The sequence below is a fragment of the Nansenia antarctica genome (genome assembly GCF_963989245.1).
Source record: "Nansenia antarctica genome assembly, chromosome: 5".
Taxonomy (NCBI): Eukaryota; Metazoa; Chordata; class Actinopteri; order Argentiniformes; family Microstomatidae; genus Nansenia; species Nansenia antarctica.
The window spans coordinates 12,952,302-13,024,390 of record NC_137690.1 but is presented as its reverse complement, the minus strand read 5'-3'; the positions used below and the strand labels follow the sequence as shown (position 1 = coordinate 13,024,390).

General features: G+C 42.4%; 3 protein-coding genes across 4 annotated transcripts; 1 reads left to right on the top strand and 2 right to left on the bottom strand.

Moving 5' to 3' along the window:
• Positions 1 to 45,095: 45,095 nt before the first annotated feature.
• plk2b (polo-like kinase 2b) lies at positions 45,096 to 50,335 on the bottom strand (the record flags this gene model as incomplete). The annotated part of the gene is made up of 14 exons (XM_080530794.1): positions 45,096 to 45,780; positions 46,252 to 46,362; positions 46,551 to 46,680; positions 46,990 to 47,149; positions 47,305 to 47,385; positions 47,600 to 47,732; positions 47,942 to 48,033; positions 48,317 to 48,464; positions 48,604 to 48,802; positions 49,025 to 49,208; positions 49,336 to 49,465; positions 49,649 to 49,765; positions 49,900 to 50,007; positions 50,135 to 50,335. The coding sequence occupies 14 exons, from the start codon at positions 50,333 to 50,335 to the stop codon at positions 45,589 to 45,591; spliced, it is 1,986 nt and encodes a 661-aa protein (XP_080386920.1). The 3' UTR covers positions 45,096 to 45,588.
• A 1,287-nt stretch (positions 50,336 to 51,622) lies between these two features.
• On the bottom strand, positions 51,623 to 55,515 carry LOC308158871 (adenine nucleotide translocase lysine N-methyltransferase). Of its 2 annotated transcripts, none has more exons than XM_080532581.1 (6): positions 55,349 to 55,515; positions 54,862 to 55,042; positions 54,408 to 54,512; positions 53,886 to 54,026; positions 52,445 to 52,495; positions 51,623 to 52,251 (listed from the first exon to the last, which is right to left on the bottom strand). In XM_080532581.1, the coding sequence occupies exons 2-6, from the start codon at positions 55,030 to 55,032 to the stop codon at positions 52,063 to 52,065; spliced, it is 657 nt and encodes a 218-aa protein (XP_080388707.1). In that variant the 5' UTR covers positions 55,033 to 55,042; positions 55,349 to 55,515; the 3' UTR covers positions 51,623 to 52,062. The 2 variants fall into 2 exon arrangements, with proteins under 2 accessions (XP_080388707.1, XP_080388708.1); XM_080532582.1 differs by having other exon boundaries at positions 55,449 to 55,514.
• A 1,025-nt stretch (positions 55,516 to 56,540) lies between these two features.
• On the top strand, positions 56,541 to 67,921 carry rab3c (RAB3C, member RAS oncogene family; the record flags this gene model as incomplete). Its single annotated transcript, XM_080530776.1, has 5 exons — positions 56,541 to 56,558; positions 58,012 to 58,239; positions 62,241 to 62,359; positions 67,134 to 67,258; positions 67,731 to 67,921. The coding sequence occupies 5 exons, from the start codon at positions 56,541 to 56,543 to the stop codon at positions 67,919 to 67,921; spliced, it is 681 nt and encodes a 226-aa protein (XP_080386902.1).
• Positions 67,922 to 72,089: the final 4,168 nt, after the last annotated feature.

Here is a 72,089-nt window from a genome sequence, read left to right as displayed (position 1 = left end):
TTCCCTAACACCTCAGCAGTGCCACAGGCTGATTGCCTCCATGCCACACCGCATCGATGCAGTAATTCATTGATGCAGTAATTCATTGATGCAGTAATTTGTGCAAAACGAGCCCAGACCAAGTATTGAGTGCATAAATTAACATACTTTTCAGAAGGTTGACATTTCTGTATTATAAATCCTTTTTCTGATTGGTCTTATGTAATATTCGAATATTTTGAGATACTGGATTCTTGATTTTCATGAGCTGTAAGCCATAATCATCAACATTAAAACTAAAAATACTTTTTGAATTAAATTATGTAAAATAATGAACTTTTCCATGATATTATTTGTTTTTTAGATGCACCTGTAAGTCTGATGAGGAAATAGCCCTTCAGAACCGAAAATTGTATTGCTGTGCATCTCGCTTCTCTAAGAGATCTTAATAAAGTGGGGAAACTTTGCTTCATCAAATCGTGTACCCTTATTGGTTGATTCTTGGGATCTTAGCAATTCACAGTATCTTTAGATAATAGTTGGTAGAATTTCCACAACAGCATGGCTATAAAAACAGCTACAAGTTCCCTACCGACACAAGGGGGTGTCAGGGGCGAATTTACTTTGATCAGTAGCACATTGACCGGATGACGCAATCTGTTGGGTGACTGCAGGAGCCCTAGATGACTGCAGCCCTTGGGTGACTGCAGGAGCCCTAGCAATGCTGTTGGGTGACTGCAGGAGCCCTATAGAGCCCGCTCTCTCAGAGTCAGAGTTGAGTTATTTCCTTCAACACTGATGTCGTTTTCGGAAACGCTAAGTTGGAGGTGGAAATGTAATAAAGAAATGATCTCGTTTTTGTTTGATTCCATCAACTGTGTTCTCGGTGCAGTCAATGAGTTGGATACACTTCCCTGCCAAAGATTTTCTGAGACCCGGAGAGGATGTCCATTATCTTCAAAGCTGTTCATAAACTCGTATTGATAGTGAGCCAAAAATAAATCAATCAACTGACACTTCATTTCACTGGAGGGCCTATCTCTGTCTGGCTGTGGGTGGTGTTGAATAAAAGCCTGTGTTAATGGAAGCAGAACTATCTCTCTCTCTCTCTCACACACACGCACGCACGCACGCATGCACGCACACACACACACACACACACACACACACACACACGCACACACACACACAGACATAGACAGGTGTGTGTCTCCTTGGAGAGCCACCTGTGAGCTGCGATAAGGAAATGAGAGGTGCCTAGGTCTTCCTTACACCAGACATTTCTTCCCGAGGGGCATCCGTGAAGAGAGAATCTCTGGCTGTCAGTCTTAGACGTTTAATTATCTCACACACAGGGACTGGGGGGCTCCTTTTAGAGGGCATGTATTAGATTTAAAAGGGGAAAAATGTGAATGTTTAAATACTTTGTGCTCCATTTCTTTTCTCGCTTACCTTGGGAGCAGAAATTCTATCGGAGGAGGAGAAGAATGTTTTAACTGGAGCTACTGTTGTACCGTGACGTGTGTGTATGTATGTGTGTGTGTGTGTGTGTGTGTGTGTGTGTGAACAATGAGAGCTAGAGAGATTGACTTGGCTAGTGCTAGAAGTTGTACCTCAACTCTCCCTCTATCTCTGAACTTGTTTCGACTTGTCCAGACAGTGAAATAAGTTATATTCAGTTGCTTCTTTTACAGAGAAGTTAAGTTAACAACGAGTATGTTTCCTGATTAGCTAAATGTATTTATGAGTCATGGCATTTATGAGTCATGGCACTTTCTGTTTGGTTAAATTGCCCTATGAAAAGCCCCCCAAGGAATCACTGATTTCCACCTGCATAAACTGAAAGTCTGATTATTATTTATTTTTTTAAATTTAGTATTTATTTTGGTAAATTTTCAAACAACAAACATCTAGACGTCACAACAAGGACAGACATTAAGGGAAAACAGATAACTCCATAAAGTAGAAAGTATGAAAAATAAAGTAATTAAAAGACAAAACACAACAGTAAACTGACAAGACAATAAACCACACTAAGGAGACAAAAACAAAAATAAAGCTAAAAGTTTCATGTGCCAATAAACAAAAATGTGTGTGCAATGAGGGAGGGGGGGGGGGCATTAACACCATCAACAACCACGTTAATAATAAGAGTTAAGAGTTAGATAAGAGTCCCTATATCTAAAAGATAAATGCAAGCTAGGAAAAAATTAAAAAGTGGATCTCAAATAATGTCATGGATTCTCTTCCATAAAAGATATGAAGGGGGACCACACTTCAGAAAACACATCCATCTTATCCTGCAGGTCATATTTAAGTCTCTCCAAGGGCAACACAGACATTATCTGTGTGAACCATAGCTGTTCAGTAGGAATTACATCAGTGTTCCATAAAATTAAAATACACTTTTTGGCCAAAAATAAAAAAAAATCGAACAATTTCCCATGCTCAGGAATCATATTTACATTTGCATCAAAGGTACAAAAGGGGAGATTTGCTAAATTTGAGCTTAAGTATGGATTCAACCAGAGCGTGGATTGATTGCCAAAAGGGTTTGATCTTGGGACAGAACCAAAACGAGGATATGTCCCCAGACTTTTCTTACATTTATTACATAACGAAGAGTACTCCAGGGACATCTAATTAAGACGAACTGGAGTAAAGAATGTTTTAAAAATAAACGTGTAATTATGTTCAAGAACTCTGGGAGACAGTGAGGATGAAAGATTCGTAGGCACATCGCAGATAGTGCTTTACTACATACGAAGTATCATAGGACCATGGGCCTGTAAGGCTACTATGCTATGATGATAATTAATAGTTATCATAGTTAGTTAATGACCATGTTGTATAGTTTATGTCAAGCATTTCACTACTTATAATGTGCTTACACTATATTCTGCAAGCCTAGCATAGTATGCCACCCCCATCTGACTGAATCAGGCCAACATATCTCCAAATGGCCTAGGTGTCCGCCTAAACATACCTGTACTAAAACAGGTACAAAGTTGCATTTGCTCACATTACTAGCATCAACTTTGGCACAAGTACTAATAAGACCTTAGGGTCTGATTTGGGCTTGGTTATCAGGTTTCCAAGGTGATATTCACTGTAAAAGCTGTTGTTTTTTTAGGCGGAGACTGAATTTGAGATGTTTTATAATGTTCTAGCTCTATTTACTCTGACACAGTAACATAGATTTTGATTCTGACACTTCTACAGCCACCCCACAGGTGTTAGCTTTCATTTGATAACAAGATCATTATGAAGGCCCTTGTGATTGTGGAGATATTCTATATTCACTGTGGGCATGTCATTTCGAGCAGAAAACCAGAAAAATGAGGTGGATAAGAAGAGGTTTTTAAAGTGCTATATTAGCATTAGCCTTAGCTTTTAGCCAAAATAATAAAATTTCAAAGGCCTGTTTTTTTAATATATGGAAATGATTCAACATGGTAGCACATTGTAGTGCCAAGATGCATTGTTAATCAGACATGGGAGGTATATGTTTTCAATATATTTATAGAGTATGTTAAGTGATATGAACCAGAGTAAAGTTGTCTGTGTAGGCTATTTGTGAATGACATATAATGTTAAGCTGAATGGAATCAATACAGCATAGAGGCAATGACAAGGTTAGTGAATGAGCGGAAGAGGAGAAAGCAGTGGGAAGATGCATGTGTACGAACCCAACTGCATAAAGATGCGCATCTTTGTTCTCGCTACTTTTCCGAAGATGCATTGGAGGCATTTAATCCACCACCGCTAATGAAAGAGCTCACAGGTAAGAAGACTACGCTTTATCATAGAACGATAGTTTGATAACCTCAACTTGCCTTGAACAGCTGCGGACAGAAATCTGTGCTCATTACAACAAGTTTGTTTACACTCTCCATCTCGGTTGGCATTGGTTGACAGTTGCTGCACAGACACCAGCGACTATGTCCCACTCGCGCCTCCTCACCTCTCAGATTGTCTTCATTCTGATCGACATTTGTGTAATGTCTTCTCTGCTGTCCTCCTCACTGCGCTCGGGTTCAAATTGAAAAGGCTGGACAGAAAAAGCTAATTGCGATATTTGACCTCTGTCTTCTCGTATTCATAAAAGATGGAGGAGGGGAGGAGGGTGGGCATGTGTTTTGCCCACACCAAATGAAGTGTCATTATGTCACAGATGTGTCGAAATTTTCAAAAAACTTTGAAAAAGTAAAACATCTGTAATGTCCTTTTTAAAATATATATATCTTCAAATGCTTTGTAAGGCGATCAACTTCTCCAGAATTGAGTTAATTGAGTCGTCACTTACAAGCGAGTTCGTTTAATCTCAACGAGACGTCCTTGATATAACTTCTTAAGATAAAATGATCCAATCAAATATTAGGCACCACTACTGAACTGTTCTTTAAGAGAATATTTATTCAAGCACATCAGCAAGCAATAATAGTTCATTTCCATGGAAAAGGGGTCCCATCTAGTTTCACCTCCGCAGGCCAGTATCAGCTAGCTGTCGATAGGTTAACTGCAGAAGCTTCACCAGACAAGAACCCAGTTTCGCCTTGAAATATAGTCTTTACAATTTAACATTTGGGGCTGGGCTGTCCCTCCTCCCCCTATCTGGTAGTTTTTAATTGTCAGTATTAAGTCTGTTGCAGCTGTGACCATTTGATTTGTAAGCAAGTGTTTTAATTAGTTATGTGGCCTTCAACTCCTTTCGGTGTGTGTGTGCGAGTGTACTGTGTGTTATCTTCTTCTTCTGGCCCCCGGCCGTTAGTCATGGTGATCCACCTGTGTGAGCAGCCTAGTCTTAGACACACACGCATTCTGTTATGTTTTTAAGAAATCAGTAAACATTAAGAAATCAGTAAGCATATGCACACAGTTATATTTTTAGGATGAACAGACATTTTTATACAGTTAATTCTACGTGCGTTCTAAAGCACTAATTGGCCAGTTATTTGATCTTGAAACCCATTCCCTCATGACTAGGTCAGTGTGTCCTTTATCAGAATAGCTTGTGAAAACATAACTGAGTCCCATGACTTGGGATTCGATTAACAAGTTAAAATACAGTATAGAAGAATAGACTTATCATTAATCATTAGTTATGAAAGTATAAAATCAGTACAGGAAAATAGAATATCATAACAGCAGGTGTAAAATGGTTGTTAGCACATAGGTAAAAATAAGTAATTTACAGGCGGTTTGAATCATAATACTTTCTTTTAGTCAGGAGCTTTTCTTCTTCATGTCGCTCAAAAACAGAACCTCTCTTTTGGCTTTGCGTGACCTTCTCATTTTTCTCAACTGACTGGCTTCCCCCTCCCCCCCGCCCCCAAGTCTGCCCAGGACTGAATATGCACTGGACTCACTGTAAAAACTCTGCACTGCACTTTATATTGCACTATCCAATGCACTGTTGTCTGTCCTGTGTTGTCCTGTTTTTTGACACGTGAAAAAAGTATAAACACACTTACTGTAATGTCGAAGCAAATTCCTATATGTGTATGCATAATGGCAATAAACGTTATCTGAATCTGAATCTGAATCTGAATCTGAAACTGACCTCAGTCACATATTATTTAAATGAGCACCAGTGGCGGCGCTAGGGGGTGGCTACTGGGGCTCAAGCCCCGGATGTTTTCTGAAAAGCCCCGAATGTTTTACTTTCCCAAAAAAAAAAAAAAAAAAAAAAAAAAACGTGAGTAACGTGCAGTACCGGAGTCCAACAGAGAGGCAGCAGCTGCGCGACATTAGCCTGCGTACTGCGTAGCCTGCCCTGCCCTGAAGAAGAAGTGATCTCAATCAGTGCCTCTCAATCAGTGCCTGACTTTGTAAGCATGGATATCCCAAAGTTTTTTTCAAAAAAACAATCGCCAAGAACTGTTGCAGCAGCCGTATCAGCAGCTGACAACAATGACGTCACCAGCAGTGATGACATAGATGATGTTTCAGGTTTGTGAATCTTATTAGAAAGGTGACTGACTCACTGACACTACTTTTCCGGTTTGCTAATGCTAGCTGGCTATCATAACATAACGTTATGTTATAATGAAAATGAAACATAGCAAGGTACTGTTACGGTACATGGTAAGAAATCAAACAAAGGATAATACTTATACAAATAAAGTGAATAACAGGCTGATAGTCTTTGATATCTGCTCTGGTTGACTGAGTAACAAGTGAAAAATAATGATGTAACGTTAATGTTACAGCTAGTAAACATGGAGTAACCACATTAAGTATGCCCTTATTACATTATATATCATGATATGGTCAGTCTTAATACCCCTTTTGTTTTATATGTTCTTCTTTCAATGGATGTGAGGCATGTTCCCTGGATCAGTGATCTGAAATCACTTCAACCAGCTGCTGACTGTATTTGAGTGAGTTAAGGCATTAGTGTGGGGGACATGGCGCGTTCTGGCCTGCAGGGGGAGCTACGTGTGCTGACCTCCCTCTGTGCCCAGAACCACCACAATTAGTTTGCTTCATTAAAGGGTGTGAATGTATATGTGTTCTCCAGTGCCAGTCTCTTTTGTCCGCTTTAAGGTGGTGGTAAGTTGAAGGTTGAAGGCAATTTTTTCTGGCAATTTTTTTGAAGGCAAATTTTTTTCTTTTGGAAGGCAAATTTTTTTTTTTTTTTTTTAAGGCAAAAAATTTTTTAGGGCAAATTTTTCACATTATATTATCCCTCTGGGCTAAGCCCCGGATCTCCTACAATCCTAAATCCGCCCCTGATGAGCACATAGTACATGATTTATCACTTCTAGTTATTTTAATACAAATTCCCAACAGCTTCGACATAGTAACACATTGTAGTGCCCTCTATCAGCCTGTCGACTGCCATAAATATTGACGTAGCAGGGCAAATTCGCAGAGCATTTGAAAATTCTGGGCCAATTTTCTTTCTTTTCATAGAACTTTCTCTGATATCTTTAAATGTATCTCTGATCCTTTAACACCCTATAGAGAGATGTGCACCACACATTTGTATATACAATTTCGGACCAATCTGACTTACAGTTGATTTTAAGTACATTTTTGGGGCAAATTTTGCACTTGCAGAAAAATCCATCATGGCGAACTTTATGGGTTCTTGAGGCAAATATGTTCCCCATGAGGAAAGACACATACCAAGTTTCATACATTTTCATACAACGGGGTAGAAATGCCAGCATTCTGAAGTTAATGATTTACTTTTGGTTATTATAGTGTCACCTATGGTCTAATCATGGTCATTCTTTCTGCCGTTGTTACTGATTCTCTCTACACTAGTTGTGGCATGCAACCTTTTGAGCTATTTAACCAAAGCCAGGAAAATAATAATATGAAGTAAACCACCAATAACAATACTACTACTACTACTACTACTACTACTACTACTACTACTACTACTACTACTACTACTACTACTACTACTACTACTACTACTACTACTACTACGTAGGAACACTAATAACTCCTTATGTTTGGTCATGGAATGCTGTGTAAGATAACTAAACAGATCATACTGTACGGTTGAGCAAATTCACTCACTACATATTCCTCTGGCTCTGCTGTTGTACAAGCAGCTCAGCTCCAGCCTGGGGACGAGTGTAATAAAAGGGTCAAACGTTCCTCTCCACATCATTTGGACGGTGCCTGCCTTACCCACATGGAAACAACACCCCTGTTTGCTTTTGATGTTGGAATAGGGCGGGATAAGAACACCCTGTATCCCTACTTTTAGTAGATTTGATAAATCACTCCCACTCTGTTTTCCATGCCACTGCCCCCTGACCTCACAGCCCTCGATAGACCTGCTATCAGAGAGGATGAGTGGTTAGTTTGGAATTGGAAAAGGAAATCCCTAAGGAGTGGTGGCATTACGTAATGGTGGAGCTTTCCTTGGGGTGCTGTAGTCAGTCGTTACATATTTCCTTAGGCTCAGTTTCCTCTGCCTCCATCCCTTCCGTAACCTCAGCTGTGCAAGAGGAAGTGTTACCAAGTTACCACAGTATCAGTGTTCCTCTCATTCTGCTCCAATGGACTCCAACTCCTACCTAAGTATGTACAGTATGCTAGCATGTTTGTCTATTTGAGTGTGTGTGTGTATGTATGCATGTATGCATGTATGTATGTATGTGTGTGTGTGTGTGTGTGTGTGTGTGTGTGTGTGTGAGTGCCTTCATGTGTGTGTGTGTGTGTATGTGTGTGTGTGTCCTTGCGTATGTCACTGCGAATCTGGAAGACACTTTCCCAAGCTTGCAGGTCATGAGGACAATACAATCGTTCATAGTCCATTGTAGATCTGTCAGGCTTCTAAATATAGTGCCTGTGCGACATCCTCAAGGAAGCTGTCCGCTTGCATCCTCCTTGCTATTCCAATCAATGAGTTTTGAAACGTGAGAATGTTCATGACCAACATTTTTTGGCATGAGGTTGTTCACTCCAAGAGAAACATTGACAGAAGAACTCCACAATCTACAAATGTGTGTTGTGTTTTGCTGCTTGGTTATTTTCAATGTGTTAATGGCACATTCTACACAATTACATTTTTGTTTTGTTTTGGTTAAATCTACTAAAATTGTTCACCTAAAACTTGCATGCAATGAATACCAAAATGTATTTAAAAAAAGATTAAACACATATGGAATAGACATGATAAAGAATCATACAGAACACACATATCGACAGATAACAACTGATGATAGAACTAACCCACCAAAAACACAATCAATTATGGTTTATAGATGAAATATGGATTCATAATAGACTGATTCACAGGGATTCCTGGGATGAAAGCCCTTGGGAATAATTATAATTCTACACAAAGGCCACAGGAGGTACAGTGAGGTGTTCTAATACGTGCTCAGTCTACGTCTCTTCCCTCTGATTCAGAAGGCCCTCCTCCTCTTCTGACCTGGGTGGTGGCTGAATTTCACAGCATTGTTCTGAGCGTTCCGTTCTTCACCATATTGTTTCCTGTAGGCAGGAAGTCCTGTCGCAGATGTTCCCAGCACTGTAAACTGCACATAAACACACACGTGCACATGTGTATACACGGACACACACACACACACACACACACACACACACACACACACACACACATCCTCCTCCTCTTTCCTTCTCCTCTCCCTGAGTTCAGGATGTTCCCCCCTGGTCTCTGTGATGACTCCCAGGGGTGGTGAGATGTTGACAGGAGCACGTCTGCTGTTGCTTACTGTTGTGTAGCTGAAACTTGTTTAGAAAGTATTGGCAATCAGACACAGAAGCTGAGCAACAGAGGAACAGGTAGTACTTTAATTGCCATGCTGTACATCTCAACAGCCACAATGCTTTGCGTGTAGCATATCCACTCACCAAACACTTTATTAGGAACACCTGTACACATTCTCATTCATTTAGCATTGCATACAATTATGTCATCATGGACTAGAATCTCAAAGGAATGTTTTCCAACATTTTGTGGAATCAATGCCACAAAGAATTTAAGCACATTTTGCCACATATTGAGAACATCATTCTTAAATATTGTTATAGGATATTTTTATCCAGAAGAATGTACTTGTTTTCAGTCTGACTGCAGTTTTAAGATATCTGTGGCTAGATATTTTTACTTGTTTTAAGAAGTCTTGGCAAGTGAAATGTTCCAGATAATTTTGCTTATTTTAAGTAGTATTTCCCCCATTTTATTGCTTTTTCTTCTTGTTTTTGAGAGCTGACTTTTTGCAGTGCAGTCAAACTCCATCAGGGGAGCAGACCATCTGGCTATCCGTAGGCCACCCGTCAATAGCGTAGTCAGAGCTTGATGATCAGTGCGTAGCAGGAATCTTCTATTTTCAGTATTATGTTACATTATCATCTCTGGCCAGCATGCCATGTGAGCAGTCTGTAGAAGAGGAGTTGAAGGAGCCAATTAAAAGCTGAGGATGATTTCAAGGCCATGATATAATACCAACCAGAGAGGATTAGGCCTGATTAGACCACTGAGTCATTTTTCTATCTCCCTCTCTTTCTCATCCTTCTCTGCCTATCTGCCCTTTTTATCATAATGTTTTTTTGGGGGGTCTCTGAAACACCTCTACTACACACATAAAAAGTATCAAGATGACAGTTTCTATCACCTTGTTTTAAATAAACACAGCATTGGCCCTACCAATAATCTTTACATGATTCTGATAAATAAATAATATTACAATTTTCACTACATGTCCACATGAAAGCGCCCTCCCCTCCTTGTTCCCATGCTCTCTGTACCCATGGTTGACCTGAAGTCTCACCTCTATTGCTCTGGGAGAGATGTGGGTGATAACAGGGTAAGTAAAAGAGTAGCAGCCAGCTGATGGCTACTGTGTAGCGTGTATAACAATAGCCGTTGCTGCTGATACAGTAAAAAGGATGAACGCGGCTCATGTCTAACAGGCAACGTCTAGGCGTGGGAAAGCTCTTAATGACCTGGTCCTTACCGAGGGACTGATGCCCAGATGTCTGCCCGTCTAAAAAGTGGTAGAGTGCTAAAGTGAGCATATGCAATTTGGGTACAATCTACCAGGCAGTAGATAAGACATTTAGACGCTGTTGTATCTTAACGGTTTATTGTTTCAGTGCAGTAAGTGATAATCTATCTGGCTGTGTTTTTAAGCGTCTTTGGAGCATTCCATGGGGCCATAAATATTGATTGAAGGAAACACCATAACTAACAGTGAAACAAATAGTAGAAACAGTGAAACAAATGAACAAGTCGAAAATGTAATTGTGGTCACTTGCCAATTCTGGAATAGATTGTCTTTATCTGAGGGAAGATATAACATGCAGAAAAATTGTTCCATACTCATTAAATACTGTATTTCTTTACCTTATCTTACAGTTGCTCTTAAAGTTATTATGTGCATCATCCAAGTGATGATGATTCACTCCAATTATTCCTTACGGCTATTTCAGCTTTTACAAATAGCAGGGTAATTTGTAGAGGACTAACTAGGATAGGAGGTAGACTGCTTATCACAGACTTCCTATTTCATCACTGCCAACGTTCTCTTTCCTAAAAGCTGTCTAAATATTCCACAGATTAAAATAGAAAATAACACAGAGGAAAAAACATCAATTCACTATCTGGGCCACTTACTGCTTCCGATTACGTATCAAAACAATAACAATACTAAAGATAGCCAAAGAACAGAAAAAAAGGTTCTATGCAGTTCAACCCACTTTCATGTAGGGAGACAGAAATCCATTCTTAGAGTTGGATAAGAGATAGACTGTATTTGTAAAAGTACTAATGTCACAGTTGTTTTCTCTCACTGAACATCCCTGTACTGGAACTGATCATATTTTAATTTAAAATCTAGAGATTATACTAAGACATCTTACAGTACAACCAGTGTCAGATTACGATGTCATGTCTCTGTGAGATACTGGTTCACTGGCAAATCTCTCAAAACTCAATAATTGTTAAAGGTTGATTTCCTCTCCAGACTCCTTGCGTCGGACATATGGGGGAGCAGACATCCTCATTCTCTCCTTCAATATGCTTCCTGGACTCTTAAAGGGAAGGATGCCCTCCATCCCCCTCCCTGCAGATGGTTCCTCCCCTCCCCAACCCTTACCGTGTCCTGGTCAAGTTCAACAGGGATGTCCGGATGGGGTGTGTGGTACGCAGAGTGAGAACCCTCCACCCCAGTAATGACCGACGCAAAACAAATATACAATGTTTGATTGAGAAATCTCTATTCCATGTTTCCCACCAGACACCACAAAAACATTCTGACAAGAATGAATAAGAATTGAATTCCAAGAAAAAGTCTAAGGACATCCGGGTTTCCTTCACTCTGGGAAATTATATCAGTATGTGTTGATTTCTGTTGATTTTGAACATAATTTGATTTATTGGACTAGACTAGTTTACACTGACACACAAATCAAGCATAAAGGATGTTTTTGTTAACCTGAAACATTGCTCTGTCATTCAATGACCTTACTGCCTGTTGTGTATCGTTGGTCCTCCATTGTTTCATATGAGCTTGGATGAGACCTTCCTCTGGTAACTGATGCAGTACTGCTGTCTCAACATAGGGGGTGCTCTCCACCCTCACAGGCCAGTGAAATCAGGGGACCGCTCTTGACTCAGTGTGAAAAAAGCAATTATGACTAAAGAGAGTAGGAGTGTGTTAGACAGACAGCAGCAAGCCTGGTGGCTTCTGGGCGGAGGGGCTGTTAGCTCGAGAGCTTGTCAACGGTTGACTCATTGGGATCCTGTTCACATGCAGGTGGGTGTAAAAGGCAACCTTCGGCTCTAGAGGAAATACCTCCCATGATGGGTAAGAACACGGGGCTTCCTTCCTGTAGAGAGCACAGTACTAATCACTCACTACCAGGGCAAATGACCAGTTCACATACATGATAATGGTCTAAACTACTGTACATGCCATGCTGTACCTATCACAATCATTGTCATGTTTTTATCTTTATCTTTTTTTTTTAAATAGAATTATTTTCTTGTATCACTATTTGCACTTCTGGTTAGATGCTAAATTGCATTTCGTTGTCTAGTACGTGTACTCTGCAATGACAATAAAGAATCTAATTTAGCAGATAGAAAGCCACTTGCAGTTAAAATTGGATTGATTTATGCTGGAACCAAATCCATAACTCTGGTATTGCAATTATTATCATCCAGTCATGAGTCATTGGCACCACTCAACATCAGAGGTCCAAGGGACAACAATTACTTTAGTATCACTAGATGATAAACGAGTTAAACCATGTCCAAGGGAAACCTGAGTTTGATCCCATGTGTTATGCTGCTAGTTTACCATTAAATGATCTACGATGCAGTCATTACAAACATCTATATTATGAATGTTGGTGGTAAATACTGTAGAATGGAAGAACCCATTGCAAAGTCCTATGGCTTAGTTGATATCTGTATTAATGTTACAGTACTTTAAAAGTTGCCAAAGTACGGCCATTTTTAACAGGATGCTGAGGAACTAATTCATGCTTTTATCACTAGTAGGTTAGACTGCTGAAGTGCACGTTTTACTGGTCTCCCAAAAAAGTCGATAAAGAAATTGGAACTCATATAGAACTCTGCCGCTAGACTTTTAACTAAGACCAAGAAGGGAGAGCACATCACTCCTGTTTAGATGAACTGAGATGGCTCCCTGTTTCTCTAAGAATTGATTTCACTATCTGCCGTCACGGAGTCCTCTCACACACGTGGGAATGTCCCTGTGAATGTACTCAGGAGGAGTGTGAGTGTGTGTGTGTGTATGTGTGTTTGTGTATGTGTGTGTTTATGAGTGTTTATGTGTGTGTGAAGTTGACTTGCTCCCGACCGAAGCTTGCCAACCCCAGTTTGTCTTCATCGTCACTTTGGGAAGGTGAGCGCGGGGAAGCCGTGAAGATAGTGATGTCACGTTTGAAGGTGAGGATCTGTGAGGAGAAGATGGTGACAAGGTGTCGTAGCTGGTAAAGCCCCATCCAACTGATTGAACTGAAATGAGAAGGATCACATTGATGTCACTGTTGAAGATTAATAAAGTACATACAGTATTTCATGCTGATTACTGTGAAAGTGAATAGAAAAACACACTGTATTGGTAAAATCTTCAATACAATATCATGACTGACCAAGTCATGACAGAGCTTTGTTTTACCTCCTCTATACTGTTCTCATGGCAGGACACCATAGGAAGATTACTAATTGAGGTGAGCATAAGGGAGGTGACACACTGTACCATTGCTTCCAGTAACACTTACAGGGTTACTGCCTTACTGCATCTAAATGTCTCTGCCATAGACAAGTACCAGGTCATGCAATTGCCAAGTCACCAAGACAGGATATCTATATTGGATCATCAATTACAGGTCTCAATGCTGTGGAAATTATGAAATGGTGTCACTGACTGACTGGCTTGCTTATGACACTGATTGAAGTGTGCTCTATGTGACACACTGATTGAAGTGTGCTCTATGTGACACACTGATTGAAGTGTGCTCTACCACTGCGTTGCTGTATACAAATCCTCATCCTTTCCTTCCTGTTTTGAGGTAATCACTAATATAGAATGGTTGGATTGGCCAGTGCCAGCTTTCCATTGCATTATTGCTTTCACCAAGTCATGTCAGATCAGTGTTTTTCACAGAAGGGAGAAAGGAGAGGATGCGTTTGAAGATCACTCAACCAGGACTGTAGTGTCAGCATCCAACATGGTGGATTATTGGCACAGTACCCAAAGTACAAGTGTACACAGTGAGACTTCCTCTTCCCACAAACTCTCTAAGCATTGTATTATCTCTCCCACAGCTGAGGTCAAATACTCACCGTACAAAACAGGATGAGGTTGTGTTCGATTGTATAACTGGTGTTTGACAATCTCTAAAGCAGCCATTTTTCATGTCAGCTTATCACATGCACGTCATAACCTGCCATCTAGAGAGTTGGGGCAAAAAAATGTCAAGTAGGCCAAAATTATGTTCGACGTTCCCGGTCACCCAATTTACAGCTGAAGTCATAATTGGATGTATAATTTCCAACCCAGACACTAGAGGACGAATTGACCTGAAGCCATCATGTTACTATAACCAAAACTGTGACTTTATTCTTTGAATGCTGAAATCATCTCACATGATAGTAACATTTGACATTTGATTTTGATCAGGCTTTAGCATTTAGTCATTCTTAAGCAATCAAGCTACCATGCTGGTTAAACTGCCTCAATGTTTGCAAATGAAAGTGCAGCTGGCTGGTACTTTGGCAATATCAGAGCTAAGTTTTCATGACAAAGAGACAGAAAGATTAAACATGTATGTGGTAGGACTTTATATATATCATGATATATTGTATGAGTTTTTCACCGTAAACAAACCCACCAGGTTTCCTCTCCTACAGTTTAGGTCAAATGAAAGGCAAACGTCATTCTAGTGTATCAATATTTTACATTGTGTCGACGATAACCAAGGAACAATAGGTGAGGTCATTCTTTGAGGCTGACTTGCTTTTCTTCCAGGGATGTTTTGAATGTTGTGGAAAGAGAAAGGGGGAGAGTTATGGAGGCATGGAGGAGGGAGCAAGAGAGAGGAAGGGGAGGACCTTTGTTCCGATTCACTGTGAGCAGCTGGGAATGCAAACAATGATGTGAAGTTGAACATTGGCCTTCCCCCAGTGAAGGGCATAAACAAGACCCCTCCCTCAGGAAACCCCCTTTTACTCTACCTGTGGGTATGATAAACATTACCAATCACTGTCCCACACGGCAACAGCTGTTCTGAGAAAACACTGATGCAGAGTGTTGACTCATACACGTCTGTTTTGTAGAAAATCACCTCTAACCTCATTCTCTTTTTGGTAGGTGTTATTGAGAGACCCTTAGCTATGGGTTGAAACAATGGATGTTGGCACAGAAGTGTGTTTTAAGTGTGTTTAGAGTTGATATGTGTGTTATGGTGACCTTCAACTATGGCTTAAAAGACAGCATAATATTGTTGCCCTTATACCTGTGTAGTAATCAGCCAGGGGAGGCTGGTGGAGGTAGAAATCGGAGGACAGGCTCATTGTAATGCATTGTATAGAATGAGGAATGGTATCAAACACATGATTTCTACCTCCACCAGCCTCCACTGACCTAGGGGGGTAGTAGATGTCTCAGGAGAAACAGTAGGGGGGTAGTAGATGTCTCAGGAGAAACAGTAGGGGGGTAGTAGATGTCTCAGGAGAAACAGTAGGGGGGTAGTAGATGTCTCTGGAGAAACAGTAGGGGGGTAGTAGATGGAGGAGTACAACTCTAAGAAAACTCATAAGAACTTCTAAGAGAAAGTTCAACTCATTGATGAAAGAACCTTCTTTATTCTGGTAGAGACAGGCACCATTGTCAAAATGTGAGTCACAGCGAATAGCTGAAATTGAAATTTGGCAATTAGCTGGTCTTGGAAAGAAAGTGGGTTGCTATTATTCTTGGCACCCTGCCTTGAAATGTGGCTCTTGTGTTGCTCTATTTCCTATTGTGATTCGTCATACATCCTATTACTGTTATCTTCAGGTGATCTTTGACACGAACAATTGTGCTGTTTTTCCTGGGCTGAAGAGCGGGTCCCTGTGTGAAATAATAATAATACAAAAGATGAAATTGAGTGTTGTATAATGTTTCCCTGCCAAATACGGCTACAGCAGAGTCATTGATGACAGCACTTTTAAAACCATAACACCTTGACTTGACACTAGTTAGTGACTAATTAGTATGTGACTAATACTGTCTAACTGAAGCCGTGTCTTTATTTATTTGACTGATAGGGCCGTATGGCCACTTATGAGTCCTCTACTCCCTCAGCCAGCGCTCTCTGTTTACCAAGTTCTAATGAAACCAGAGTGTACAGCTGGTGAGGTTGTCATTACTTTCAATGTATTTGTTGTCAGGGAAGGGGAAGTTCACCAGAGCGTAAAGTCCCTGGCTCGGAGAGTGGCCATTGAGGAACTTCATCCGCTCATCTTGCAAACAAGGAAATGTAATGTAGAGTATAGGAAGGATGTCCAGCTATCAACAGCTCACTCAAGCTACAGGTGGTGCCCATCTGACCTCATTTGTTGATCTGATTGTATCTGGGCAATATCTCTAGCAAAACGCCAATGATACATTTTGTGCTAGGCATGTCATGTGAGCAACCATTACTGAGATTACTGAACGAATTTAGATTTTACACATGGATGGATAACTGTACATTGTCATAGACAGGCATACACATGTAACCAGATGGTAAACTCACTCCTCAAGTTCAGATACCCCAACCCGTGCCATCAAATTGCTAGCTTTTGAGAGGTGTAGCTGATTTACATTGGTTATAATTACAAAATACTTTGCAGTTAGTGATTGGGCATTACAGTCGTTTCCTGCTCTCCCCAGACAGTGCCAGTTACAGGAGAAGTCATGGGAGCCTCATCACACTGTAATTACATATCACTCCATCTGGATGAGAGTAGTGGGGAGTAGGGTAGGGGTGTGTGTGTGTGTGTGTGTGTGTGTGTGTGTGTGTGTGTGTGTGTGAGAGTGTGTGTGTGTGTATGTGTGTGTCCGTGTGTGTGTGTGTGTGTTATGTGTGTGTGTGTAGGGGAGCCAATGGGGCAGGGTGTTCTGTGAGTGGTGGTTTAACACAGTTGTTGACTGTTCAGCTAGCTGAGTATGGTGTAATAGTTAGGCTCAGAGTGGAGAGGGTGGTGGTACTACTCTGGCCTTTACTCTCATCACACACACACACGCACGCACGCACGCACGCACGCACGCACACACACACACACACACACACACACACACACACACACACACACACACACACACACACACACCGCTTTAGCACCATTAGGAGTTTAGGGGGAGGTCAGAGAAGAATGTGTTAGTACATGACATCACAGCTCAGGAAGCACGTCTTTCAACTTTACCAAGGTTGCCATGGATACAAAGTGTTGCGCAATCAAATCAAAAGAATAAGTGAAAGATGTAGTTTGTCCCTGATAAAAGTTGTTATGGCAACACGTTTTGCACTGTTTTCTAAGTATAGATATTATTTATTGTTGATACAGAATAGATGCTAATACATCCAAACTTCGGTAAGCTTAATGATATCACTTTCAATTGGAAGTGGCAGGCCATGACAGGTGAAAGAAGCATTCTGAAAGACCCTGAAGAATCCATTAGTAAAGACCCTGCCAAAGAGCGTCAGCTAGCTTATACATTATTCTCAACATTATGTGTTTATGATATGACTCGTTGACTTTTTGGGGGGTTTTGCATCATAGTTCTCATAGACGGATACAGCAGACTATGTATGCTTTATTTTGTTTTCATATTGACAGTTAATAACCTTATAATTCTCCCCATACCGCACTCCCAGCTGCTGTCTAGGTTGACTCCCATCAGCATTGTGTTTCTAATATGTTACATGGAAGCAAAGCTGAAAATACATTTTGTTGTAGTATAGTATAGAATATCGTACACTGAAATGACAATAAAGTTGAATCTAATCTAAATAAAAATGACGTCAACCTCTGCTCCCCATAACAATGATACAAGAAAGCTACAGCATTCCCTGCATGGCAAAGTAGAATATTTGGAATAACTGAACAACGGAAGCTAAGCTTGCAGGTATCGGAAGAATGTAGTCGACTGTGGGCGTTCAAATTATATTCCGAGGAATGGCTGGCATTTAGTGAATTTACCTGTAACATCCTGCGACATACCTGTGACATCCTGCTGAGACAGGATGTCACATTCTGCATTCTATGTAGTTTAGATACCTAGATGCTACTTTAAATGACCAGACCGTGTCACATATTGTAATAGCTGTCGTTTGTCAGGTGGCCTTCATCTTCCAGCCTAATCTTGCCTATGTGTCAGGGGGAAGTTGTGTGTGTGTTTCTTTCTGCCTGCCTGTCTCTCTTTCTCTCTCTCTCTCTCTCTCACACACACACACACACACGCTTTCTATCCACCGTCATTATTATCTTTGTTGATTGTCTCCTTCTCTGACTCATTCCCTTTCATCCGTTGTTGGAAAAATAAACTTTTAGCTCCATGGTCTATTTTTAAAGCAAGCAGATGACTACTGTAGAGGAAGTGTATGACATCAGGGCATCATTGGTGGTACTAGATAGTCAGGTCATCGCTCTACCTCTCCTGTTCTACCCTGTTTTTCACTCTTCATATATTTCCTATTTTAGATCGGATTAGATTCAACTTTATTGTCACCGAGTACAAGTACAATACAACAAAATGCAGTTCAGCATCCAACCAGGGTAAGTGCAAATAGTGATATAAGGGCATGATATAAATAGAACAAGAGGTAGTGATAGGTAACTATGTAATATAGAGTATGTGTCTTTGTTGTCCCTGTGTTTCGGGGTTTGTAGTCAGTGATGGACTGGATGCCTTGCCACATATGACGGGGGTCTGAGGTGCTCTGGAAGCGCTCCTCGATCCGCAGCTTGTGGTTGAGCTTGGCCTCCTTGATGCCCTGGCTGAGCTGTAGGCCTCTGTGTCGCCTGCTTTGAAGGCGGTGTTGTGTGCCTTCAGCAGTGTACGGACGTCTCTGTTCATCCAGGGTTTCTGGTTGGGGAAGGTCTTAATCCGCTTGTAGCGGGTGACTTCGTCACCACATTCCAGCTCAAGGTCTGTTCCACTTCTAACTCTCTTTACGTCACTCTCTCTTTCTCTTTCTCTCTCCCCGCCTCTTCCTGCTCTCTCTCATACCTACACTTAATTATTGTCATTCTCATTCACTCCCTACCAACATTTCCTTCCTTACTCTCGCTCACTCTATCTCTCCCCTTCTTTCTCTCTCTCTCTCTCCACCCTGTGCTTTCATTAGTATTCTGTTCATCCATAGACAGTCTGAGCTGTGGGGCTGTGGATGTCTCCTCTCCTCTCCTGAGTCACTGGAGTGGAGCAGAGCAGCAGGCCAGCATGCTTTATTCATCAATGTATAATCTCACGCACGCGCACGCACGCGCACACACGCACACACACGCGCACACACGCGCACACACACACACACACACACACACACACACACACACACATCCCATCTCATCTCTCTCTTTGCTCATTTCTCTCTTTGTCTGTTTCTATTCTATCCCTTTCTTTCTCTCTCTCTCTGTATCTCTTTATCCATCTCCTTCTCCCTCTCTTTCTCTCAGTTTCTTTGTCTTTCTAACTCTCTGTGACTGCCAAACCCCAAACCCCTCTCTCGTATCAGCGGGGTTGCAGTCTCTGTAGCAGTGGATGCACACTAGCCAGCCCCAGAATGCAGTCAGAGGAGACAGATTCCATTACGGCTGTAATGTGTCTTGTCAGTGTTTCTGGCTTCCCAGAGCCCATCATTCTCACAAAGCACACAACCCTGGCATCATCTCACAACACAACCCTGGCATCATCTCACAACACAACCCTGGCATCATCACACAACACAACCATGGCATCACAATCCAACACATCATCACACAACACAACCATGGAATCACAACCCAACACAACCCAACACATCATCACACAACACAACCATGGAATCACAACCCAACAGAACCCTGGCATCACAACCCAACACATCATCACACAACACAACCATGGCATCACAACCCAACACATCATCAGACAACACAACCATGGAATCACAACCCAACACATCATCACACAACACAACCATGGAATCACAACCCAACAGAACCCTGGCATCACAACCCAACACATCATCAGACAACACAACCATGGCATCACAACCCAACACATCATCACACAACACAACCATGGCATCACAACCCAACACATCATCACACAACACAACCATGGAATCACAACTCAACACAACCCTGGCATCATCACACAACACAAACATAACATCACAACACAAACATGACATCGCAACACACACTTGACATTACAATACAACACAAACCTGACACACCAATACAGCACAAACGTGACATCACACACACCTGGTGCGTAACCCATCACAACACCAAGCTGATGTGCTCATAGTGCTCAATACTGGCAGTACATGATGAGATCCTATTTCACCCTGAGTTTACAGCAGTGCTTTGTTTAGTGAAGGGTGGAGCTCTTCTGTAGGTTAAATAACCTCCTTCCTAGGTCCTGATTAGACCGGCTGGAAGCAGTTGTTCGAAACACATTGAGTCATGCTTGAGATCGCCTTTAAGAGGGTAGAGGGGTGGAGAGAGATATACAAAGTCCCCAGGTACTGTAAGATACAGTTAAGAATCAGAAAAGATGTGTACTACATACTGTAATTACGCCTGACAAGAGGCAAGCAAGCCGTGTGCGTGTGGATGATTGGGCTGTAACACCCAGTTACTTTTTATAGAGAGCCATATCTTGGTAACCAGATGACTGTCCTTAAGAAATGTTCACATTTACATCAGAGCAGAATATGCTAATTCAACTTCAATACTGGCTGCTTACAGTAACATATGCAGGAGCTTAGTGTGCTGCTTTCATTTCACCAGACCTGTAATTTTGGTTCGGTATGAGAAAAGTGTTTCCATATTAGGCTACTACTTATAATCAAGAAGCATGACTAACTATGGCTATCTTTACTGTGGTTGAGCTCAGAGAGAGAGAGTTGAATGACATCAGCCCCTGTAGCCTGTTCTGGAAGGGGAAGATGAGTTTAAAAAGCTTTACTGACATCAATAAGACTCAAGTACCCGTAACGCACACACACACACACACACACACACACACACACACGGGCGCGCGCGCACACACACACACACACACACACACACACACACACACACACACACACACACACACACACACACCTTTATTGCTATTCTAATCCTGGGACGGGGACTGATTCATTGCCTAAGGCTACTCTTCAGATATCAGAGATCAACAGGACTGCATGTCTTCTCACTTACCCGTCTGATCTCAGCAACACAACACTGCAGTTAGTTTCACAGTAACACTCCGCACATACTGTAGAACTTCACAGTTTTACCTTACATACTATGAACATTGGCTTGCTAGATAGTTTACCATATCCACTCCAAAGAATCCATGCAGTCTATCTGTCTGTCTCCTCTCACCACATTTTTGATGGTGACTTTCACTGATTGACGAGGAAAGAGAAAAAAAGAGAGAGAGAGAGAGAGAGAGAGAGAGAGAGAGAGAGAGAGAGAGAGAGAGAGAGAGAGACAGACAGACAGACAGACAGTCAGCCAACCAGCCAGCCAGACAGACAGACAGAGATAGAAGGAAACAGAGAGAGAAAAAATAGAGACAAAAAGAATTAGTTATTAGTGAATAGCAGAAGAGAGAGCAGTAGAGGGAGCAGGACAGTGAAAGTGCATGACAACAGCTAGATTGCACTAAGGTTCTGCGGCACCTGTCTTCTAAAAAGAGAGAAAAAAGTAATGGAGTAATGGACACTGGAGAGGCTGGCAGAGTGTCATAGGTCACCGCTCTATATCACTGACGCAGCCTCTGTTTGTATACTGACCAATCCTCAGAGAGAGAGAGAGAGGGGGGAGGAGAGAGAGAGAAAAGAGAGAGAGAGAGGGAGAGAGAGAGAGAGAGAGTGAGAGAGAGAGAGAGAGAGAGAGTGAGAGAGCTGTAGAGAGAGATGGAGCAAGAGAGAGTGAGAGAGGGAGGGAGAGAGAGAGAGAGTGAGCGAGAGGGAGAGGGAGACAGAGAGTAGACCGTCAGTGCTTTTCCTTCAAAGAAGCCTAGTGTCTACTACAGTATGTGAGACAAGTGGTCATCTGTGTGCGTCTGGGTTCACACAAACCACAAATAACGCAAGAAGAGCAGACGGATCGCACTTGAGAGTTGCATGAAAATGGAGCCATTAACTCACTCTCTCTCTCTCTCTGAACTAGAGCTGTTATTGGGATTGTATTGTATTCTTATATCTCTCTTTTTCTCCATCCTCCATATTCTCTCCATGGTCTATATTCTCTCCATTATAGGGAAATGGGTGAACAATGATTGAAATGAGCCAAGCAAACGTATCGGTATAATACTTTTTTGTCCAAAATCCATGGTCTTACAATAGTATGCAAGTATGCTTGCCATTTTTTCTGCTCACTTTCTGTCTTCACATTTCATTTCATGTCATTGAACGCTATGTTGCTCTCGTAAGGGATCTGTGGAGGAGTCTGGGAAATATGCAGCTTCAGTGTGAAGCAGTTTGGGTGGAGAGGTTAGCTGGCTAGTCATCCCACGCAGGTTAGAGAGCATTGCAGCATGAATTATTATTAATAAGTGCACACATGCCAGGCAGAATGACTTGAATGAGATTTTTCTCTCTCTCTCTCCCCCCCCGACCCACCCTGGGCACGTACACTTTATCAGGCTGCCCTCGAAAAGGAGGTACAGGACCCCGGCCGCTAAGACAAACAGACTGAAGAACTGCTTCTACCACAGGGCCGTCAAGGCCCTAAACACAGCAAAGGCCTAAGTTCTGGGCCCAGGACAGTCTGGACGGATTGTATGGCAGCTAGTGCTGAGGCACAAACATGTACATTTCAAGCCTGCAAACTGTGACACTTTAAATAACGTGAAAAAATACTTTTGTGCAATATGACAACCCTAGTTGACTATCTGTGCAGTATAGTACAGTGGATTGTGTACATAGCCTTTATTTATGTAAACCAGCTCCTTACCTTCTTGTGATTTAATTCTTTTTCTAAAAGTTTTTTTTTTTTTTTCCTTTCCTAACACCAGGGGAGCCACCCCTCCTAAATTTCGTTGTTTGGTACCTGTACTGTAGCAATGACAATAAAGTCCATTCATTCATTCATTCATTCATTCATTCATTCTCTCTCAATAAAGTAGATTGTTTTCATTTACCACAGCCATACTCTTTTCACACTATACTGAATGTACTGGATGTGCAGTTATCACCCAGATCTCTGCTTACCCAAGGAGCTCAGACAATGCACAACATGTTTTGTTTTACATCTTAGATCCATTTACAGTTACAGGTACTGCGCAAATGACACATGCTTGAGAATCAGGGGTTGTTTCCTAGTCTGTGCTTGAGTGATCATAGGCTGTGTGTTTAAACCTAATGCCAGGTTTATTCCTACTTAAAGGCTAAGTGATGCTGACTGTTAAACTGTCTCTGGTTTAGTACTTGATTTGTTGGTTTTTGTTTGATGTTTTTGTTTTGTTTTGTTATGGTGTGGTATTGTGATGTGTGTTGTACATATTGGGCCATTTCACAGACAAGGCTTAAGCCTAATCCTAGTGTGATTTAGTCCAGGCTTAAGCCTTGTCTGTGAAACCAACCCGTGGTGTGTTAGAAAAAAGAGAAGAAAACACTTTGAATGCTATTTGTGTTCTGCATTTTGTACATGCCTGGAGAATTTGTGGAGGACTGGAAGCCTATGAAACAATGGACCGACACAGCACAGCAAAACGATCCTGTTACTACATGGAACTCACAGAGAGCTGTACAGCAATGTTGACTACTACTGTATCGAGTTACGGACAAACTAATACCCTGACGTGTTTGTGCACCATGGTGAAAATGAATACTGTTAGCTTGCGCAAACAACCTGCAAATTAGGTTCTTGCTGAAAAGACACCATTGTTTACTAAATGTCATATGCCATCTTGTTCTAAACCTTGGGCCTGTCCCATTTCTCTTATTTCAGAGAAACAGCTTTGTGTACTTTCCCCTCCTGTTTGTTTCTCAATCCTTTGCTTTGTGAATACAGATCATTATGTTAATGCAGTTTGTATTTATAGTCTTGATGATCTAATTGATCTCCTATGCTGTATTTGTCAGAAATCAGGTTTATCAATGCTGTATTTGTAGTATTATTCTCATACAAGTTGTTATTTTGGGACATTTCAAATGGAACAATAATATTTTAAACTTGGGGTTCAAAACTTGTATATATCAATCAAATCTGTTCTCATATGAACCAAATAGAGATAACGTAGAGCACACAGGCTGTTGTTGTTATTCAGCCAGGGTAGCGGGTGCACCTGCCGAGGAAAGCAGACAATGGAGCGACATCACCAGATCCACCCCCCCTGTTTCCTGTTGCTCAGGAAGACATGCAAAGTCCACTCCACCCATTGGTCAGAGGCTAAACATTGAGTGTGTGTGTGTGTGTGTGTGTGTGTGTGTGTGTGTGTGTGTGTGAGAGAGAGAGTGAGTGTGAGTTTTGAGACCTAATCAAAGCCAACAACATAGAACTTAAGAAAGTAAAGTTGACATGTAGTAATCATTATCGAAGTGTGTCAATGTTGAAGACTATTAGTACACCATGGGCCATTACAGTTTTTTTACGATTGCTCAGTAAGTGTAAGTCGCAGTGTTAAAAACTGAAGTCACATTGTCAAAACTCTTCATACTTTTTATACTTTTTTCCATACTGCATTACTAACATGCATCTTGGCCAAACACTTCATACATGTCTCAAAAGAAGCTCGTTCAACCATACACTGGCAACAATGTTCACTCAGAAAGCATACACAGTCATTCATAACACTCTGTTATGGTTTGATTCATAGTAATCATGGACAGAATAGTTGACTGTACAACAATATTAGGCAACAAGAATTAATATATATATATTTTTAGTATCTTTGCAGAAAGTAAGTTACAGTATTTACTTCAAAGTACACTACATTTAGGCCTACTTGTGTAAAATGAAAAGTGGAAAATAAAGTGGAAAATGAAAAGTTCAAACCCCAAAAAAAAACAGAAATTCCACGGCTACTTAAGCAATATCACACGAGAGGGAGTGTGTTACACTGAATATCAGCACGGCTGTGATTCGGTCGTAGGTACGAGGCCGCAGACAATCACAGCCGTGCTGATATTCAGTATAACACACAACCTCGAGTGTGATATTGCTTTTATACAACAGTTCTACAGCGCAATTGATTAGTTAACAGTAATAAGTGACAACAGATTCTGATTTGTTTGTTTATTTAATCATTTATTTTGGCTCCGTCAAGAAAAAATAGTTCCGCAACGGGACTGTTCAACTAGCGAAGTTTCCCACAGAAGTGGGGGAAAAAACTTCAGATCAGATATATAAACGGGTTATTTTGATAAACCGGATACATTTTGTGAATATATATGGTTATTTTCTCGCCTGAAAACATATTAAAACTTCATAAAATGATATATTAACACTTGTAGAGCCAAATTACAGCTTTTAGCCAATGGCGGCCAAAATTGAGGATTTAAAAACGGAGTTTGCTTTGCTCGCAGATTGGCTAATGTCTTCTTAGTAACAATGTAGTCTAATTAACGGTAATTTAACACCTGTGCGGCGGAGTGATACCTATAGTTAAAAGTCCCAGTGCTGTTATACTATATATCGTAACTCATGGAATGCCTCTTGTCCAATCAAATTACTTGGTCGGAACTAACTGTTGTATAAAATACAATAGCAATCACAGAAAAAATGTCTCACTCATGAGGGTTCTTGTCCACCCTCTAGTCTGCATCTGGTCACATCTAATGTCTTCCCTGGTGTTACGTCCGTAGTGTGTTTGTATGTGTGTGTGTTCTGTTTGTTTCCTGTGTTTCCCCCAGGTGATTATCCTTCCTCCCTGCCTATTACCATGGTGACGGCCTGATTGGGCACACCTGTGCTCAACCCTCAATCAAGGTGGAGGTGGAAGATAAAAGCCTGGAAGAGACACTCAGATGGTGTCATATACATTAGATTCATTCGCTTTTCTTTTTATAGAGTAGTTTTCAGTTAAAGTGTTTCACGGAAACCTGTTTTTGTTATCCTTATACAATAAATCTTGTTTTATTTATATTCTCCCATCTCCTCTGGTTCTTTTCCCCCCCTGCTTTATTATATTGTTGCATCCCGTATCCCCTAGATCCTATATGGGGTCGTAACACCTGGCAATGTATCTAGTCTATTTCATTTCATTGTATATATTCTGCTAATATTTTCTAGACATTTCAATATGATTACTGCAAAAATGCACCAAAGCATTCTGGTTTGAATGTGTTCTTCACAGTTTTGAACACAGTGTGTTACAGTAACATTGGAAAAATGTGTTGCAAGAAGAGTTCATGGATTTTGGAGAATGTGGTCATTGAATGCATTTTGTGTGAAAGCAATGTACAAATGAGTCACAGTTTGGTCCACATGGACTTCTGTTTCGTTGATTGTATGAAGAGTTTTGACAAGGTGACTTCAGTTTTGAACACTGCGACTTAGCAATCGTAAAAAAACTGTAATTCAGGATGTGACACTGGACAGGAAAAAGACGCAGTGTTAATTTAGCCCACAGGAAGCCCAGTGCTTAGACAGGCATTCCTTGCCTGTAGGAAGGAAAGGTGTGATCTCCCTCCCACTCACACAGTAGAACATCTGCAGAGCCCCTTGTGTACCACCTACAGAGTCATGTAACATGTAACATCGACATTGATGTTGCATGACATTTCATGCACGATTTCTCTGTTGTTACTCATGTTGACTATAGTCATAACCCAATAGGGGATAACACAATAATACTAATGCTGTAACACTTAATCTTAGCTCAATGCCTTTCAGAGTTCAAAATTCAAATTCACCTCATAACTGAATAATTAACAGCTATTTTAGTTGAATGTTTATCAAAGGGGCAGCAGAGCGAACCCTGAGGAACTCCTCACAACAAGACATTTCAAGATGGCTGCCACTTGTCTCTGTCCCATTAATTTCGGGAGAGCTCCTTCCTTGGTTACTGTTAATGAGTCCCATTCTAACTCAGCTCTCAGGCCCTCAAAACTAAACTAAACTACTTGAGAGAATGAGATCTTTATGGCTCTGTGGCTCAGTGGACTAAGTACTATCTAATGTCACATTTACATAAAATCTGTAGGACAGAAAGGTTGTAATTTCTGAATATTCCCCTTATATATATTTCTATTACATGCATTACTTGTAGGAATAAATGACATTGCCAGCAACTTAACCAAGTTGAACATTTTATGTGAAATGGCTCACTAGATGCACAACATCCTGTCATAAAATCGAGATCCTGTCATAAGATTCAGCCAATTTCTCTTGTAAGGTTAGTACTGATTTTGTGTACCTTGACTTATTGTGCTTGTCTCCCTGCCAATATTTTGGCAAAATAAATAAATAAATGTTCTCCCCTCACCCACTCACTTCTAACTGTGTGCTTCGATTTACTTTATTTCTTATTTGCTCAACAGCACATTGCCATTATTCTCTGTGCCCCCTGCAGCAGCGAGGTCAGTGGAATACTGATAGCCTGTAGTACGCATCGGAAGCCCTCTCAGCAGTCCTACGTCATCTCTGACTTCCTGCCCCCATCCGCCCCTCGCCCACTACTCGGCCAACACCCCCATCCATCCACTGTAGATAGAAAAGATGGTGCGCCCCTCTGCTACAGTACACCCCCCATAGCTCCCTGATTGAGCTTTAGCCCCACACACACACAAAGGGAGAGAACAGTGACTCATTCTCCAGCCTCAGCTCAAACAGGAGAAAATCATATAATACATGGAGTTCAAACTGTACTGTGGGCTTGGAGAATGCCAGAGTGGGCTTCAAAGTGGGCAATGTTTCTACAAGTCCGGGGCTCTCAAGTCTGGGTCGTGAAGAGGACCATTGTCAGAATGGAAGAATCTAAGCAGAAAGAATACATCAAAGTGGATTGAAATGTGGGGAGGCTGTTGGAGGTAGAAATCAGAGGATGGGCTCATTGTATTGCATGGAATGGAATTAAATGAATCCAAATCAGAAAACACTCACTGTTCCATTTCTAAAAGATCAGGCTTCTGTGAGTGACTAGACTTGTTTATGAACGGTGACTGAAAATGGAAACTGATGCTATCATCTCTCACGCTAGCTACTGTATACTATTATAATGACACCAGAAGACGTCACTGTCTCACTTTGGCAGTGCAGTGTAATACAGGCATAACACCACCACTGCAAGGCATAATATGTAACGTCTACTTGCACAGCACGTCTAGGTTCTAGCCAAAAGCTAAAAACATAACCAAAGCTATAGAGAGAGTCAAAGCATAATGCCATTTTAAAGACATCATGCCTGTGGCAGTATCAGTGTCTTTGACAGCGGGTGTGACACACATCTTAATTGAGCTTGGTCTGACATCTTCCAGCCTAATCTTGGCTATGCGTCAGGGGTAAGCAGTGTGTGTGTTTCTCTCTGTCTCTTTTCTCTCTCTCTCTCTCTCTCTCTCTCTCTCTCTCTCTCTCTCTCTCTCTCTCTCTCTCTCTCTCTGGGTGTGTGTGTGTGTGTGTGTGTGTGTGTGTGTGTGTGTGATGTGCCACAGCAGGTCTTCTTCTAACATTCAATATCTGCCTCAGGGTGAAACCAGGGAATACAGAGAGTTGAGAGAGCACGAAGAGGAGTTCCTTTGACTGAACACACTGAGCATGAAACATTTCTCTGTCACACACACACACTTCTGGAACTTTCAATGGGTGTATTATTTATAAAGTTAAAACATATACAGTATGCCAGTTAATTGTAGCTTGCCGTCATGCACAGTCACGTTGAAAAGAACACACGAATTAAAGCGGAGACTCTCTATGACCTCATGTTTGACGTCAAATCCAAACTGTTGGAGTGTGGAGCTAAAAGAGGACAAAATGCTTCCACTTTCCAATACTTATTGAGGGCACTGTATCTCAAGAGTCCAAAGCTCAGTCTCTGGGCATTTGTGATTGGATATAGTATAGTGATCTCATGTCTCTTCAGCAGAGACACCATTCTGTCTGTCAGCTTTATCTTGCCATCAAACCTTGATCAAAACACAACCAGTGAAATAATATTTTAGTTGAATACAACACCAATCCAAACTGCGACAGCCTTCTATGCCTGTGCCTTTGAATCAGAGATAGGATCGCTGAGCGTCTGCCTCAATTATCCTCCATTAGAATTTACATCCCTGTTATAAATTGTTATAAATAGAGAGGGTGCTAAAAGAGATCCTTCAATTGATAAGATTGTAAGTAAAATACTTTCTGGAATGTCCATAAATAGCTCATACTTTCAACGATAATTTTAATAGTGTACGTGTGTGTGTGTGTGTGTGTGTGTGTGTGTGTGTGTGTGTGTGTGTGTGGTCCCTAAGAAATGATTGTGTCATGAGCCAGGTACAATAACATGATAGGCATCAAATCCCCTATGTCTAAGGTGGAATACCTGGCGCCATGGTGCCAAACACGCAGAGAAACAGCTCTATCTCAGTTATTCCCCTTTGGACAATGGATGCACACACTCCACAGATACAAAAAACAAAGACCAAATTCTATTAATCACGAAGGTGAGGTACATGCCAAGGAATGTGCTGCTCTAGCATATAAAGACAGTGAATGATGCTGTACTTGACATGAGATATGAGGTGCTGAACAGATGCATGTCTGGGCATGTTCAAGTCCAGGGGCTGAGGAAACTCTCTCTTCTCCTCTCTCTCTAATTCTAGTATATCATTCAAGACTGGAACTAAAGTCTGCACGTCTTTGTGGGACTAGTCCTGGGACTAAGGACGGTGACCAGTGAGTTACATCATAGGCTTTGTGCTTTGCTCAAGTGTTTCTTCAGACTTGCATCAGTTGAGGCTGAGGAATCCATCCCTTGAACTAAGAATGAGACAACACGCGATGAAGACTCAATACTGCTTCTGGTAGAGTGATGAATATCACAATATAAACACTTCTATGACTTCATGAGTTCTGCATGTATTTATTTATTTCATCATTACAATAATCAAGTGTCTACGGTATTCCAGAAACCATCACACATGCTGGTGCGCGCATCCCCCCCATCACAACATGTGACAGCACAGATATAGTACCAAACCATGAGTCAAACTATGAGGTGGGTCTGCAGGTGGGCACACCCCCACACACGCACACGCACACGCACACAGTCATGGTAACAAACTGCTGTCTGGTCTGGTGTGAGTAATCCTTGTTTGTCCCAGCGTTCTCCTCCACAGAGCATCAATCTGTCAGCGTGGTTTAGGGGCTTCAGACAGCCAAACATTTACACAGGTGAGCAGTGAGAGCATCTGTGTATGACAACACGCCAACCTCCGCACGGAAGGTAGGTAGGCTCAACTAGGATGAGGAGAGGAGGAGAGCATGCCCTTTTAGGGATGGTGTTTCATTAACCAGTGACAATAGGCAGAGTAGTGAGTTTACTGTTCTATTCTATTCTAATCTATGTTTTGCTTGGGTTTTTCTGTGTCTTGTGTGTCTACTTTTATTATACACTCACTTAACACATTATTAGGAACACTATACTAATACTGAGTAGGGCCTCTCTTTGCTCTCAAATCAGCCTCAACTCTTCACGGCATTGATTCCACAAGATGTTGGAAACATTCCCTTGAGATTCTGGTCCATCTTGGAGAGGGGATTGGATGAAAGCAACGGGTATCTCACCTGCTCTGTGCAGCTGTGTGTGTGTTTGTGTGTTTCTATGTGCACATGTGTGTTGTGGGTGTGTGTGTGCACGTGTGCGTATCAAGTACACTATTATTTCTTTTTGTATATCATTTTTTTTCTTTATTATCACAAGAAATTAGAAAATACTACATTTTGATTTGTCAGTTATCCCTCTACCCCCATCCCTCCCTCCACCTCTCTCCCCTCCACCGCCAACCAACAGAATAAAAAAAAAACGTTCACACATACAAGCCTTCCCAGTATATTCCATGGAATTTCCCTGGTCCGGGGTATGTGTGAACGTGACTGACCAGGGAAATCCTCCCAGGCAATTACCTGGATCGGGACCATGTGTAATTCCATGGAATGTACCGGGTCGGTTTATGTGTGAACAGATGACTGAACATTCCCTGGCAAAGGGTTACGTATGTCTGACGCAAGATGTTTTCACATGGAACAAGTTAACCAATCACAGCCAGTAGTTTCTCACTTGGTACTTTTGGTTCGCTCCGCTGATGTTAGGGAGTTGACTAGTTAACCCACATCACATCAGCCAAAGCAGTCATAAATATAATTCTACATTGATTGATCATTGTATGACAGCAAACCTCATCCAATGCAGAAAATATAACAGGCTTTAACAGGAAGTTTGCGTCCATCCACCATGATGAAACCTCCGTCTTACCCCGGCGTGTGACTGACCCTCCTGGGCAGCCTGCTCACACGTCACGGCTCCACGGTTCTTTGGTGGAAAGGCATTTTTAACGAGCTCCCAGCTAAGTAAAAAAAAGTAAAGTACACTATTATTGATACGGCTGTGGTTCTGCTGTATTTCTAATCCGTAGTACTCCCCTTCATGTACTGTGCTGTATAACGGTCAGTACTGTACATACACACAGATTCACTGATAACCATCAGTTGTGACATCTGCATGGACACCTGCAATCACAACATCTCCAAGAGTAAAACTCTTCCTGCATCCTGGACAGTTCCCTCCTTCCCCCAAACACTCTCTCAGAGCATTGTTCAACTCTCTCACCCCCTGTCATCCGCTCCCTTGGCCAAACGGGGGATATCCAGTGGGAAGTGGTCTTCTGGACTTCTCCCAGGAGAGTAAAAACAGACAAACATTTACACCATGCATTGTCTGGCCCACACAGTCAACAGTAAACGTCCAATCCATTGCTTATTTATGGTGTATTGCATTTGGCAATGAGAGAGTGTATTCACATAAGTAGGTGTGTGTGTTTGTGTTTGTGTGTGTGTGTGTGTGTGTGTGTGTGTGTGTGTGTGCGTGTGCGTGTGCGTGTGCGTGTGTGTGTGCGTGTGTGTGTGTGTGTGTGTGTGTGTGTGTGTGTGTGGGTGGAGAGTTGAGAGACGGTGTGAGGGTGGAGGGTTGAGGGGGGAAGATTTAATGTTTATCAAATGATTCGAATTTGAACAAGATATGGAATGACTGTAGTGAAATAGAGTGACTAATATAGTTACCGGATGTATCATTTCAGGGCTTGAATATGTGACTGAGGGAGGGGGGGGTGGGTGGGTGGCAAGTTGCCATGGAAACAGAAGTGTCTCCTACACAGCTCAATAGCTGGCGGGGCTGAGTAGACACAGCCCGGGGCTGCTATCAGAAAAGATTTATTGATGGGTTCATTGATTGGGTTGTGTGACAGACCCCAGAGCACTGTCCTTGATCGCCCCAACCCCATCGTCACCGTCTCACCCACTTCCTCTTCTCTAGCACACTCCTGTGCTCAACTTCTCTCAGCAGTGGCCATGCAAATCAAAGACCTGGACCACTCAGAGCATTTTCATGCATGAAAGTAGCCAGACGCACAGTCTATAAAGGTTCAGGGTGGAAGAGTGTGCTGTAGTATACTTGAGTGATAGACAGGTTCCAACCGGATCCGTTTAATTGCAGTAAAGAGAGTCTGTGCAAGAAGCATCTTCCTGTAGTTGCTGACCTCTGGTTTATTCTTCATTATACAACACTTAGTTCCGATCAAGTAATTTGATTGGACAAGAGGCATTCCATGAGTGCTGATACAGAGTATAACAGCACTGGGACTTAACTATATGTATTACTCCGCCGCACAGGTGTTCTATTAAATTACCGTATTTAATTAGGCCATTACTGTTAATTTGGTTAATTAGGCCAATTAGGCCTACATTAATGGTCGTTATCTATTAGATTGTAACAAACCTTGCACCCAAAGATGGATATATTTCCACAAATAACATTTGAGTAAAATGATGAATGGAGAAGAGGACAAAGGGAAGGACAGTCTTGATACTTCAGTGCAAACCTCCAGGTGTAGTAAGTAGCAAGCTCTGCAGGAAAATGTTCAGTTGCGGAACTTTTTGTGTTGGCAGAGCCTAAATAAACAATCAAATCAAAATCTGTTGTTGCTTATTACTGTTGCTTATAATTAATAAATGGCGCTTGTAGAACCGTTATGTAAGCAATATCATACTCGAGGCCGTGCTGTTATACTGAATAGCAGCACGGCTGTGATTTGGTCGAAAATAATCCCAGCCTGCTGATATTCAGTATAACAGCATGACCTCTGGTTTGATATTGCTTAATTGCAGCACGGAAAACTGAATGACACATCTGTCTTTTTCATACGTAATGACCAATTTCCAGATCCATGTTTTTCACTGAACTTATAGTTATGTTTCGAAGCCCTGTGTAATGTGATCATCTTTTTAGTACAGTTTAACTAAAGTATCTGATGCCCCGACCTCAGGTTTTATAATGATAAGCAACCTAACATAAAGAGGGAGGTTACACCTGGGAACATCACCCTTTTTTACTCTTCCCTCAGGGACATCTGAGTTGTCAATGATCTACTCCAATGCCACTTTGTGTTTGCATGTTTCTTTGTGTGTGTGTGCGTGTGTCTGTGCGTGTGTCTGTGCTTGTGTGTGTGTGTGTGTGTGTGTGTGTATGTATGTGTGTGTGTGTGTGTGTGTGTGTGTATGTGTGTGTGTGTGTGTATGCGTGTGTGTGTGTGTGTGTTTCAAGTTTCAAGTTTATTGTTACGAGTCACGACACATTACACAAGTGTGTAAGGTTCTGTTCCTTGACATTGCAGCACAAAGTCAAATAAGTGTGTGTGTGTGTGTGTGTGGGTGTGTGTGTGTGTGCATATGTGCAAACAGTACATACATGTGCATATGTATGTACTGTTTGAATAGATATGTGTGTGTTGTGTGTGTTTGCCTGTGTGCATGTGTGTGTGAGAGTGTGTGTGTTTGTCAGCTTCGGAAATGTCAGTTCAGTGAGGCGTCGCCGCGGTTTGGATCAGCCTGCGGGGACTCTCCCTAGATAGACGTCAATCTGCAGAGCAGAGCATCAGAGCTGAGATCAGGCCATGCGTGTGTGTGTGTGTGTGTGTGTGTGTGTGTGTGTGTGCGCCCAACCCCAGAGGGAGCACCACTGATAACATTTGATATGGAATTTTCCAGAACTAGGGCCATGCCAGGGGATCTGCTGAAATGCTAGTGGTGCATGAGTTGTGTCAGAGACATTTCAGTTAGCTTATGGGTGTGTTTGACAAAAAACACAACTCATTGGTTTCAGTATGTAAAACGAACTGGACAATAAGACTCAAAGTGACATAGGATTTCCAACATGACAGCCGTTCTATTATTTACTGCAGCAAGGGCGAGTGTTGACATGTGCCCCATGGTTTCATCAGCCTGATGAAAACCACAGGGATGTGTTAGCAGGTTGTTGTGGCACGGTGGAAAATATGTGTGAAGCTCCAAGGAGAAGGGAGTGAGGGGGAGAGAGAGAGACTATTTCATTCACTGTACCTGGCAGAGACAGTCAATGTTGATCCTGTGGTTTTGCTGAGCTGTTTGACGCTAGTGACACACCTATCATCTATCATGTTGTGCAAAGTACTGTACTGTTTTTTCTGTATGCTAGTACTTGTCTTTTGTCTGTATCCTAGTATTGTCATCAAATAATGTACTACCCTAATGTCAGACTACCTGAAAAGTAATCTTCCTCTTCATCATCCTCCTCCTCATCATCTTACTGTTCCTCCTCACCATTTTCCAATGTTTATATGCATAAAGTGAACATTAAGAACTGGATAATGAAAAGGTTGTTTATTGTTATTCTTTCTGGTGCATGGCAGAAGACTGAACTGTGAAACAACAAATGAAAAACACATAGGACACCGACTGACCACTATGAATAGCTTGCCTTGAAAAGCTGCAGTATCTGAAAGTCTGATCTCACCAGCTTGGTTCGTCACTGTTGACTGTTGACATTGTAAGCAGTGCAGTTCAACATGCCTGTATGTGTGGGTCATCCCCAGCCTTGAAATACACAGTGATGGGATAGAGATGCACGTAGCTGCCTCTGGAGTTTCCTCCCTCCACGTGAAAGGGCTGTGATTAAACCCATGTCTCACTTGACGCATCCATACTAAATACTCTGCCGTCTACATTTAGCTACACTCACAGCTATCACTATGACGCTGGAAGGCCCCCTGAACCGCCCACCTAGCTGCTCTGAGCCACAATAAGTTCTACTGCTGCTTTCCTCTGACTTTTTCTCTGTTGACACCGTAGTTGTATGTAGCATGTACTGGATATCATCGTTAGGTGGAAACTAGGGCTGGGACTTTAACCAAATAACCAAACACCGGAGAAACTTGCTCTGATTCAAAACACACGCAAAACAGCTACTAGTAGCTAGCAAGGAACATCACTATGAACATCTAACTGTATGTTTAGCACATCACAACAGGCTGATAGAACATCAACGATAAAAATTATGCTAAAAACACATAATTAGATGATCACACAGTCCTTGCTTTTGCACGTCCTAAAACGTACGTTTGTTTACAAGCCATGTATCACTTACCCAGTAACCGTAAGGTTTTGGTCATTTGCGCAACTTGAGAATTGCCGACAGACGGACCTCTTCACCAGACCGTGCTGATTTAGTATCTTTCTCTACTGGATCTATAATAATTGTCAAAGAACTAATGTGCATGTCTTTCATGTTCATCTTACTCCAAACTTTCAAAGGTTTGGGCGTGAAAAGACAGGGAGGGCGCCTGAGCTATAAGCTTTTAAAGAATAGTATGCAAATGCCACAGGCTTATTTCATGATGACAAGCAGTAATGGAATGCCATTAATAATAATAATAATGCATTATAAGGTAGGCGGATCCCCACCCAGTTGTTGACTTTCAACCCTCTTCATTCCAGGGCTTCGAGACAGAACCACTCACACAGCTCATAAGATCCCATAGTTCATAATCATCAACTTCAATGAAAGGACTGACAGAATAAACAAGATGATAATGTTGAGCTTTTAGACATGCTTTTGTTTCCCTGGGAACCTGACTGACCTTATGGCATGCTGTCGTCAGTACTTGAAACCTACCATTTCTTTGGCATTTGCGTTCTAGCTAATGGGTTCAATAGGTGTTGCGGCACGTGTAGCATTGTGTAGAATGTGCAATGTTTTAAATTGTCCATGTTGTTTTGGCTGTCAGCAGGCGTGGGTTATTGCAATGACGTCTGGGGCTTGCCTTTTAAATACCTGTGCTTGGCTTAGGAAAGCCATTGGCTTCATCGGCTTAATCTACCAATCAATCATCTCCGATACCTTAGGAAAGGGTGTCTTGGAAGGAAGGGAGTGGTGACTGTGTGCTGGTCGAAATCCAGTATTGGCAGCTTGATATTTTGTAAGTATGTGTGTTGGCAAAAGTGTTATAGCCAGGATCCCCTCGTCACTGCCCTGGGCACGCCACCATGATGTTGGTCTGAAGTAGTCTCATTCCCAGACACTTCCACCCAAATGTGCGAAAGGTCTGGTGGACCAAGTTCAACCTGACCTTCATGAAGTCAAAAGAAAGATTGTTGAAAACGGACGGCGGATAGCCATTGGCGTCATCGGCTTAATCTACCAATCAATCATCTCCGATACCTTCCCCCTAGCCCTCACTCCTGTTTATCTTCTTTATCTTCTTCTATGCGCTTGCCAACTCTGCATCATGGACAGTTCAGAATAAGTTTTGCGTGAAGGAACTATTTGAGTCTCCATAAGCGTTAGCCAATCGAAAATGTACCCCTTCATTGGAGCCACTCTTCCAAAACCACTCTGATTATGGCCACTCCCACAAGGTCACTTTGACTTTGAGTGGTTGATATTCCAGGCTTATCTGCGCAGTACACAATAGCCTGGGGACAAGTTTACTTTGTGAGCAACTATGATTGTGAATCAAATCTTTATGGCCTTTGTGTAGAGTATACTCTGTTGACTGAATTGCAACTTCTGCACAAGAAATCTGTTGAAGACCTTGTGATACACTCTTTGCCGAGCACTTTCTGTTGAATATTATGCAAATATTTAAGTAACCTGTAAATAACTTGCTATTGAAAATAAAATAAATACAATTCTACATGGCCTGTTCTTTTCCATTATGTTTGTTGTAGAGGACCTAACCTCTACAAAAAGGTGGCGTAGTTGGCCCATAAAGTGTACATGTAAGGTGCTTTGGGCATCTGAAAGGCTCCTTAAAAATCCAATCAATTGTTCATGATTACACAGCAGGCCTACAGCCTCTGGCGTCTTCTGAGGGAGATGTGTTGGCATAACGCTATACTGTAATCTACACTGGCTTCGGAAAATATTCAGACCCCTTGACTTAATGTAGGGGGAGCTTGGTGGTGTAACGTACTAAGCGTCGACCATGTAACCATAGGGTTCCTCGTTCGATTCCAGCCGTGGCCCTGCATGATCATCCCTTCTATCTCTCTCACCCATCCTTCCTGTCAAATCTACTACTACTGTCTCTATTGCAATAAAAAGAAAAGATATGAGTGGGACTGCCCCACTCAGAATAAAATAAAATAACCTACATTAATGAAATGTATCAATCTACACACAATACCCCATAATGACAAAGCCAAAACAAGTTTTTAGACAGAAAATATTTACACAGTTTTTTCTCAAATGCAAAAATCTCTTCAGCAAGTCACACAACAAGTTGAATTTGAATCTGAGTGCAAAGATAATAGTTCCTGTGTGAAATCCATGTGATTTCGGAATGAATATCTTTTGTTATTATTGTTGTCTCAGGTTTGCATAGGAATACATTACATACTGTGAGGATTAGGCTGTCACTACCAATTCAGCAAATGTCATACTTTTCTCCTGACAAACTCCCCAGTCCCTGCTGGTGGCAAACATACCCATAACATGCAGCTACCTCTGCAGCTATCACTATTCTTCACACAAGAGAAGAAACTGCATTGTATGTGTTGGATTTGCACTAAACGTAATGCTTTGTAGTAAAACCAAATAAACACATTACCAGCCACGTTCTCTTTGCTTGAATTCACTTGAATTCATTGCTGCAAACAAAATTATGGATGTAAAATATATTATTGTCCATTATGGGATTCTTTTTGGCCACTGGGTTATAGACCAATTTCGTAGGTTGACTGAGATGACTGTGCTTTTTCCTCTGCGCCATTCAACGTTGTAGATTTGTGTAATTCTCCCCAGGCCTCAGGGTAGCATTCCTGCGCAGTTTTGTTCCTCTCCATTTGCTCAGGTTGTGATGAAAACCTGATCCACACATTGTGTAATTGTGTTGATTCAAATCAGACCCTATATAAACAATTAACAAAGATATTAATTCCAAAATCACATGAATATTATCCTTGCATTAAGATGGACTCAGTTCAACTTATTGAGTGACTTGTTGATGGCATGTTTGCTAATTTGTGTGTCATAGCAATATACTTATGTAAATTAGATATTTCTGTGTTTCAATTTTAATTATTTTTCAGGAAAACAAAAAAACAAAAAAACGTTGTCATTATAGGGTATTATGTGTGGATTGATCGCAAACAAATGACAAAATATACATTTTAAATTGAGTCCATTTTAAACAACAAAAATGTGGAAAAGGTGAAAGGGTCTGAATACTTTCCAAAGCCACTGTACTGTATGTGGCTAACAGTGCCAAGTACAAGGGCACCTCTGTTAATGAAGCTCATTGATTGGTTGAATAATGAGAGTGATGCAGAGTTGTTGTTTAGGTGGCTGAGAGGAGGTGAAATTGGAGGTGAGTGGTAATCGATAAGCTGAAACACAGACAGCATCGCCTTCATAAATTACTCCCACAATCATAATACAATTTGATTATCACAAGTTAATCGAAGGTCTGAGGCTTACTTTAACTTCTATTATTTCAATTGGTGCTACACAATAATAAAACATGGTTAAAAACGTTTACCTATTAAACAACTACGATGGTGGGAGATTCTCATTGATTCCAAGGTTCAAGTTAGGCAGTTGTCATGTTTTCTATTCAGTGTTGATCAAATGAATGATGTTTCCTTGGGTAACATTTGTCTAGTTTAGTCTACTTTTCTAGTTCTGTCTAGATCTGCTGAAGGCGGCAAAAAAGTAGTAAGTAGAAAACTAGCTACTTTAGCACATGGCCATGCAGTTGTGTTGGAGAGGGCAACAGGATAGCCCTCCATTACCAGGAAAGTGGATCTCTTTCTGCTGACAGCACGTATTGGAAAAAGAAACCCAGACACTAAAAGAGAGATGTAGCCATGCATGGATATGTATACCTTTGTGCAAATGTACTGTACCTTGAAATTAGATGGTGGTGGTTTTCAACGTTTTTCAAACGTTTTTTTTACCTATCTATTTTCCACATTTTTACAAAACGTATATGTCAATCAGCCTGAGACATTGCTATTCCTGTCATAAACCCAACAACCCATTATGACAGTGTGACGCAGGATGTACAAGTCACTTTAATAGTATTAGATGTGTTTTCTTTTTTGTTATGCACTAATGTGCTTGAGCTGTCATTCATATTGATGATTCATCTGTGAAGCTGACGTCAATAGTGTCAGTGTGTCAGCCTGACACTAAATCAAATTGTCTTTTGGCCTACCAGTCAAGGTTTCTGGTGGATGAGAAAATTCACCAGCCACTCCGTTTCTTTATGAGCCACATTTAAAATAAAACAATATTACGGCAAAGATCACAAAAAAACACATTAACAGGACACATTCAGAATGTCTTGTTGTAGTTATTGGCTACCTGCCAAATTGGCTGGTAAGATTTACAGATTTACCCACCAATGCCACAATCTACCTGCATTTGGTGGGTGGCGGATGTTAATTTTTTGCCCTTAACTCAAGGAAAAATGAATCTGCTGCATAGAAGTTACACAGAATAGATCTGGGATCAGCTAACCTTCCCCAACTCTGATCTTAGCCATTAGGGGGAAGAACAACAAGCTGACCATAGATCAGTGTCTTCAGGCAAACTTCATCCAACTCCATTTGAGGTCAAAGGATGAAATGATTGGCTTGGACATTTTGCTCATTGGCTTATTTTTTTAAATTGTCATTCATGCTAATTTTCATACTTATAGTTGTAACCATATCCTATACCAGATAGGCCTGCAGGGTACGAGCCAAGCCAACCTCAACAACTACATCTCCTTCTAGGCCAAATGGCATGAATAGGCAAGATTTGAGATAAAGAGCATCAATTAGCTATGTATGCTCAGCCAAATACCAGGAGAGGGTAGAGCTGGGTTCTCATATCCAGAACAATGCTTTCTGACATGCAGAGTCTTGCCTATAGCCTCTAAGATGCATGACCAAGATGAAAACCTATTACGCATTGTTATTGTGCAAATCGGTTGCGTTGCCACCTCAGTCTGTGATGAGGAAGATTAATTCACTAGGATCAAAATGAATGAAGAGTGATTTTGAGTGTCTTTTTCTTTTATTGAGCTTTGTATCTCAGGCTTTCTCTCTACCAGATTTAACACTCACATGCATGCACACAAACACACACACACACACACACACACACACACACACACACACACACGCACGCACACACACACACACACACACACACACACACACACACACACACACACACACACACACACACACACACACACACACACACACATTTTTATATCTTTGCACTCAATCAAATTTCAGGACCCTCCTTTCATGACTTCTAGATACAGTATGTGTGTTCTACCACCCAGTATCCTTACATTTTCAAAATCACATTAGGATAAGGTAGTATAAAGCTATTTTGCAGTTTTTCTGTGTAGGAGGCAGGCTAATTTACACGATGGCCAACTAGTGGTCGTTGTGTGTAAATAGCAGCTTTCCATTGTAAAGCCTATGGTCATTTGAGCACCGAGGCGGCTCTTATAGTTGGTAAAAAAGGCACAGCTGTTCTGGTGTTAAGTATACAATAACTCAGAAGACCCTGTGAAAACCCCCCATTTCAAAACACATGTTCTTGCAGAGCAAGGGTAGCTTGGGGAAAGCAAAGACTGATTTAGACCCTTTTAAAAAAAGACCATTGTTGGAAATAGCAGCAATCAGCCGACCATTAGCGTCACACCACTGAACATAAACAGCAGCCAACGCTTCTTACAATGACTCACATTCAGAATTATAGAGAAGCTGGAGCACCTGGGAGTGGAAGGAAGAGGAAACTACTCGTAGGGCTAATACACACGCACACCTACACACACACACACACACACACACACACACACACACACACACACACACACACACACACACACACACACACACACACATACGCACACAAACACACACAAACACACACTTAAACACCCACCCACACATAAACACAGTTTCGGGACCCCTTCAAGTTTCCCCTTCAAGGACAAACTGAGTTTGTCCAGGCATGTTTGACTTCTGTCAGTTTTTCTCCTTTTGTGGTCGATGACAACAGCTGAGAGAGCTGAGTAATAGTAATTGGTCTCTCATAGGTCTCTCTCTCTCTCTCCATCTGTTTATGCCAATATAGTGGGAGGAGTTCACTACAAAGTATCACTGACATTAATTTTGTGACAGGGTCTGGTGACCCTTTTTTCCAGATTACGAAAGTGCAGATTGTAAGACTTCAAATTATGTGTCATACATTGAAATCTGCACGTTTGTTTACAAGCCATGTATCTCTTACCCCGTAGCCTATGGCAGACGATACAGTGATTCCAATTCTCAAGTCCCCAGATATCCACTATGTACCTGCTATGCATGCAAATATTCAACAATATTTTATTAGAGTTGTGTGAGCTGAACCTTCAAAGAAACAACGAGACACATATTCAATTCTTCCAGACTTGTGACAATAGTTGAGGGAGAAAGATCCCCTTTGACACCCTGAGCTTTGGCTCTGGAGCTAAGCCTGTCTTCATGAGTCACTGTCGGCTTTTTCTGCTTTCAACGTGATATTGAGAAGCAGGGAAATAGCTTCGCTTCAAAGAGGCAAAAATTGTGTAGTCTGAAGTGATAGACTTCTTGTCAGACAATGACACTCCAGTGAGCATCGCCCGAACTTGGTCTTTATATGAATGTCGAACTCTCCATTATATAAATTACTTTTTTTTAATGAGCACAGGCGTGAATTAATCCAAAGTTATTTAAGAAATCCTGACATGATGCTGGGTCTTGTATGCTAAATCACTGTAAGTCGGGTGAATTTGCCTCTAGGTGCAGATCTAAGGTCAGTTTTTTTTGTTCCCATCCCTCATAGTTATGGTGATTGAGGGCTATTCACCTGATCCTACATCTGTGCCAACGGGCAACTTAACCTAAAGTAATTTCCAAAACTTTTTGGCCTTTGACTTTGAGTTTATTTCTGTGTGTGCGCCTGACTGAGGGAATCACTCACTCCAGAGGCTCGCCTTTGTCAGACTGCATGATCTGAGACCTGGAAGTGTCATGAATAATTCTTGTTCCTTCCTCTTCTACTTCCTGTCTTGTTTCTCTGCAAGCTTGATGTTTATGCATGAGCATTCATAATTTAACTTCAGGAGTGCCATATGAGAGGGGAATCCAAGATGAGACAATGACTTCTCTCTTTCTCTCTCTCTCTAGGTCATCTAGGTGAGGGCTATTTGATTGATAGCCAAACAAATTATTTGTTGTGTACAGATAAGTGGACTTAATTGTATACATGTGTTAGTCTCGGCTTCAGCCTACACCTTTTTGGTCCTGATGTTATAAATTGTGACTATGTACATTTTCTTATATCTGTATTGTGAATTGTATAGAGGACCAAAATAAACATTCTCAATCAAAATCAATCAAATAAACATTCTCAATCAGTCTCTCTCTCTCTCTCTCTCTCTCTCTCTCTCTCTCTCTCTCTCTCTCTCTCTCTCTCTCTCTCTCTCTCTCTCTCTCTCTCTCTCTCTCTCTCTCTCTCTCTCTCTCTGTCAACTGTGATCTTGGTCTCGAACACATGCATCCATTCACAAACACAACCAAAGGCAGACACACAGACCCATTCTCCTAGACTGTCATCGTCTTATTTTTTGTTTCAGCCATCATGAAAGCCACTTTAAAAACAACCTTTCAGCTCGCAATACCTAATCGATCACTTAGTCACTCTGCAGTTAATAACAGCTTTGTCTGAAAAAGGAAAGATACATATTAAAAAATAAATGACTTACTAAGAATATCACCTGTGCTAAATCCTACCGTATGATAAAACAGTCTATGATTTTGCTATTATTGTCATAACTGCTATTATGCCAAATCATATTATTTCATATCACTGCTTGAACCTTGAAACGGAGGATGACATCCTGGAATGGCATCTGGATAGAATGAGAAGAAAGGTGAGAGACTGCGGTAAGGTAGTGAGGTAAGAGGCTGAGACTGTGACTGTCTCTCTTATGTAACCTAGTTCTATGGTGCATACGCATACATGTTTCTATGGTTACAGAGTTATCCAAGGTGAATTGGATAATAGTCTATGTAATCCTGAAGCTCTGATGTAATAATTTCATTATTAGTGATTGTGTGTGTGTGTGTGTGTGCGCGCGCATACTTGCATGTATAGCGATACAAAGCTTGAGGTCAACGATAGAGACATCCAATGGACATTTCCAATACATTATTCCATACAGTATAAATTCCCACGCCGTCTCCCATCCACCATCTACAATACCTATTCAGGTGCCCATTTCCTATGAGAGACCAGAAGTATTGTTTTCATTCCTTTCCATTTGAGCATCTACAATGCAGGCCTACTACGCTTCAGAGGGAACCCGTGCTAAGCTGCGGGAGTTTCCTCACTGCAACAAAGTGCTTTAACAGACCCTTAACATCTCCCTCTCGTATGCCTCGACATCCGAGTAGAGGGGAAATGCTGACTGTGTGGAACTGTTCAACTACTGTGGGAAACTAGTGAAAATGTCATTGAAAATGGGTTTCTGTACAGGAAGATGTGCCTTGGGATTTGTGAACTTCATCCTGTCGGTCTTTAGAAAGCCCACTGTACATCCAAATATGACTGAGTTTTACACCTGGGGAATGTCTCAGTGGGACAGGGCCATTAGGCTCGAGAACCATCGGTTCTCAAGGCTACTTACTTAATGTCTCAGGGGAGACGACAGGGAGCTGATCTAATAAAATATAGTATATAGCATGTAGCTGATGCTTTTATCCAAAGTGTCTTACATTGCAGTGAGTGAATACATTTCAGTATTTATAGTCCCAGCGGGAATCAAACCCACAACATAAGTGTTGTTTGTGCAATGCTTTATAAACTGAGCCACAGAGGATCTTTGCACTACGTACAATATGTTAGAGGAGGCTGGTGGAGGTAGAACACATGTTTGATACTGTTCCTCATTCCATTCCTTGCATTTCAATGAGCTGATTTCTACCTCCACCAGACTCCCCTGATGTTTGTATATATATATAGTAACCATTCACAGTAATAGCTCAGGTGCTTTCAATGAAGACACAGATTTGCAAAAGGTAAGAACATTTGATGAGTAGCACAATGAGTCAGTCATACCAGAGTTTAAAAAAAGAAAAGTTTATTATTAAATAAATAAATACTACATTTGTACACAATAAGCTATTTTCCACATCTAACAATGTAATGGCTCGTCTAGTATCCTTAGTAGATCTGTAGTACTTTATCCTCAATCTCTCCCTTCCCCCTTTCTCCTCCTCCCTCACAGCATAACAGACATGTCCATCCGTCTGTCAAGCCGGAGAATGAATCAGAATCACAGTTTGAAGTAGGCTTAGTCCCCCCCCTCCCTACACATACATACAGTCACCCTCCGCTCTGCAGAAGAGTATAGATACATACAATACATTAACCATAACATACACTCCCCAAGCCCAGCTCCGCTTACGTACATGCAGAGCATCAGCCCTTGTGGATTCAATCCAATTAAAAAAACATAATCAACAAAGTCAATAGCAGTTCCTCTGGTACCAGCCCAGTAGGACTCTTCATGTCCAGACATCCCTCTCTCCCTCCAAAAACGTATGGGTTTCACATTCGTACCTCCATTCATTCCCTTACAATTGCATCCAGTTCTCTTCTCCCCTACTCTGTTCATCAGTCCTTGTGCTCTATACACATTTTTTCATCAGTCCTTTTTTTCTCTCTATCCAGTTTCACCTTCTTTTTTCCACCTTTGCTCATACAGTAGGCGACACAGGAACAGTAGTCCACAGGTCGTCCATCCATCATTACCATCCCCCACACACGTGGTGATTCCTGGTTCAGTTGCAGCTATGCGATAGCATGTTTAGTCAGGTCCATCCCTATAAATCTTCCCCCTCCACGCCCGTCGCTTCCTGGCTCAGTTGCTGCGCTGTAGCAGCATGTTGAGTGAGTACTCCAGGCGTTCGCGTAGGTCTGTGGGACAGCCTGAGGTGAGCAGGGAACTCAGTCTGAAGGTGGAGGAGACACGGTCCTCGTTGATGTACGTCAACATGTACTCCTCCCTCTGGGTGCACAGGATAATCTTGGTGTGGTCGTGGTAAAAGTTCACCTGTGGGAGAAAGATGGAGAATATTGCTTTAATAATGAGATAACGTGTACACAAACATTCTTTGACATTCTTCCGAGTCTTGCGAGTCATTCATTCTGAAACTAAATGTAAACGAGACAGCTATGATCAAAGTATCTGGAATATGTTCTTAACGATAAGAGTATAGGATATGAGATGAGAACATTTTTTGATGCATGTCTTTGAAGAGTGCTCGTTTTAATCTGTGCCTGTCTGTCCCTTCTATGAGAATCATGTTTTCATGATTTCTGACCTGTTGAGTCTCAATACCTGACGTATGTATTTTGGGGCAGTCCCACTCATATTTTTATTGACAGATACAGTAGAGATTTAGACAGGAAGGATGGGTGAGAGAGAGAGGAGGGATGACATGCAGGATATGTCCCCAGCCATACAGCTTTCAACAGGCATCCTCAAGTGCTGTGTTTTTCCAGTGATGAGTGCGGGGTTTACCTGAAAGGTGCCGTCGTTGAAGAGCATCATGAGGGCGCGGTCGGACTTGAGCCACTGCAGCAGGTACAGTCTGGGCATGTGTGTGTCTGTCATGCTCACCAGGTCTCCGCCCTAAACAGAAAAAAAACAAAAGAACCATGTTAACATGAGAGAGAGAGAGAGGGGGGGGGGGAGTGGAGACAGGAAAAGAGAGAGGGGATATCAGAAAAGAAAACAGGGGAGAGGAAATGTGGACAGGATAGCAGGATAGTAGAGATAACAGAAGTGGGTCCAGAGAGAGTGTTGGAGGGAGTACTCACATCCATCAGGTTCTCCTCCATGTAATGGGCAAAGTACTTGAGCACGGTCACCTGACCCACAAAGTGCTCTGGGACATCCGAAGTGGAGAACACAGAACACTGGCCCATCTCAGCATAGTAATGTACAGTCCTAGAAAGAGAGAGAGAGAGAGAAAGAGTTAGAACCGATGCCTGAGAAAGCAGCAGAAAGTTTATATGAAAACGACAGCCTGGATGACAAAAAGACCATCTCTATCCTCCTGTTCAATTACAGCCTAGGACACAGCTGTGTTGACGCTCTATCTCTAAGCTGATGTTCTTCAGAGTGCACTGTGATCCCTAATTTTCTCTACAGCAGACATAGCAGATCTGTGAAAGGCATTTCAGACTTCCGAGAACGATTTCCAACTAAGCGTAGGCGGGTCATGCATTGCGTAACTGACAGCGAGCGAATACCTACTTCTTGTCAGCCAGTAGGCTCATGTGAGTGCCATTGTTGAAGAGCACGCCCACGATGTGATCTGACAGCTGGTAGCCGAAGCCGTACTTGTTAGAGTAGTCCACCCACTTGGTAACCCACTGCAGGTTACCACACCCCGCTCCGGAAGGAATGTCGTCGACTAAGGAAGGGGGAGAAGGTTCACGGTGGTTAGATTACAATACCACGTCAATCGAGATGGTAAGGTATGCGGTCACGATCTGTATTGAAAGTGCTTTCTAGTTTAGGATTAGTCCCCTCATCTGCCCAAATACGGTAGTGATTTAGTAGGCATACCTTTAGGCATATTTTCTAGACACCCTCTGAGAACACTAGCAACCGTCTCCGCCACAGTCCCTGTAGTGCCGTCTTCAAGGCCTATAGGAAATAACAACAGGATGTTAGCAAAGCTTGTCATAAGTCATAGAAATACATTAGCGTGATGCTAAATTATTACATACAATTCTATTACTTTATTAGGCTATGAAGCTAAACGATCTCATAATATGGTCTTATCACAAAGTGTACTATAACATGTGCAACCATAGCAGCAGTCACATGCATTGACACACACACAGACACGTGAACTCACATTCGCTACTGCTGCTGCAGCTACCCAGACTGCCCCTGACGATTAGGCGGATGGTGTCTCGTGCAATGGGGGGCTGACCCTCCGTTGCTGGGGCAACAGGTCTCCTGGCAGATGGCGAGGGTTGACTTCCCTCCTGACGTGGGAGAAGCAACAGAGAGGGGTTAAAATCTAATAAAAGTCTTCCGTGAACATGACTTGATACTTTCACTAATGATGACTATGAATATTGAATTAAGATAACTCTAGATTCATCATAACACAAAAGCTTTACAATGTACACCTTTAATAGCATCCCAGTCACATGACTAATTATGTTACTATGGATATTGATGAAGTGCTCACCTCAGTCTGTTTGCTCTGTTGCTGGCTGATGACCGTCCTCTTCAGGTCATGACGCAGCTTGTAGATCTCCTCTTCCTCTTTGGTTAGTTTATCTAGCAAAGACAAGAAGAAGAAGATTACTTTATTGTCCTTTGTCAAAAGGAAAAGGAAATGTGTCTTTTGCTGATCCCCAACACACACACACACACACACACACACACACACACACACACACACACACACACACACACACACACACATCAACTGTGTGATTGGGAAATCTGCCCAAAATACCGCCCAAATAAATCAATGGATTTTATCACCAGTTGCTATTAGCAACATTCTCTAATGGCACTTTTACGAGGTGAATGAATGGGAGATGAAGAATGTACTCACTCAGTGTTTCGTAGTATTTGACCTTGTCTCTCTTCCCACCGAAAAGGGCGGCTGCGGCTTTCTTGAAGAAGCTCTTGGCAGGACTGGAGATGTGGAAGTCTGGAGCTGAGATGCAACAGCTAGCAGAGAGACGCTCTGGAACAAAGCCCTGCAGAGAGAGAGAGAGAGAGAGAGAGAGAGAATAAGGCATGTTAGGACAATCCAATTACACAATTGAGAGAGAAGGACAATATGAAATAGAGTGAGAGAGAGAGACAGACAGACAGATCAAGAGAGAGCTAAGGTACCTGTGTGAAGAAGTCGTGGCGCAGTATGTGGTCCAGATGGGGTCTGTCCTCGGGGGTCTTGGCCAGCAGGCTTGAGATAAGCTGTTTGGCCTGGGGCGACAGGGAGGTGGGCAGGGAGTAGCGCGCTTCGCGGATACACCGGTACGTTTCCTTGAGGTTGGTGGTCTCAAATGGGGGTCTACCCAGGAGCATGGTATACCTGGAATAGGGAAGGGGGAGGGAAGGAAGAAGGATAGGTGTAAGTGACTGGTTGTCATTACAATGTATGGAGACACAGGCTACGATATCTCCCTCATGCCACCACAATGCAATTAAATCTATCCATCCCCCTCACACGGACAGCATTCTGCATGTTGTTTTTTTAATGGCCTCAATTACTGTATTTAACGGATCATATAAAACTAAGTTCCAGTCTACTCACATGACACAGCCGAGCGCCCAGACGTCAGATTCACAGCCATGACCCTGCTTGTTGAGGACCTCGGGGGACAAGTAGTTGGGTGTCCCACAGATGGTCTTCCTCCGGTTCCCTGCAGGCTCCAACTTGGCTGCCAGACCAAAGTCTCCTACTTTTAGCTCCATCGACTCACTCACAAAGAAGTTACCTACCAGGGGAGAAAAGCAACATTTAACGATTTCTGTGAGTAATTGTAGAAGTTGTCTATAGCCTTGGGTTTGCAGACATCGAGATCTTTCCTCAATAGATGATAGATCATCCTGCCGTATGCTTACCCAGTTTGAGGTCTCTGTGCAAGATCTCCTGTTCGTGCAGATACCGCACGCCTGAGATGATCTGTCGTAGGTAATATCGCACCTCAGGCTCCGTCAGCACTTTGCGTGCCTTCAGGATATGCGCCAAAGACTGCACAAATCAACAGAGGGAAATAATACCAAATTAGCCATGCAGTAATTACAGGTTTAACCCCCCCATCTCTTTCAGTCTATTGGTCTGAATTTGTGGGTGCAGCGCAGGTATTCAATAATAAAGTCACAATTCATAATCAGACAGACAGACAAACAGAGAACGATCAGTAGCCGGACTCACTCTTCTGCTGCAGTACTCCAGGAGAATGTAGATGTTATCCTTGTCCTCGAAATGATGGTAAAAGTGCACGATGTGTTTATGGTGGAGCAGTCTGTGCAGCTCGATTTCTCTGTCAATCTATGGAAAAAGGGTACAACAATTATGACTTAAGTAAAAATATGATACATCCCATAATCCATCCATAATCCAATAATACTTTATATTCTGTGTCAGACGCACAAAGCGCTACATGGAGTGGCGCGCTCTCTTACCTTTTCCCTTTGGTGAGGTTTGGAGACGCGCGTGTGGGGAATAATCTTCGCTGCGTAAACTTTACTCGTGGACAGGTCAGTCATCTCATAGCATTTGGCAAAACCTCCCTGAAAAGAACAACACACTTACATGTTAAAGCAAAAAATAGTATCGCATCAAACGAGTGAACCTCACAGTATTGGAGGATGAAAATGAGCAGCATCTGTACTAAAATAATGTGCACTTCAATTATACCTTTCCAAGAACCTTCCCACGGCAGTAGCATTTCCCCGTGGCAGAATCGGTGATAATTCTCGCCATCTCCGCGGGTACATTACTGGGGTCCTCCGTTCTCTTTCTGCGCGGTTCACTGGACCGCTGCTGGGACGGCTCGCACATCCTATTGTGACCAGTGTTGGTCGGCTGCTGAGCTGAGATATTCCTCAGTATTTCCATAGCGAGGCAGTGGCTTCGCGTCTCGTACTCTGAATGCTGTCAGAGATCGCATGTTCGGCTTTATATGCTGCTGGCACCCGCCCACTTGTTCTAGCTCCTCTGACGTCACGGTGGAGGATCCTGCCTGAGCGAGGAGTGAATGAGGTCTGGTCGATCTCGACTCACAGTCAGGACTGACATGTGAATGACTGATGTGGTTATGTTATATGAATAGGAGTTGGATAAAGCAAGCGTATTTACCAAATCGTGACGTTAGAATTATAAGGTTCTATCTCCATTTTGGTCAAAATTGAGTTTTTTACATAATCAGATTTCTTTTGTTAATATTATAAAATAATTCATCAAATACAAAGGTTCCATCTCACAAAACATAATGGAATGTAAACACTTTGACGCTCAATATCTCTGAACTACCCTAAACGGAGATAGAACCTTATAATTCTAAGCTCACGAAATATTGCTATTGTATATATGTTATCATCATCATCATCATCATTTCCAACATAAGCACTACTACTACTGCACTACATATAACAGTAAATAAAATAGGTTAGGAGCACTATGCAGACAGGTATACTCTCTAGATCTATATTTAAAGTTCTAACGCCATCAGGTGGACGTTTTTCAACTTAACACGCTTGTCCGGAGATGTTGGGACAGGTCAGGTGGGTCCACGTTGTAATAATAAAAGAAAACATACTTCCTTGTGCAAGAAACAAGTTACCATTGTTGTGAAAGAAGATTCACAATTCACACTGTACCCTGTCTCTAAAGCAGCTCACTGGGTGATCACCAAAGGTAAGCCTATGTATTCAATAAGAGTTAAAAGCAGCACGAGGAAGCACATGCATGTTCAATGTTTGTAGAGACATGACTAATTATCTTGGGATTACAGCTTATGGTATCATCACACTTCTATTGTTATTTACATGTGTCTTTGCACGTGCCACGTGTAGGCCTTGCTCTTTAGTCAGGGGAAAATAAGCAGAGGCAGGGGGGCCGAAGGCAACAAAACACCCGCACGGTCTGTCATGCAGAGTAGGTCAAACAGGGCTACAACCCAATGAACTGGCTGAGAACTACAGCATCCCCGACATCTCTCCCCATGCCTCCCTGACTGTCCAACTGTTCCTCAGCTCTCTCCTGCATGCCAGCACTGCATGGGACCACACGTGAACCTCGTGTGAACCACAGCACAATTATGTCTGGAGATATACAGGGGGTATGATATCTAGGTCAGTGAAATAAGAGGCCATGTCTGCACGTTGAATTAAAGCATGTGGTCTTTATTAATTTTATAATGTTTACAGCAAAGTGGGTACAACTACTATGATCTACAATTTCTTTTAAAATACCACTTTCTAACAATACCATATCCTGAACCTTAGTTACAGTGTAAGGACGTATGTAGAATTAACTTTGACCACTTTAGCTTGGCGCATCACACTTGATAGTTAGAATTGTTATACAAACTACTTGTATAACAAAGCAGATCCAGGGGGTGATATTGGGTTTTGTTTTGTTTGACATTATCAGTTTATGGCACTGGTTGTGATCTAACAGGATCTGATAAGTGTAAGAATATGGAAATAGTGCCACCTGCTGTAGGCCAAGAGTAGATTCGGCTGAGATCCCAATCATCTTGCCCTCAGATTTGCTGGGTGGAAACGTGCTATAGTGCATTAAATTATCCTCTCAGATCAACATGTGTGGCTAGAGAGTAGGGGCTAGGGGTTGATTTGGAATCTATCTTGGCCCAGGCTTGAGCGCACAGTGATGATGTCATAGACCCAGACCTGGTCAAGGCCAGAGCCCTGGGAGGCGCGATAGGGCCAGTCAGTGAAGGGGTAGCGGCAGGCGATGACACACGCGTCATCAGGAAGCTCCCTCAGCAGCTTGTCACCCAACACATCCATCTGCGGATCAATAGGCAGCTTCTTCAGTCGTCAACAAATGGCATGCTCTCTTAAGTCAGCAATCCATAAAAAATCTATGCAAAACATTTTTGTGATATTATTTTGGCATTTTAAAGACTACTGGGATTAAAATGATTAAATATCTGAGGCAGAGATAATTTATAAATGGTTCCTGTGGGGATGGAGCACTTACCACTCCGGGGGCTAGGAATGCAGTCACGTTGTTGTAGATCGACAGATCGGCCTGTGAAATAAGAGAGATGACAAACTCTTTTAATGAAGGTACACTGAGACTTGCCTCCAAAGAGCACTAGACATGTGCATGACCTTACTATTGTATATTGAGCTCTTTGAGATCCTTCAGTCCGGCTTCAGAACACGTCACAGCACAGATACCGCCCTTCTCAAGGCCACCAACAATCTCCTCATTGCTGCCAACGCCCGCCGCATCAGCCTACTCATCCTCCTTGACCTTTCAGCAGCCTTCGACAGCATCTCCTACTCAATCCTCCTCAACCGCCTATCTGACCATCTAGGCCTCACCGGTACAGTCCTTTCCTGGTCATATCTCACCAACCGGAAACTGTTTGTCACCATCAATGGTTCCAGCCCCCCCCCGGTCCCAGTCATCCATGGTGTTCCTCAGGGCTCTGTGCTCGGTCCACTCCTCTTCACTATCTATACTCCCACTCTGTCAGATCATCCTCCGCCATGGACTCAACTTTCACTGTTACGCTGATGATACTCAGCTGTATCTCAACACCATCCACAACGCTCCCCCCCCCAGTCACTCATCAACTGCCTTAAAGAAATAAAAAACTGGATGACTACTAACCTACTCAAACTCAACGGCAAGAAAACAGAGCTCATGGTTGTGGCACCCCCGGCACTGCTCGAGAAGGTTGGAGATCTCGTCCTCCAGGTGGATGGCTGCTTCATCTCCCCATCCCCTGAAGTCCGCAACCTGGGTGTCATTCTGCCTTCCACTCTCTCATTCCAATCACATATCAAATCCATCACTAAATCCGCCTTCTTCCACCTCAAGAACATCTCCAGACTCCGGCCATCTCTATCAGACTCACAGAGACACTCATCCATGCCTTCATTTTCTCCCGCCTGGACTATTGTAATGGAGTCCTGTCCGGGTTACCAGACACTGCCCTGAACAGGCTCCAGTACGTGTCTCCCGGTCAAATCACATTCAAACTCCTCCTGCTCACCTCCAAATCCCTCCACGGCCTGGCCCCCCAGTACCTCTCTGATCTCCTCCACCACTACACCCCATCAAGAACTCTGAGGTCCTCTAACACGGGCCTCCTCATCCAACCCAGCGCCAAACTCCGGACCTTTGGGTACAGAGCCTTCAGTGTGGCAGCCCCCACCCTCTGGAACTCTCTACCCAAAGATACAGTATCTGCGACTCTCCAACCCTGGACATATTCAAAACTGCCCTTAACACCCACCTTTTCACCATTGCATTCAACCTTTAGTAGCTGTTTCTGTTTTGTGTGTTTGTCTCTCTGGCTCTGTTCTGTTTGTCCATTCCCTTGTAAAGCGACCTTGAGTCTGTGAAAGGCGCTATATAATATATATATATATATAATTATTATTATTATTATAATACTATACCAAACCTTCCAAAAGTTCTTGTTGACAAAGGTAGCCTGGCTGGGTGGCACTCCTTTCCAGCATGCTTTGCCCCTGGCATAGGCCAGCAGCATGGAGTTGATCTCAAATCCTGTACTTTGGAAGCCAACAGAGGAGGCAGCAAGCACCTGGGAAAATGGAGTGCTGTCATAGAAATTACATATAACTCCCCTCCCAAATGTATTATTACTGTATGTCTGTTTTGGATATATTCATAATAATATTGTCGTTTGGTTTCAACACACAATACATTAACATATAAATCAGCTACTGAAATCATGTGGAACTAAATACAAAACATGTTCTATCTCATGAGACTGTCCTGATCTAGGAAAATCATACACCAAATGATAATTAGGTGCTGGTCGGCAGAAATAGGCCTAAAAACTAAACTGCTCCCATAATACCAACATTTTGGACTTGATGAATATCCGCTTTGGATCCAAACATTGTTATAATGAATATTTAATTATAGCCTTTTCGTTTAACCACTCTTCTGATCTACCCACCAGTCTCCCATCTCCTGATCCCAGGTCTGCCAGTCGACCTCCACGTCCCTCCAGCAGCTTCATAACGTTCAGAGTTTGAGCTCTACTCGAGGGCAGGTAAGGCACCTGTACATCAATTACAATGGCAATGCCTGCAATAACTGGAATGCTATAACACAGAGGACACAAAAGAGCTAGATTGGTGAAGGGGGTGGCTGAAGGGCACTAATTAAAGTGTCCTTTCACTGGCCCTGTTCGAATACTTGCCAAAATGCCATCATTCCCTCCTTCCTTTCTTCAAGTAACCACTGATCTAATATGATTGGATTGATCATGGCAAGCTTTCTCTGCTTTAGGGTTAGGGTTAGGGTTAGGATGAGTGTACTGACGAATGCACAGACAAATGCACACACACGCACACACACACACACACACACACACACACACACACACACACATTCTAACTGGTATGTACCTTAAGGCTTATTGGCACTTTACGAAAGGCAGGAAGGGAAAATAACATCCACATCCCAAGTCCTGTGACCAGTGCCCCAGTAGAGGTAGTCAGGAGGGGGTTGCTGTCCCTGCTGCCCTTTGGAATCCTGGAGCCTTGATTCTGGAGATTGACCTCAGAGGAGTCTTCCATGCTCACCAGTCTAAATAGATGAAGTAGCTGCCAGTTATATTCAGTATACAAGGCCTAGGTATTGGCATTGCGGTGGGAGAGTACACAAAAAATACTTATCAAAACACAACATGTGCTCAAATAAATGATACCGTACTAACTATATCATGTTACAGAGCAAGAGTAATTCTATATTTACACACACACACAGAAGGTGGCGCCATAGTATTATAGGCTACAGCAAAGCACATTCTAGAAAAAGTTTGTTTACGAAGCTGGAGCCCAATTTAATGGGCTGGAGGCTTCAGAAAACAAATGTTCAGTTAGTCAAACATACCAGCAAAAACGTCAGCAATTATACATTTGTAAATCATCCCAAAAAAAGTTAATCACTGCAACTGCCGTAATTCCCGTAAAATTGTTCTGCAGACACATACAATATGAGCAACAAACGAGCAAGCACGGTGTTCCCACGACAATATAATCCACCATGCAGGCTATACTCGCACTTCGCACTTAATAGTAGGTTTATGAAAACACGTCTCCTACCTGCTACGCCCCCTTGTCTATCCAAACATACGCAGTCGACGAATATCAAAACGACGTAATAAAAAGGAGGTAATGCTTTAATGCCCGCCCAGTATTCAGTGGAAGCCCCAATCAAATGCATGCAAACGCTATGTATCTTTTATGACTGTGGACTCTATGATTGTATAACCACTGTTTGGTGTGTCTAGTTATACTCTAGTAGCAAAACATGTAGACTACGCTTGCCAAGCATCTGTGGAGTCGGGCCTGGTGGGGAGATTTATCAAAATAAGGCTGGATTTAAAAAATATAAATCTCGCGGGATTGATCAAAATAAGCCTGAATTTTTCTTTAGTGACGGTGATGGAATACCCCCCCTAGTCTCTATATCAATGTTGTATAATAGGGCCTATGTTTACATTTTATTACGTTTAATCGCTAAACATAACAGAGTTTTAAGACTGTTATGCTCATTATATGATACATTTGACTGTTACTTTTAATTTGGATATTGTTTAATCCCAGAGGGAATGCATTTATTTGATATATTCATGTATAGCTATAGGCCTAGGCTTCTACATGTAATCGAAAGGGGTTCTGAAAAGGGTTCTCCCACGGTGAAAAGAACCCCTTTGGTTCTGTACAACCTTTTTTTCTTTCTGAGAGTGTAGGCCTACCAAATACATGCATCCATTCTGGACACTTTGCACCCCTTGTCTCCATCAGTCCAGCTGTTTAATCTGAGTTGCTATCAGTCACTTTGCACAGCAGCGTGCGTCTGTTCTTTCAACCAGGCTTGATTTCTGCCTGGGCGGGGGAAGAGACTGACGGGGACGCTCAGAGCGAGTAGCCATTATTGCCTCTACACATAATTAATTTTTTGAGGATCGGGTGGGAATTTCACTGCATTGTTGCGTTGTGATCGGATCAGTTTATATTATATTATATTATATTATATTCTGTACTATAGGCTATCTTTTATTAGGCTAGTAGGTGGCATAATGGATTTATATGGGAAGGTAAGATCTTATCAGCTCTTTTACATTTGTACAGCAAGCCTGCAATTCAGTCATTTTGTGAATGAAATGTAATCTGAGTAAATGCACCAGGGAATGTATACGTTTTAGTTATATAATATATTTAATGTAAGAGCAGACACATGTAGTAGGCTATCACATAAGCTGCTGAGCAGTTGTCAAAGACTTTACGCCTATTACTAGAATTCCGAGAATCGAAAGGAAAGTGTCCCAACCTAACCCTAATTATGGAAAACAGTTTTCATTACATTTTAAAATGGTTTTCTTGATCTTGTCAAAAGTAATGTACAGCGGTTGTAAAAAATCAGAGACTGTGCTGCATGCTGAATAATGTAGTCTCAGCGCTTGAATATTCCAATTGCATGGGTCCCTGTTGGAAGGCAAAGAACTACAAACCCCATCTTGTGAACTTTGACGTCGGCAAAAGGTGCTTGCTCTGCTTTTCTACAAATGCACTCTCGCTCGCGCTTGGCCCCGTCAGGGCGCGTGCCAGATCGGGTTGGAAGCGGACAGCTCCAGGTGCTGAAATCCACTTCGTTGTCGAGGCTCAAAGGGAAAGCGTCTGTATCTAACGTGTTAATATTATTATTAAGTGTTATATTATAACGTAACGAATAGGTGACCAGGAAGACAGACTCGAATCCTTCAAAGCAGGTTTGTCGATGAAATGTCTCTTGTGTTATATTTTTTTTGCCACACTAGAGTCGACAATGTGCTAGAATTCCATCCCCGGAAAGAACTTGATTGACAGTCGAGCCACTGTATAATTACATGTTTCACATTTCTACAACGTTTTAGCCAATGTATATAGCCCACTGTAGCTATATCTATGCATTTACAATTATATGCATTTCCGTCGTCATGTGGAATAGCATATCTCTAATGCAAATAGGCTACATGAAGCATCCTAGCTGTGTCCTTGTCTGTTCTACTGGGTGGCAGCTAGGATCGTTTACAAGATAGTGCGGTTTTATGAAGGAGACGAACATTTGTCCTTTGAATGAATAGAGGCACATTGAAAAAACATTTAACATGAAACATAGATGCCTTTACTTTAGTCCTATATCCGTTATAGAATTATGTTATTAGTGATTTTCGTGTGTAACGAATAGCATTAACATGAGCTATTCCACAATAATTCAGTTGGCCATCCAAAGCCTAATCAAGTTGTGCACGATTGCTTGTGAAGGCTCTGACTGATGCTCATTGGCACAAGGACAGGTACAGGTTCACACAGGCCGCCCAGGGTGTCTAGTACTGTGCTCGTTTGTCACAACCTGCTCCTCCTTCTTATCATCATTTCATCCTCTATATGTCACATCCTAAACATGTCACACCAGAGGTGCCAAGAAAGCTTATAAGCCCTGGTGAGCCTTTTCCAATGAGGTTGAGTTCATTCCCATGATCTTTGACATTGGCTCTCTGACATTTGCAGATGGCTGCCACACAGGATGCGAAAGGAAAGGAGGGGGGGTCAGGAGACCAGAACTTTGACTACATGTTCAAACTGTTGATAATTGGCAACAGCAGTGTGGGGAAGACGTCATTCCTGTTCCGCTACGCTGACGACGCTTTCACCTCCGCCTTCGTCAGCACAGTGGGCATCGACTTCAAAGTCAAGACGGTTTACAAGAACGACAAGAGGATAAAACTGCAGATCTGGGTATGTGATGTTGCCACTGGTTCTGATGGCCCAGTTGGCTTGGAGCATAATGTTTGCAACACTGTTTTTTTTTGTGTGTGCTGCATGAATCACATATTGAACACACTGAATATATGAATTGAATGAGTCCTGATTGTAGATTGTGCTGGTATATAATGTAGACAATATATATACTGTATATAATCAATTCAAGTACACTGTTTGTTTTGATCATTCATTGCCTTACTCAAAAGTATTCCCTTCAAAACATTTAACCATCCATAAGATGACCACTGTTCATCGTCATCACACGAAACAGACCTAAATGGGCTCGGAAGCCATTGCAGGCAATGGTGTGAATCCTGAAGAAGTTCCTTCTGCTGTCCCTCTGCAGACTGTACAGTACCAGACCTCCTGCACCTTTACCATCACAATAGCATGAGGAAACTCAATAAGCTGTATTGTGATCTATTTTGGACGTCTCCAGAGTATTGCCGCTAGCATCCCGACCTACAGCACAGTGTTCATAGGAGGAGCTCCAAGCGGAAGTTGCTCGCAGACCACAAACAAATGGTGAAACTGACCTCTGAGAGGCAATTTCATCCTATCTTCTCCTATGGGTTCGGCATGAGACCAGTGTGGTCAATCTACAGTATTTGATCCTTCCGATTTAGATTCAGATTCGATTTGACCCTGTCATCATGCCAACATTGTGCTAGCATTCATTCCCAAGGGGCAGGTAGGAAGGGAGCCCACACAGTTGAATAGAATCACTCTCCGTCTGAATGGACTGTCATTTGTATAGTCTCCCAAGGACTCTTGGACTCGACAGACTAAAAGGAATCCTTATAAATAAACAGTAGCCTACGCTAATGCTAAAACAGGGGTTATTTACAAATGACCCTCCCCCACCCACCCCCCATGCCAATCTCTTTATTTTGACCGCATGACCCCAGTCAGTAAAACACATTAGGCTACCAATCCATACCCAGACCCCCTCCCCCCCCACCCTCACCCATCCTTGCCTCTGTCTCTTTGGATCAATAACTTATCTAAGGACTCTGACAGGTCGTGACAGACTGGTTCATGGCTGGACAGGCATCCATTCCTCCTTCACCTCCAGACTCTTTTGTGAAGAAAGAGGTTCTGTACTCTTCTCATACAAATGTTATAGAACAGAACCCCTTTTGGAGTCAATAACGATATTGCTTTCTAGAACGTCTTGCTGTTGCACAGACTTCATTTACTATAACGTCTTCTTTGGACTGTAAGTAGGGCTTTGAAGGCATCCGAGAGTGACTGAAGGCGAAGTAATTGTAGTGTGGAGAGTAGGGACAGATGGATGCATCATCATCGTTGGCAGGAGGGTAGTAACTGTCAGCTTGCATGGCACAGTCAAGGACATCACCGAATAACACTTCGCAAAATGTGTGCTGTCCTGTGGGAGCCGTAGAACATGCCCATGGCGGTCCTAATTAGGAGCATGTTTCTGAGTACCTCTGAGACAAGGTACAATTTAAATGCTGCTCATTTCCCCTGCACTACCACAAACACCCACTCTCTTCCAAGAGAGACAATGCTGCTTACTGGCTGTGATATTATTTGCAGTCTTAATTCCAAGACAGTTGCAGTGGGTAGATTAGCTGATATGCAGGGCAGGGGGGGGGGGGGGGGGGGTGCAGACAGACTGAAACAACAAACATTTGAGCAGGAAGCAAGAACTGGAGGGTTGAACAGCAACAGCGTTTAATGGAGGAGTAATAAGGCTAATGTATTTTTGTCAGTTTCGCAAAGGCAAGCGGATTGTAACAGGAGGGAGGTTTGCCAGAGCATCCATTTAATAGGTCTGGGGATTCTAATTGGGTTTTGAGAGGACTGAGGTTTAAGTGGCCATTTTAGATAAAGCCCTTAGTGGGTGTTCACGATTTATCAGATGCCAAACAACATCTTGGCTCTACATGATATAGTTTAAATTGTATAAAGTTTATTGTTACCTAATACTAAAGTATTATATTCAGGGGATTTTACACTCCAACGTTAATGATCAGGAAGTTACTTTAGAAGACTCCGAGGGCAGCCTGTGCACTTCTATTCATCCGACTCTTACGAGCGAAAATATCAACGTAAAGTATTGGGCATACATTCAACATGCAGAAATCATTAAATGATTCAAAGATTTAATCATACAATATGCTGTATGTTGCAAAACCTATGGACTGTATTTGGGTGAACATAGCCAGTTTTACTGGACTGATTTAGATGGTGAACTGCAGTGTAGTGGAGATATTGAGATCCCAGTCTGGTTTGTAATGCAGCTCCTGTTCTCTTGGCTCAGCAGGGTTTTTTTCTGTCTTGCTGTGTCTTTTTAACTGAGAACAAGCAAAGCTGCACACTGAAAAAGCTCAGAGATGAAAAAAGGTCATTGTCAAGCACTTGGCCCTGAATCAATAGGGTAATGAAATGTACGTAGATGTCTATGTCCTCAGAATTCACCCAAGAGGAAAGTCAGCAGTCAAGGCATTGTCGATGCTAACTAATGTAACATGCCTGCCAAAATAGGGGGGCCATTAGCAAAATGTGTGAAAAAGCCTCAATGTGTAACATAATCTTAACTGTCATGAATACAGGAACTCTTACAGTTGGTAAAAATGTACATATCCAGTACTGTACTCTACGGTACAGCACACACCTACAAATCTAGGTGCAGGCCTGGAAAAGTCTGAACATTTTAAATAGAAATTGCGTAGGAACACACACACACACATGCACATGCACACGCACACGCACACACACACACACACGCACACACACACACACACACACACACACACACACACACACACACACACACACACACACACACACACACACATACACACACACACACACACACACACACACACACACACACACACACACACACACACACACACACAGGTGCAGATAAAGCAGGCCTGCATGAAGCCCATGTTTCTCTGTGTTTTATTATTCATTTCCATTGTGAAAGCCCAGCTGCTCTATGAGGTAGGCATCCTGTGAGCAGTGTGTGGTTTGAAGGTCAGAGACGTCCTCTGGCTACTACAGAAGCTCAATTAGAGCCATATTCAGACTGAGAGGAGAATAGAGCAGGCCACTGTGGCAAACATAGCCCAGTTCTGTGTGCTCCTTGCTGTGCAACAGTACTGCATTATTTTCCTCCATCGACAGAACACAACTTAGTCACAAGTATTATCATGAAGACATTTCATGTTGTCTATGTGACAGCAGCTGGTGACACCGGGAACAAGTCGGCAGCCGATCAAATGTTCAGACTTTTATTCTGAAAAATGTAAATACATTTCAACGTTATTGAAAATCAATGACACACTCAATGACACTGTCAACTAACATAGCTTGATTTGTGAGCCTGCCAACAATGTAAAGTAGGACGGTGGTGATTTGACTTATCAATAAAGTTGAATGATTCATTTACTGGGGGAGCTTTGAACTCCTTGGACCAGCGAGGGGGCGGAGATAATGACAATTCTATCAATGGCAGCCATGCAATAAACTGATAATTACTGCCACAACAGGCCCAGTATAATTAAAGAGTGTGTGGGGGTTTTGGTGACTTACTGTAGGGGACAGATGAAGAGCAATTATATAGAAGGGCTAACACACGAACACATGCACACACACACACACACACACACACACACACACACACACACACACACACACGCACACACACACACACACACACACACACACACACACACACACACACACACACAACCCTGTATATTTCCTCTTCACCTCTGTCTCTTTCTTTGGAATCATGCAGCAGGTTTATGTGGGTTATTTTTGTTGAATTATTATAGTTCAGTGTGTGTGTGTGTGTGTGTGTGAGTGTGTGTGTGTGTGTGTGTGTGTGTGTGTGTGTGTGTGTGTGTGGGGGCGCGTGTGTGTTTGTGTATGTGAATTCCTATATCTGTGTATATTTATTCATGCCTGTGTGTGTGTGTGTGTGTGTGTGTTATTAGGACACTGCAGGCCAGGAGCGCTACAGGACCATAACCACCGCCTACTACCGTGGAGCCATGGGCTTTATCCTCATGTATGACATCACCAACGACGACTCCTTCGGTGCCGTGCAGGACTGGTGAGTTCTACATGGTGTACGGAAAATACATGGTGTACGAAAATATACTGTAACTGTACAACGATAGTGTTACAGCCTTCATCAGCAACTTTGTTGGTTTGCGAGTTTTAGCTGTTGTTTCATAGCACAAGTTCTATTCGTTGCCCACTGGACCAAGAAATCAATGGATTTTGCTTTGATAGTCATTGCTCTGGGTGCCAAGAATTGATGGGAGAGTGAAACTTGACGTCTCTGTAAGTTAGTAGTTGACCACGGCTTTATTTGTGTCCCATGAATCTCATGTTTTAGTATCAGTTACATCTGATAGCTACATTCAGGTTGATTTAGACAGGACTCTCTTCCTTCTGAAGAAACAGACCCAAATAGCTGACCTTTCTCTCTCTCTCTCTCTCTCTCCCAGTGTCTATTTATCTAACCGTATTGATTACAGTGTTTGTCAGAGAGCCATCTGTGTGTGTGTGTGTGTGTGTGTGTGTGTGTGTGTGTGTGTGTGTGTGTGTGTGGGTGCGTGCGTGAGTGCGTGAGTGTGTGTGTGCGTGCGTGCGTGCGTGCGTGCGTGCGTGCGTGCGTGCGTGTGTGCGTGTGTGAATGTGTGAGTGTGTGAATGTGTGCATGTGTGTACAGTATGGTGTGTTAGGGTCCTAGGAGAATCCAGTCAGGACACTGAGTCCCTGTCAAACACACATGCTCTACTCACACACATACTCTGAATGCTGCATACCAAACACTGCTTTCTCTCATGTAAAGGGATTTATTTCAAGATGATGTATTGGCGGCTAAGATGAAGAACCTGAGGGATCTTTATGTTCTTAAAACATTTGGCAGAATTTATCCTAGAAACTTGGTTACTGGAAACATCATTACATCGAATAAGATGTAATGAATGTGCATTACATTATTTTCGATGAATGCATTCTGACAAAGAAGCAAGGTTAAATTCAAATAAACTCAGCTGCAAATGTTGTTGTTCAAACAAGCTTTCTCTCTGCATGGGAGGAGTGTTATAGTTTGTGACTGACAGTCGGTAAAAATGTAAATTCTTACATATACAGAACTGTACTTCAGGTCTTCAGTTTTGATTGAATAGTGCCCTCTTTTTCGGTGTTCTCTAGGTAAAAACTTGAGCTGCTGTGTGAAGATGTGTATCTGTGAGGGTGGCCCTTCGTTAAAGTTAAACACCTTTCCCAAGGCTTTACGAAGGTTGCGTTCAGGGATACTGAAATGATGATGAGATGTTGCAGAGACGCCATAAATAGAGCTGCTGAATAGGGCTGTTTTCCTTCTCTACATATCACAGGGATGTCTGTTCCACACGGTGTTCTATCTGAGCATACGTGCATTTTTTACATTCAAACAACGTTCGCACTTTACTGAATACAGCCCAAATGTTGTGGCCAGACCGACTGACCCCTGACTGCCTCTCTGTTAACTGCTGCCACGTTATCTCGCTCACGCAGCCCCACGGGATTATGGGAGCGCAGAGCAGGTCTGGGTATGAATCACCACGGCAACCAACTGATGGTGTTACCTTCAGATGACAGATGAGAAGCTGAAGCTGCTAAGAATGCACTTTTAATGCAGACTGACTGAAATTACCCCCCCCATCACACTGGCTTTTAACTGGTTCGTGATGCATGAGACACTGACAAGGCACTCACAAGGCACATTGAAAAACAGTGCCACTTTGAACCAAAAGGTGTTAAAAAATCCTTTGTGGTGTTACCTAGAACCCTTTCCATAGAGAGGTTCTACTGTACATAGAGAGGTTCTACTGGCCCCTACATGGACGAGCCGATGAACCCTTTATTGATCAAGGTGCCGTCGCACTATTCTTCTCTAAAAGTTTACATTCAAATTCAGTTTTATCCATTGTGTGAGGATGACCTGGCTCTAAAGTATTTATGCTACTTCATTCCATTCACAGAGAAAATATGGTTGTATGGTTTGTACTCGACTTTGCTACGCTTTGCTTTTGTTGAAAAGCTGTGTGGAATATTATGTGAAAAGATTCAGTGACAGTTGAATGTGATGGGGCCATTGTATCTGTCCTTCACCAACAGGGGAGAGACTGCTACTAACAGACAGTCATTATCCTGGAGCTGTTGAAACCTGTGAGCTTGTTCATCTGTGACAGCAGAACGTGTCTTGTGTGTGTGTGTGTGTGTGTGTGTGTGTGTGTGTGAACCAGAACAACAGACTTGTCGCCCTTCGTATAGGCTTTTTTCTACTCTCTATTTGTCTTGCTCCTGCCAAGAAAGAAAACGCTGAGTTTCCATGGCAACAACTTGTTCTCTGCCTGTGCCTGAATAAGCTCCTGACACACTCATTTCCTCTGTGTGCGTAATCACATCCTGTCTGACACGGGCATACTGAGCCCTCGATGCTGCTGGCCAGGACAGAGACACAGCGCTTTAGAACATCCTCACTTTTCCGTTCCTTTCCTGTTCACTCCTCTCTTCCCCTCTCCTCTTCTCTTTTCCTTTCCCTTTCTACCCTCTCCTTTCCTCTCCTCTCCTCTCCTCTCCTCTCCTCTCCTCTCCTCTCCTCTCCTCTCCTCTCCTCTCCTCTCCTCTCCTCTCCTCTCCTCTCATCTCCTTTCCCCTCCCTTATTCTCCTCTGCTCTCAGCTCCTCTACCTTGCCCTCTCCCCCTCCCCCTTCCCCTCCTCTCCCCTTTCCTCCCATCTCCTTCCCTCTCCTTCCTCTCCTTCACTCTCATATCCCTTCCCTCCATACCATCACTGATCTGAGAGATCTGAGGTGCCTGATCAAACAGGATATAGCAGACACTCTACCCTGAAGACTGAAGGATGTCCCGTGTGGTTGGTTGTTGTCAACTAGCAATCTTTTAGAACAGTGATAATAGGATTGGGAGAAAATGGTTCTCTACTGTGCGGAGACAGAAAGACTGGCACCGACAGAATGAGGGTCTGAGCAGATTCCCTATACTTATCTCCATCTTCCCCAGTGCCCCCCCTCCCCCTCCCCCCCACACCTCCCCCCTCCCACCTCCCCCCCTCCCCCCTCCCCCCCCACACCTCCCCTCTCTCTCTCTCTCTTATATCACACCGTCTCTTATGAGACGCAGGATGAACACACTAGTCCTGGTTTCAAAAACGTTCTTTGTTTTCTTTCAACAACTTTAGTTGTGCTCCATTGAGCTTGCCTGGCACAATGAAACCAACGGAACAGGAACAATCTCAAAAGTGCAAGGTCTCCAGTGCAAGGTCTCCACTGCAGAGTCACTACCTATCTTCCGCTGTAGATTGAAGACCCATCTCTTCAGGCTACACCTTAACTGTCCCTCCTAAAGACCTATTCATCCCCTCTACATTTACATTTTTGGCATTTAGCAGACGTCTTTATCCAAAGCATACTTACAAGAAATACATTTGACTAAGTAAGTGAAACATCAGCAGGAAAAAGATATGTGCTCAGAGATGGGTCCTGAAGAGATGGGTCTTCAGCAATCGAAGAAAACTCAGCAGTCGAAGAAGATGGAAAATATCTGTTTAATTTATAATCAGAGGGAAATATAAAAAACGCACACTTGTCTCCATGCAACTAAAACATATTTCATTATAAATTCACCAACAGTAAATTATAGTACCTGCTACATATCTACACAGAAACAACTCAATTAACCTACATTCTTTTCTAGAGTAGGTGTTACAAGGTGTTAAAACAGCTGAGGAGATGAGGCAATGTGCACGTCTGGAGGGGACAATCACTTGGAGAGTACACAGCCATCCACTGCACCCTACTGGCGGCAACTGGTACCAGTGGATTACAGTGCACAAACTTGGAGGACTAAAAACTGAATTTAATAAATATTTCCATAACTGTGGCCAGTTATGACCATATCTCTTTTTTACTGGTATTTGCGTAACTTGTTAAGAATATTGGTAGGCTATTAATGTAACTCAATGATTAATCTGAACACATTTCAACCTGTCACACCATAAGAGTGTTTGGTTGCGCAATGGGGCTGGAGGTTGTGTGGCCCACGGTTTCCCAGTGCATTTTAAAACTGGCCTTCTGTGAAAAGAAATTGGGGACCCCTGGTCATCAGGGAGGCCGTTTTTTCCGCATTTCCTCTCAGCTGAGCTCTATTCTACAAGATTGTAGGGTTTCAGAGAGCCAAGGAGCACACGGAGAGGATCGTGCTGGCTTCGAGGTCAGTGGACAGAGAGAGTCGAAGGATGAGGAGAGAGTGGACAGGAGGGTGGAGGATGCTGAATTGGTGGAAAGAAGGGAGAATGATTCAACTGAGGGTAGGGAGGATAAGACAGAGGCAGAGAGGGTATGCAGGTTGCGATGAGAAGCTACAGTGTGGGTGGAGACTGACTGGGAAGGAGTGGCTTTGAGGAGAAGGGATAAGGATACAAAGTGATAATCAGACACCGGAAGAGGGGTAACAGTAAGGTTGGAGGTATGGCAGGATCTGGTGAAGACAAGGTCGAGCTGAGTCGGAAGAGAGTGGGACAGGGTAAGGTCGAAGGACCCTCCTGTAACAGTCTCTACTGTAAAAAGAAAAAAGAAAAAGAAAAAACGTAATTCTTCCTTCTTCTAGCGTCTATGACTGCCAATGGCCCCTGGCCCTAGCTTAGAATACGTTTTTTCTTGCTATGACCAATGGAGACATGGATTTATTGGAATCCGCTTCAGATAAAGGCGTCTGCTAAATGTCAAAAATGTCAAAAGAAATGTAAATCCTACTGTGTGTGTGTGTGTGTGTGTGTGTGTGTGTGTGTGTGTGTGTGTGTGTGTGTGCAGGGCCACCCAGATAAAGACCTACTCGTGGGACAACGCCCAGGTGGTGCTGGCTGGGAACAAGTGTGACATGGAGGAGGAGAGGGTGGTCTCTGTGGCCGCCGGGAGACAACTCGCTGACCAACTGGGTAAGTCATCCCACTAGTTTCAATTCAAGATTCAACGATTCAAAACGCTTTGTTGTCTATCAAATATACTGTATGTATGTAGGTTGAGAAAAAGGGTCTACTGTAGTTCAGTTTTTTGGGAACATGGTTTAGACGCTGACACATCAGCAGCTTTAGCTTAAGTGAATTGATAGCATCAGTACCTGGATGGGGTTTGAGTGTGCTAGCCAAAGCAGTGGCCTGCGTGCCAGTCTTCTCCTGGAACAATACAGTAGCACTGCCACTGGTCACTTCTGATAAGGCTCAGCTCCCAGACTTGTCAGCTTATCTTAACACATCATCTCGTCATGTGCTTGCAGTCATTTTCTTTCTCTGCCAACCCCCCCCACCCCACCACCCTACCCCCAACACACACACACATACACACAAACACACACACACACACACACATACACACAAACACACACACACACACACACACACACACACACAGGCTTTGAGTTCTTCGAGTGCAGCGCCAAGGACAATATCAACGTGAAGCAGACCTTCGAGCGCCTCGTGGACATCATCTGCGACAGGATGTCCGAGAGCCTGGACACTGACCCGGCAGTCACCACGGGAGCCCCCACCACCAAGCTGACCGACAGCGCCCCGCCCCTCCAGCCGCCAGCCTGCGGCTGCTAGTGTCCAGCGGGGGCAGTCAGCACGGGACGGGCAACGCCGCTCCTGGAGAGGAGGCAGTCAGAGTGTGCATGCTTTTGTTCCAGAACAGCACTAACACGCCTCGACATTAGGATAAGTGGAACCAGTTTAAATTTAATGTGCATTTTACACGGTCACGGTACTGACTGTACATTAGATACAAATGCACACGACACAACAATAAGTATATGACACACAAAAGAAAAGAAAATGAAAGTTCTGAAAAATACAGGTTAAAATACTATGTTTCTTTGTCTTGATTTAATGATGACACTGTCTCTGACTCACTGACATGGGTTAGCAGGCTGTTCCAGAGTGACAGGGTCTATGTTAGTGTTGGCCAGGGAGAAAAGCCGGTCCGTTTCCTCTCCAGGATCAGAATCCCCCAGTTCCCTTGTCCTATAAGTATCTCTGTGTGTTATCTGGCAACTTTTCTCATCGTATATCAACAACAGCAATCCGTGGGTGCATCCCAATGGTCCATAATGGCCTCCTCACTTCGTCTCCTTCTCTTCATCTGCACTTACAGAACTGGATAGGTGAAAGCAAACTCCTGATATGCATCCAGTGTGTTGCTGCCTACAGTATAAACTGTAGATCAGTGCAAATGAAGGAGGGGACTCAAGGAGAGGAAGCTATACTTGGAAGCCTTGTGTCTTCACACTTCATGTTGAGGCACAGGTATGCAAATTACTTCTTCACATTTAGAGAGACAGACAGACGGACAGGCAAACAGACAGACAGACAGACAGACAGACAGACAGACAGACAGATAGTCAGACAGATGGACGGATGCCCAAGACCATTGCTGTTGCCAAATCTGATATTATGCTGTCTACTTTTAGTGACACCACAAACATCCTCTCTGTGGGCTATATTTCAACGGTGTGAAAAGCAGTCTTAGTGCACACGTGGGCGGTGGCGGCGGGTTTGTCGTAAATATTTTTCAACACACGTAATTGCACTTGACCTGTTTATTGTCATAAACATGTCTCTATTAACCCTTACTCCACCCAGGCGAGTGCAGGAGACAGCACTACAGTGCAACGGTATTTTCACCTGTTACCGCCAACACAAGATGGCCAATACATGTGTGGACGTTTTGCCCTGGCTGAAAATAGAGACCCTTATCTTACCTTTAAATCTGCCTATTTATTAAGAAGTAGACTCTTTGATGCTTGTAAATGCTTAAAGTATGTAATGTTTGGTCTGTGTCCTTATTGTACAGTGGCCCTCAAAACAGCTTCAAAGACCTGGTATAGGAGAAGAGAAGTTTCCCTAAGCTTTACCACTGTATTTATTGCCCTGCCTACAACTTACTAGACATCCTCAGTTATTCAGCCATCTATTTATCTCTTTATTTTGTATATTTGTTTATATAAAGGGAAACAATCTGCAGGAGCCACATTATTTCAATTAGTGTATAAGAAAGTGGTAGTTGCTTTCTGTTTGCACAGTTTGAGTGTGTGCTGAAAGTGTGTGTGTGTGTGTGTGTGTGTGTGTGTGTGTGTGTGTGTGTGTGTGTGTGTCAGAAGAGTGAATGAGTGTGGCATCGTGGTTACTTTAAAATCATCTACTGTACGTTGGATAAAATCAAATGTGGCCTTTTAGCATTTCCAGCATGGCCTCCATCCCTTTGTCCTCACCTGTCACAGTCAAAGAATTTAATATAATATATACATAATCTGTGTGAGTACTGTATAGTCGATTTTGTGTGTGTGTTTGCGTGCGTGTTTGTATGTGTGTGTGTGTGTGTGTGTGTGTGTGTGTGTGTGTGTGTGTGTGTGTGTGTGTAGTCCATACTGTATGTGCAATCTGATGAGTGTGAAATGGCCAATCATGTGTGCTGTTGTACCCAGGCCCAGTTAGTTTGACCAAAAATCAACCCTGGATTTCATTGGTTACTCCTCTCCTCCCACCTCCCAAGAAGCATAGAGACCCCATTAAAGCATCCAAGTTATGTTAGGGGACTGTGTGATAAACGGATATGGAAATGGTAGTGGAGTCTGACATAACCACATAATCACTAGTCTCGGATATATATATATATATATATGATATTCTCGGAAGCTGTATTTTAGGAGGTAGACGCAACACGTCGATATTTGAAGTAGCTGATATGATGTTACTGTACTGTAGGTAGGAAGGGCACCTTATCCACTTTCCTCATCTTCATTATTCTCTCCGTCCTCGGGTGAAGCCGTTTGTCTCTTACAAATACATCCAGCATGTAAACCCCCCCAATGATAATTATCTACATATTAAATGATTGCATTCTTAAGCCTAAAATGTCACTGGTGTTCTAGCAGTAGAATGAGTACATACAACATAGTATGTAGTTGTGCCAAAAAATATCACAAAAAAAAGTCTGTTGTTTGTTTAGCATTGTCAAGTGTTTTTGCATAGGAAAACGAAGGTTCTGGACAGAAAAAAAGTTGCATGAAAACGTTGAATTCTCTATATTTATATCTGTATATAATCAAACTATGTTATTATAGATTTAAGTGCATCTTCAGAGCATTTGCTGTGAGATGCAATGGGCCAACAAGTGCAATATTTTATGAATTATTTCCTGTACAGTCCTCCCATCCCTAGTACAGTGTATCTGCAGTAGTTGAATGAGGGTTTGGATTAATGCTGGCATTGTGCCACTGCAAGGGTTCATTACAGACTGGAGATGGATGTGTGTGTGTGTGCTTTAGTGGGTTTCTGTAGTTGAAGGGGGAGAGAGTGTGAGTGTGTCAGTGTTACTATAATTGTATGTGTAACTTTTCTATGGATGTATTCATGTACTGTATTCTGTTCCTACTTACTGTTGGCGAACTTGTACTATTATGTCAAAATGCAGTGTTGTGGGCGATAGTCAGGGAAATTAGTTAATGCCATATGCCGTACTGATATTAGTCTATTATATGTTTAAAAAAAGGGAAACATCTCAGCTCAAACACAACGACCCATGTGTGTACTGTATGACATCATTATTTCACACCAATAGCCATGACACAGTTTAAACTCTGTGAACCTCAAGTTTTCAGCAAATCTGCAAGAAACAGCAGATTAAACATCATGCTTCTCTTTTTTCTATTAATTTCGTGATCTGTAATAATGCATATTCATTAATTGCTTCTCTTTCATGATGCAAACACAGAGTTTAGAGACAGAGAGTAGAGAAAACCTATTTTCTCAGGATTGATAAACCGCTCACTGTACTGGTGATGCATTATTGTAAGATACAGGACAGTGCATCTCTAAGGTCAATATAGCTGTCCGCTAGCCACAACTGGTAAATAACGCAGTATACTCATACTCTACTCACTCCTCATATTAAAGTGTGAATTGTTATCAAATTGGATACCTTATTTATACCCCAAAGTACAAGCAATGTACAAATGTTTTTGAGATGATAGGAAATAAACTAATTGTATTCACCTGTGTATTTTATTTGAGTAGTTAAGCTTTATTAGTTCTATATCTATTGTCCGTGAGATAGACTGAAGAGCATCAATGTTGACCCGCAGCTTCAAATTGTGTGAGCTTTCTTGCCCTATTTCTTGAGTAAGTGTTCCCCCTAATGGGGGGTCTTTGTCTATACAAGTTACAACCATAGATAGGTAGAGAGCCATAGATACAGCCATAGATTCACATTCATTCATGTTTTCAGTCAAATTACCTGGTAAAATAACGGTTATGTTATGTTAGTTCAAACACAAATTAATAAATAGATTGATTAAATAATTTATAATAAATTAATCTATAAATAAAAGTTAATACATGAATACTGTACAGATGAATTCCTGCACAAATTAGTAACATCATTAATAACATCCAATTACTTAACTGATATTATATTTAATAATGGAAAAAGAGTCCATCTTACCTGGAGTTACATCAACTATCTTCAATAGCACTACGTCTACTACAGTAACAGCCCATACCTATACCCCAGGCAGACAGAGGATGGTGCTGCTCATCAAGGCAAAGTCCTGGCCGTCCCCTGCATTTCTACTACATCTCAGCAGTTGTTTATAGTCCTTTTCACTGCTATACTGTTCTAGCCTACACTTCTTAGACAGATAGATTGATTAAGTATAATAGATTGTAAGTTTCTTTGGAATAAGGCGTCAAAAAGTAAAACGCACAGTAGGCTACC

Coding starts and splice junctions, on each gene's coding strand:
- LOC308158871 (XM_080532581.1), bottom strand. CDS start 55,032: ATGGAAGACTCCTCTGAGGTCAATCTCCAGAATCAAGGCTCCAGGATT. Junction 54,027..54,407: donor GATCAGGAGATGGGAGACTG/GTGGGTAGATCA, acceptor CCATTTTCCCAG/GTGCTTGCTGCCTCCTCTGT. Junction 52,252..52,444: donor CATTCCTAGCCCCCGGAGTG/GTAAGTGCTCCA, acceptor ATTGATCCGCAG/ATGGATGTGTTGGGTGACAA.